At 36.8% G+C, this 72,089-nt stretch overlaps 4 non-coding genes across 4 annotated transcripts; all 4 read right to left on the bottom strand.

The window, feature by feature from the left end:
- Positions 1-30,865: 30,865 nt before the first annotated feature.
- Positions 30,866-30,947, bottom strand: LOC148576374 (small nucleolar RNA Z102/R77). The gene has a single exon (XR_015904377.1). It is a non-coding gene; the product is annotated as a small nucleolar RNA Z102/R77 (small nucleolar RNA).
- Positions 30,948-31,008: 61 nt separating this feature from the next.
- Positions 31,009-31,091, bottom strand: LOC148576373 (small nucleolar RNA Z102/R77). The gene has a single exon (XR_015904380.1). It is a non-coding gene; the product is annotated as a small nucleolar RNA Z102/R77 (small nucleolar RNA).
- Positions 31,092-31,273: 182 nt separating this feature from the next.
- Positions 31,274-31,356, bottom strand: LOC148576372 (small nucleolar RNA Z102/R77). The gene has a single exon (XR_015904379.1). It is a non-coding gene; the product is annotated as a small nucleolar RNA Z102/R77 (small nucleolar RNA).
- Positions 31,357-61,528: 30,172 nt separating this feature from the next.
- Positions 61,529-61,636, bottom strand: LOC148576371 (small nucleolar RNA R71). The gene has a single exon (XR_015904155.1). It is a non-coding gene; the product is annotated as a small nucleolar RNA R71 (small nucleolar RNA).
- Between the last annotated feature and the right edge of the window lie 10,453 nt (positions 61,637-72,089).

Below are 72,089 nucleotides of genomic sequence, written 5' to 3'. Positions count from 1 at the left end.
TTATAGCCTCTAATCTGTGTGTTTTGGGCTGAAAACTGGGTCAAAAATAGCCCAGAAATTGCCCCCAGCGATTTCTGGTACGTTCAGGTCGCGGGAAAGTGACGCGGAAGCGTCGCGTGGATTGGGGTTTTGCCAGGTCATGCGTCCGCGTGATCCACGCGTTTGCGTCATCTAGATTCGGGGCAGCTATAGCAAATTATATATCGTTGTGAAGCCCCGGACGTTAGCTTTTCAACGCAACTGGAACCGCATCATTTGGACCTATGTAGCTAAAGTTATAGCCGTTTGAGTGCAAAGAGGTCAGGCTGACAGCTTTGCAGTTCCTTCAACTTCTTGTATTCCTTCCATTTTTGTATGCTTCATTTCCATCCTCTAAGCCATTCCTGCCCTATAAACTCTGAAATCACTTAACACACATATCAAGGCATCTAATGGTAATAAGAGAGGATTAATATTAGCAATTTAAAGGCCCAGGAAACATGTTTTCAATCATAGCACAAAATTTAGGAAGGAAAACGTAAAACCATGCAAATAGTATGAATAAGTGGGTAAAGAGTTGATAAAAACCACTCAATTAAGCACAAGATAAACCATAAAATAGTGGTTTATCAACCTCTCCACACTTAAACATTAGCATGTCCTCATGCTAAGCCCAAGAGAAACTATAAAGGAGTGAAGAGGAATGGTAAAATGTATGAAATGCAACCTATCTATATGAATGCAACTACATGCTAAGATGTTTCTACCTACTTGGTTAAAAGTAAATAAGTTCTCCAAGAAAAATATGAATCAAATTCCACTAATTCAAATTATATAATAAAAGACAAGTAAACTTGTAAGAAGATAGCTCATGAAAGCAGGGAACATAGAATCAAGCATTGAACCCTTACTGGTAGTGTATATCACTCTAATCTCTCAAGTGTCTAGGGTTAATCACTCTATTCTTCTCTAATCATGCTTTCTAAACCTTGTTCTTTATCTAACCAATCAACAAATATTTAGCATACTAATGCAAACATCATGAGGTCTTTTCAGGGTTGTAATGGGGCTGAGGTAAAGGTAAGGGTACATGTATGGCTAAGTGAGCTATAATATGAATCTTTGACTAACCTAAGCTCTCACCTAATATACATATACTCTATATACTGTTAAATTCATGCCTAACTACCCATAATTCCCACTTTTGTATGATTTCCATACTCATGTACCAAATTTTTGATATTTCTTTACTTTTATCACATGTGCATTGATCTTTTTATTAACTTAGCATTGGGGTAATTTTGTCCCCTTATTTATTTACTTATTTATTGAATATTTTTGGATTTTTTTTGTAGAGAAATAAACATAACTTATCAATGCACATGGATTTTCCATTATTTTTCTATTTTGGTTTTTCATGAGTAGGTTCCCAAATTTCCAATATTCAAATAAATAGAAACATGATACATTCCCTTATTAACCCATGTTCCCACAGTTTCTCCACACTTAGTTGATACACAATCTCTAACTTAAGCTAACCAAAGATTCAATTGGGGTAATTAATTATTTTTCTGTTTAAGGCTAGTGATGTAGTAAAATATAGAATAAATGGAGATAAAAAGGGCTCAAAGTGGCAAACAAAGATGATTGAAAGGGTAGGCTTATTTGGGATAAGTGAGTAAAAATTCAAATAATGGCCTCAATCATATGCAAGCATGTAAATATACTAAATAATGGACATACAGACTGGAACAAAATATAGATTACAATCATAGAGAAGGAAACACACAAGAATAAAATATTGTGGTTAAATAATGTAACCATATAAATAAGCTCAAAGTCTCATAGGTTGTGTGTTCTTAGCTTTTTAAACTATGTTCCAAATACAACTTCAAACAAGTTTTAATAGAAAAGTTTTTTAATTTAAATTAGTGAAATACTATAAAAATTTCTTGAAAAAGAAAATATTACTTCAACCAAGTGGTAGCTAAATGCATAAAATCAAACAAATAAACATGCAATTAAATATGTAAATGCAACAATTAACAAAGAAAATAGAGTATTGGTGTTGAGACAGAAAGGTACTAACCCATGGAGATCGGTATCGACCTCCCCACACTTAAAGGTTGCACCGTCCTCGGTGCATGCTAAGATGTACAAGTGGACGGGCTGCTCCAACTGATGCCTTTCTCTATAGATTGTGCAGATTGACTTGCTTGTCTCCCCAGTTAGAAGCTTTCCCTTTCCCTTCCTCGGTGGCTATCCTGAAAGAAGAGAAAAAGAAGGAAAGTAACCCAGAAATAAAGATAAGAACATAAATAAAATATGGGTGTTAATGCCAAATAATAAAGGTCTTCAATTACATGGTAGCTACAACATGCAAGTGAGAAAATAGTGAAAGCAAATGGCATACCAGTGGTACAAAAGTTGCAACAAATGGGGGAGAAGTGTGGGTAATGAAAGATAATATAAATTCATGTCAATGCAAAAGGAATACCAGTATTATAAAAATTAGCATTGACATATAATTAATAATACCCAATCAGAATAAAACAAGTAATGAAGCACCAAAATAATTCAAGAAAAGATGTAACAGTTGAATAAGAAAATTTAACACCAATGAAAAAAATAATGAATTTAGAAAAGAAAAATAAAAATATGCACAAAATTAAGATGCAATGAATGAAATATGCAAGTAAATTAAGTAAAATAAAATGAAAGATAAGAAGAATGAGAAGGGAAAGAAGGGAAGAAGAAGTAAGTAAGAAAGGAGGGAGGAAAAATTAGGATTGGGGAAGAAAAGATAAAGTTTTTGGCGCTGATTTGGATAAGCTGTGCGACGCAGGCGACGCGGACGCGTGGCCTTATTTGTGCGATTGGCGCGAGTGCAGCCTCATGTTCGCGCAACTTTCTGTTGTAAATGCATATTGCCAAAAAATCTGGGTGACGCGATTGCGTGAATGGCCTTTCTTTTAAAAATGACGTGAACGCGTGGGGCACGCGTTCGCGTGGTAGGGCTTGTGCTTCTAGCATGGTTCCAGCCCCACTCCGGCCCAACATACTGCCATACACCCATTTACGTCGATTTCACAGAGCCACGCGTTCGTGTGGGTGATGCGGACGCGTGGGGAAGCTATTTTTCAAATCATGCAGCCGCGTCAGCGACGCGGTCGCGTGGGATATTTGTGCCTAAGGCACGCCTCCAGCCACGCTCTCGCGTAACTCTCTGTTCATTTTTCTTTTTCTTCCTAATGCACTGGTGACGCGGACGCGTCGGCAACGTTGTCGCGTCGCGTGCGATTTTTTTTTATGCAGGATGCAAAATGCAATGATAATGTGGATGCTATGAAGAATTCCAGGTTCAATGAAAATAGAATAAAATAAAACTCAAAAACAAACAAAACAAAATAAAATAAAAAATTGAAGGAAAGGAACGATCATACCATGGTGGGTTGTCTCCCACCTAGCACTTTTAGTTAAAGTCCTTAAGTTGGACACTTGGTGAGCTCCCTGTTATGGTGGCTTGTGCTTGAACTCATCCAAGAATCTCAACCAATGTTTGTGATTCCAATGGCCTCTGGGATCCCAAATTAGGCGCAGAAGGCCTTCAAGCAGGTTAAAGAAGGTGACAAGACCCCAAGAGTGTTGATTGCCAGAATGAATTTCGGGGTCCCAAATCTTGCTTTTGCACCCGTCTTCTTGTTGATCATTATGATTCCATCCGGGTGGCAAGCAATCTGAATTCTCATTAAAGCGGCCAAACAACTTCCTAGACCCATTCAATTTAGTATTCTTCCAACCATGATAATTCAGCCGTGAGCTACCTACCATAATGAACCTAGGATTGTGTTGCCAACCACTAACCATCTCCCTCTTACTCTTAAAGCCACAAAGAGCTCTAAGTTGACCATCTGTCTCAAATAAACCATATTCAAGTGGAATGAGAAAGCTAAGAGATATGATTTTTACCCACTTAAATGTTGTGAAGGATGATGGTGACTTAGGTGGAGAGGTCTCCAGCAGCTTTGGCAAAGTGATATCAAGCTCCTCTCCCTTATGTTCTTTCTTGACAACTTCCACCTCCTTGCAAGCTTCTTCAATATCAACCTCTTCCTCTTGGTAGCTTTTTTCCAATTTAATCTCCTCTTCACTACTTTCCAAGGGCATGGGAGGTTGTGCTTCTTCTTCTTTAATCTCCATCTCTTGATCGACCTCTTCCAAGTCCTTAACCATGACATGACTTGGAGGTTGTACACCCTCCTCAACATCAAATGCAATCGTCTTGGAAGGAGGCCCTATGTCTTGACTTTCCCATGGAGGTTCAGCATCTCCCAAGTCTTCAACCATTTCTTCCTCTGCAACTATTATGGTTTCCTCCACTTGTTCCAATACAAAGCCATGTTCCTCATTGTCCACCGAAGTTTCTAGTGTCTCCTTCATGTTACGCTCTTCTTTTGATTCTCCACATACAGCCATGGGAGTTCTTTGAGTGCTCAGATGTCGGGAAGATATTATATTTACTACCTCGGTTAAGGCAGTCGTGAGTTCCAGTATGCCCTTTTCTATCTTTGCTTGCCTTTGAAGAAGAACACGAAGTTTGTCATTCACTGGAGGTTGGGGTGGATATGAGGGTTCATTGGTTGGGAGAGAGGGTTCATAATAGGGAGGTGGTTCTTCTTGATAAGGATATGGAGATGGTGAATATTGAGGTGGTGGTTCATGAGAGTAGTTGTGTTGGAATAGGGGTGGTTCTATGTATGGTTCATTTGGCTCATAAGGTGGTTGGTATGGTGGATACAGGTTAGGGTCATATGGAGGTGAATGGTGGTAGTTGGCTTGTGAGTGTGGTGGTTCAAAGTTGTGTTGAGGAAGTTCATAGGCATATGATGGGGGTCCATCATATCTATCATCTTGGTATGCCCCCTGGAATGGCTCTTGACTATAGTAATTTGGTGGATGTTGGTTGTCACGGAAGGGTCCACCATAACTATTGTCTTGGTATGCATCGTGGAATGGTCTTTGTCTGTGGTACTGTGGAAGGTGTTGTTGCCGGAAGGGTTGATCAGATCCTCGTGGCTCCTTCCATCTCTGATTGTTTTGACCTTGATGCATGTTCCTGTTATAATTTCCATTCCTTGCAACAACATTGGAACCAAACTCAAAGCGAGAGGGGTGAGAACTCATAATAGTAATTAAAAACGAAAATAAAAACAAATTTTAAATTTGAATTTAAAATTTTTTTAATTTGAATTTTGGCAATTGAAATTTGAAATTTGAAATTTGAGTTTTAAATTTTGAATTTTTTGAATTTAATGAGGAAAGAGAAAAAACAAAAAAAGACACCAAACTTAAAATTTTTAGATCAAAACGAAGAAAACAACTAAAACAACTTTAAGGTCAAGATGAACACGAAGAACAAATTTTTGAAAAAAAAAATTTAATAACTAAATAAAAACCAATAACCTCTTAATTTATGAAAAAGCAAAAATAAAAACAAAAATAAAAACAAAAAAACAAGCAAAAAGCAAATATTTACAACAACCAATAATAAGGCACACGTTTGCAATTCCCCGGCAACGGTGCCATTTTGAAGTGAGAACTTTTGCGTGATCTAGAAATTCGCAGATAAATCCTCATTGCAAGTATAGCTTCTAAACTAACAAAAGTCCTTTCTTACAAACTTTTTGGTTGTCACAAGTAACAAACCCCTTTAAAATTGATAACCGATGTATTTAAACCTCGGGTCGTCTTCTCAGGGAATTGTAGGGAGATGTTCTTATTATTGGTTATGAGTCTTATAAATTGGGGGTTTTTAAGATAAGGAACAGGTAATTTAAATGACAAGAAAAATAAATTAATAATAATAAAATCTCTTGGCAAGGTATGAAAATTAGAAATCCTATCCTAGTTATCCTTATCAATTGTGATGAGAATTGGATTTTTCTCCCACTTTGTTAACCTCTAACTATGAAGGTAAGTTAAGTGGATGAATTAATTTTGATTCCTCAGGTCCTAGTCTTTCCTTGTGAAAGGCTAGAGTTATTGAAACTCGAATTAATTCTTGAAGAATTCCAATTTTCAGTCAACAATGAGTTTGATAACTCAAGTGTCTCCAATGACTCAACCAAAGCCAAAAGGAAAAAATCCAAATTATTTATATCATAAATAAAAGAGAGCAATCATAAATCTGAAATACCTCAAATTGCATTAAGTAAAGAAAATCAATCTAAACATAAAGAGTTCATAAACTAAATTGATAAAATAAATAAAAGGAACATTGAACCTGAGAAGAAGTTGAAATCTTAAATCCTTTAAGAGGAATACTAATCCTAAATCCTAAGAAAGAGAAGGGAACCTCTCTCTCTAAAAACTACATCTAAATCCTAAAATTGTGTGTGTGAAAGCATGTTTATGAATGGATACATTCCCCCACTTTATAGCCTCTAATCTGTGTGTTTTGCACTGAAAACTGGGTCAAAAACAGCCCAGAAATTGTCCCCAGTGATTTCTGGTACGTTCAAGTCGCGGAAAAGTGACACGGAAGCGTCGTCCATGCGTTAGCGTGGATTGGGGTTTTGCCAGGTCATGTGTCTGCGTGATCCACACGTTCGATCACCTGGCTTCGAGGCAGCTATGGCAAATTATATATCGTTGTGAAGCCCTAGACGTTAGCTTTCCAATGCGACTGGAACCGCATCATTTGGACCTCTGTAGCTAAAATTATAGCCGTTTGAGTGCAAAGAGGTCAGGCTGACAGCTTTGCAGTTCCTTCAACTTCTTGTATTCCTTCCATTTTTGCATGCTTCCTTTCCATCCTCTAAACTATTCCTGCCCTATAAACTCTGAAATCACTTAACATACATATCAAGGCATCTAATGGTAATAAGTGAGGATTAATATTAGCAATTTAAAGGCCCAGGAAATATATTTTCAATCATAGCACAAAATTTAGGAAGGAAAACGTAAAACCATGCAAATATTATGAATAAGTGGGTAAAGAGTTGATAAAAAGCACTCAATTAAGCACAAGATAAACCATAAAATAGTGGTTTATCAGTACTTCCACCTTAGTTCCAATCATGATGCAGTAGATCATGATGGCTCTGTCAACAGTCACTTCTGACCGATTGCTAGTAGGGATGATGGATCTTTGGATGAATTCCAACCATCCTCTAGCTTTGGGCTTAATGTTAACTCTTCTTAGTTGAATGGGCTTCCCTTGGGAATCCCTTTTCCACTATGCTACTTCCACATAGATGTCTGAGAGCACTTGATCCAATCTCTGATCAAAGTTAACTCTCCTAGTGTAAGGATGAGGATCTCCTTGCATTAGAGGCAAGTTGAACGCTAACCTCACACTTTCTGGGCTGAAATCTAAGATTCTTCCTCGGACCATGGTAATCCAATTCCTTGGATTTGGGTTCACACTAGTGTCATGGTTTTTTTTGTAACCCATGCATTAGCATAGAACTCTTACACCATGAGAATCCCAATATCCTGAATGGGATTGGTTAGGACTTTCCAACCTCTTCTCCGGATCTCTCTTTGGATTTCCGGATACTAATTCTTCTTGAGCATGAAAGGGAACTCAGGGATCACTTTCTTCTCAGCCACTACTTCATAGAAGTGGTCTTGGTGGGCTTTGGTGATGAATCTCTCCATCTCCTAAGATTCAGAGGGAGTGGCTACTGCCTTTCCTTTCCTCTTTCTAGAGGAGTCTCCCACCTTGGGTGCCATGAATGGTAATGGAAAGAAAAACGCTATGCTTTTCCAACACCAAACTTAAAACTTTGCTCGTCCTCGAGCAAAAATAAGCAAAGGAGAAGAATGGAGTAGAAGAAGAAGAAAATAGAAGGATATAGAGGGAGATAGGGCTTTCGGCCTTGTGGGTGTAGTAGGGTATGAGAGGTGTGTGTATGAAGGGTGATGAAGAGGGTTATTTATAGGAGTGGGGAAGGGTATAGGTTCGGCCAATGGGTGGGTTTTGGGTGAAAAATTTGATTTTGAAGTGGGTGGGGGTAGGTGGGAGTTATGATGGTTTTGGAGAAGTGGTATAGATGTGATTGGGCTAGTGTTTATAGGGAAGTGTGTATGGGGATATGTGAAAGTAAGTGGGGTAGGTAGGGTAGGTGAAAGATGCTGTGGGACCCATAGGCACTAAGAGGCTAGGGAATACAGATTCCCTGCTTCTCTGCATTGGCGTTTGAACGCCCAAGGGCTGCTCCCTAGCTGGCGTTCAACACCAGAAATGCTGCCCTTGATGGGCATTGAACCCCCAACAGGGATACCCTGGCTGGTGTTCAACTTTAACACTCCATCCAGAGTGTTCTGTTTTCACTGCTGTGAAATTCTGTCTCTATTCTAAATGCTATATATGATCATGACCCTAAAATAAAAACAAAATAAAATAAATAATTAATTAAGGTTGGGTTGCCTCCCAACAAGTGCTCTTTTAACGTCATTAGCTTGATGGTTAGCTCCTTACGGAGGTGAGTATGGGCTTAGATTTTTGCCTCTTACAGTAAACTTTCTTCTTGTCCTCTCATGAATGAGCTCTATATGCTCTAGAGACAGGACACAACTCACTGTATGTGGTAAGGCTGGCTTCTTAGTGAAGACAACTCTCATGCCAGGTGAGAGGCCTTCAGTTGGGACTTTCTTGTCCCTCCAGCCCTTAGGTACTTTCTTTTTAATACCTTTGTGCTTAGAGCTTGTTGAGGGCTGCCCAACTCCAAACTTAGAATTGATGTCTGGGGGCTCTATAAAGCTCTGCATAGAAAGAGAGGGTTGGAACACTAAGTGTTGCACAATTGTCTCTTTCTTATTAGAGGAAGAATTGGGATTGGACATCTAGAATAAGATATAGTCCTCTCCTAATTGGAAAACCATTTTCCCCTTAGCTACATTAATCATGGCTTTTGTAGTAGCTAAGAAAGGTCTTCCAAGTTTTTAATGATTTTCAAAAATTAGAGAAGAAGAAAATAAAAATAAAAGACTCAAATAAAAAAATAAAAATTACCTGATCTAGGGAGCAAGACAATCCTTCAGTTTGTCCAAACTCAACAATCCCGACAACGGCGCCAAAAACATGGTGCGTACAAATCGCCATACCTTCGTACAGTAGTACCAGCAAGTGCACTAGGTCGTCCAAGTAATACCTGAGCGAGTCAGGGTCGATCCCACGAGGATTGTGATTTGAAGCAAGCTATGGTTATCTTGCAGGTCTTAGTCAGGCAGATCAGAAGGTTTATATGTTTTGATGATAAGGGGAAACTATTCATAAAAGGAATGAAGAAAAAGGTCTAATATATAAATAGAGATAGGAATAGAGTTGAGGATTGGAGTTGCTTTGTCTTTCTGAATTAACTCTGGTGTTACTGTTCTCTTTGCTTGTGAGTGATTTCTTCAATGGCAGGCTGTATGTGATTGGCACTGGTTTAAGCAGCTGCCAATACTCCTCCAGATCTGAACCCCAGGTTTAGTGCGGATCCATTCTGATTGAGGGTGAAGCTCGTACAGTTCATTCTTCTTAATGATCATTCTCAAAACGCCACAGACAAGGTCGGATCCTCCGGATCAGAGAATGCTGCATGATAAACCCCAATTTTGTGGTTTATCTTGTGCTTATTTTGGGGGATTTTATCACATTTTCCTACATTTATTTAACGAAATAGCATGGTTTTGTAATTCTCCCTTAATTTGTGCTTAAATGTAAAAACAAGCTTTTTAGGCCCTATATTGGTGATTTTAATTCACTTTACTTCTATTCGATGCCTTGATGTGTTTGTTGAGTGATTTTAGGTTCATAAGACAAGTATTGGATGGAAGAAGTGAAGAGAAAGGCATGCAAAGTGGAGAATTCATGAAGAAATGAGCTTTTGTAGAATTAAGGGCCACGCGCACGCGTCATGCACGCGTACGCATGCATTGAAGATTTGCAAGCCACGCGCATGCGAGAGTAAACGTTTTGGCCAGCGACGCGCACGCGTTAGCCACGCATACGCGTGACGCTTGGCACGTGACTCACTAAAAGTGAAATCGCTGGGGGCGATTTCTGAGCTGCCCAGGCCCAAATCCAACTCGTTTCTGAGGGTATTTCATGCAGAATTCAAGCTTGAGCAAAGGGGGAGTACTTAGTTAGTCATGATGAGCTTTTAGTTATTTTTCTAGAGAGAGAAGCTCCCTCTTCTCTCTAGAATTAGGTTAGGATTAGGTTAATTTCTCTTAGATCTAGATTTGACTACTTGATTTCATATTGTTTCCTTTATAATTTCTTGTTTCTACACTCTAATCCTCTTATTTCTCTTGTTAATTTTACTTTTATGCCTCTTTTATGTTCATACACTCATGTTAGATTTGGATTCCTTTTAATGCAATTGATGTTTGATGTTCTTTTATTGATGATTTGAGTTGTTGATTTACTTTTCTTGCAATTGGTAGTTGGTAGATTCATATTTCATGCACACTTATTATGCTTCCCTTTTATGCGTTCCAAGTATTTGATGAAATATTTTCTCTAGTTATTGAGTAGTTTTCTTACTCTTGGCCTAGGCTAAGGGAATTGAGTGACCTTGAGTCATTGGATCTCATTGAATTGGTGATTTGAGAACCCTTAGTGGTCAATTTGATAACCATTGACTCTGGCCTACTACTAAGTTAATTAGTAGCTAGGTTAGGACTTATGGATTGATGTTGATCAAGCCATTTGACGTACTTCGAGCCTAGGAGTAGATATTACGTACTTAAGGCTTTTGTAAGTAGACTTAATGAGCTTGGTTCCTCATAATTGTCAATACATGTTTTGTAGACAAGGATGGTGATCTCAATTACCTATGTCTAGCCAAGAGTTCTTTACCTTGCCTTTATTAATTCTTGATTTACTTTTCTTGTCATTTAAATTCTTGCCCATTTAATTTCTTGCCCTTTTATAAACCAAACCCCTTGTCCCTTCATAGCCAATAATTGACCACTTCATTGCAATTCCTTGTGAGACGATCCGAGGTTTCAATACTTTGGTTAATTTTCATTGGGGTTTATACTTGTGACAAAACCAATTTAAATTTGATGTGAGAGTTGTTTGTTGGTTTGGAGCTATGCTTACAACGAAGTTCTTCTTTTCTATAAGAGAAAATCTAGACCGACGATAATTCTCTCTATCAAATTTATGGTGCCGTTGCCGGGGAATTGCAATGGTGCTATATTATTGGTTATTGTATATATTGTGAATAGCTTGATTTTTGGTTTGTTTGTTGGTTTTTGTTTTCTCTTATCACCATGAATTCTCATCACGTTGGCTATGATTGTGGTTCAAACTATGTTGTAGGAAATGGAAGCTTCAATGAGAAATTGCATCAAGGATTTGGAGATTGAAGGTGGGACGAGCCCCAAGCTTATGGACAACCCTCTTGGCAACAACCTCCTTCCAAATCAAGTTTGACAAGAGTGCTTGGGAACATGAATACTCTCCTCACGGAGATGCGCAAGGACCAAAAGGCATTTTATTCCATCCAAGCCATTCAAGCATCACCCCAACATGATTACTCTCTGAACTCTTATGGGTATAATCCAAATCCTAATGCATATCAATCTAATATGTGTGATGACCCTTATTGTGATTGTCAACCACAACCACCACATACATATGACCCCTCCCCTCAACGTAGCCCTCAACAACCATACTCACAAGCCTCATACCACCATTCACCCCATAAGACCCTAACTTATGCCCACCATACCAACCACCATATGAACCATATCTAGAGCCACCACCATTCCAAAACCAATACTCCCAAGAACCACAAATTCCGTATACACCACCTCAAGACTTTCACCAATATGAACCACCTTCCAACTACAATACCTTTCCCTCAAACAATGAACCCTCTCTTTCACTACCGCTCTCCGATGAAGCCCCTATGCACGAACTAAGAGAGCTTGACTCTCATATCCAAAGACAACAAGAGGGGACGGAAAAGGAGTTTAAGGAGCTAGAAGCCAAGATGGTTATCATGGTAGAAGCCATTAACCACATAGCCTCCCATCTAAGCTCATGCATTCCAAGTACTCCCATTGTTGAATGTGAAGAAGCAACCAAAGAGCTTAGTGAGGGAATGGACTTGAAGCTTCAAGGGGAAGTAGAGGAGTTAAAGCAAGAAGTGCAACAAGAGGAGGAGGTAGAGATTATTGAACAAGAGGAAGTAGTAATTGGGTGTTTAGGATATGTTGAGCACATAGAGGAATCTCAAGTTGAAGACTCTTCTTCCACGGAGTTTGGAAGGGATGTTAAAGAGGAGAGTAATGTTAAGGAAGTGGATAGAGAGTTGAGGGAAATTGATCAAGAAGTAGATTCCATCATTAGTGATTTTTTGTCCACATTGATCAATCCCCTTGATGATCTTGTTGAGCCTTCTCCCATTGGACTAGAAAGCGATGTTGAGGGGGATGTGCAACCTCCATGGCATATTGTGAGTGAAGAATTGGAAGAAGTGTTCCAAGTAACAAGCCCTCCTATCTATGATGATTCTGCATCAACATATGATCTTTTTGAGCATGATGAGTCCTTCCCCACTATGCTTGAAATTAATGATGAGGTGGACTTCACTAAACCTCCTATTTATGATTTGAGTGATGGGGAAGAGATAGAAGAATTTGGTGAAGAAGAATGTGAACTTGAGGAAGCTTGACAAGAGGTAGAGCTTGAAGAACCTTGCCAAGTGGTGGACGCCTCTAGAAGAGGATGAATGGGAGTGGAATGCGCTTTATCAGGACCGTTGGGAACTCTTCCACCTAGGTTGCCATCTAATCCTTCATTTGAGTGGGTAAAACTCCTAACTCTTAGCTTTATTATCTCACTTGAATTTGGTTTGCTTGAAACGGATGACCAACTTAGGGCGCTTTGTGGAATTAAGCGTAAAAGGAGGATGTTTAGTGGTTGGCATTGTAAGTCTAGGCTCATTATGGTGGGAAGCTCAAAATTAAGGAGCATGGATTGGTGTAGTGCTCAATTGGATGGGTCTAGGAGGGTAGTTTTATCCCTTCATGAGAATTCGTCTTCTCCACCACCCGAACGGAATCAAAGTGATCAAATTGAAGACAGGTGTGAAAACAAAGTATGAGATCCCGGATTACAAGGTGTGGATCAACTTTGGGAGCCTATGATTTGTGAAGAACTCCATCAAAGCTTGGAGTTATTAACTTTGAATGATGAAGCACGATGGAAGTCCAAGCATTGGTGGATGTTCAAGGATGGATTCAAGCACAAGCCACCTTGATGAAGAGCTCCCCATAAGTCCAACTTAAGGACAATAAACAAAAGTGCTAGGTGGGAGACACCCCACCATGGTAAAATCTTTCCCTTTTTCTTCTTTGTAAATATTGGTAATTTAGATTTAATTTCATATTTTGTTTAGTTAGTTGAGTTTATTTGGGATTCTAGTATGTTAAATAACGTTTTATGATGTTTTGATAGCTGTTTGGAGGCTTGGAATACTTGGTTTGGTGCAAGAACTTGAAAAATTTTGAAAAACAAAGCACCAATCCACGCGTACGCGTGCTTTACGTGTATGCGTGACTCAAGAATTTTTGACCATCCACGCGCACGCGTCAACCACGCGTACGCGTTGATTGCAAATTTTCACCTCCAAGCCATTTTCCCGAGAGTTGTGCGAACAGCGCGCGAACACTGTGCTTTTCGTGCAAGGCTACCCACGCGTATGCGTATTTTACCCATACACGTCACTCTCAAAATAACCCATCGACGTGCACGCGTGACCCACGCGTACGCGTCTCATCCATTTCACCCTATCCACGCACATGCGTCGTTTCACGCGTACGCGTGGGTTGCCTTTTTCCACACACTTCTTTTTTTCTCTCCTTTCCATTTCTTTTCTTCTTCTCTTCTCCTTCCCTTCTCTTCCCATCATCTGACGCTACCAAATACTATCTAACACCATTTCTTTTAATTAGTTAGTTAGTTTAATTTTTGTTTAACTTTTGTTTTCCATTATAAGTGTTGGATTACTAATCTTGTTTACTATTTACCGCTGCTAACTACTAATAGGATGTTATCTTAACATCAATTTTGTTTATATTCCTTGTTGGATCCTTTGTTGAGGTTATATTTGGTTACTTGGTTTGGAACTTTTCATGCTTAATGTTTTTGAATACCAAGTACATGTTACATTGCCTTCATGCATCTTAACTCTTTGAATTGCATGTTTTGGCCACCATGAATTCATCATCTATTGTTAGGCAATTGTACATTATCGATGCATTATTTCTTAGGTGTTGCTTATTCATGATTGGGCCTTATTTACCTCACCTATTTCATGCATTGAGATTGTGGAATTGTGAAATTGGATCGAAAGCTTACCTAAGTGACATATTTTTGAGCTCTCTAAGCTTTGTGGACCATGCTTGCTATGTGATTGATTTTAACTTTTATATTCTCTTTCTTAAGTTCCAAAGCATCCATGTGCTCCACTTCTATGTCACTTAGGTGTTGAAAATAAACTTCAATATGTGTCATCGTTTGATGTGTAAGTTTCACATTCCATCTTGTTCATTAAAGTTACCTTGCACATCAATCAATGTCCATCCATTATCCAATTCACAATTGCTTGACTTTGCTTGAATGCTTTTATGCTCCCTTATTGCTTGTCTGGTTGTCTTAACCTATCTCTTCAAAGTATCTCAAGCACACTAGAATGAGTGACGTGCATACTTTCTTTGCGTAATTGTGACATATCTCTCTATGATAGTGTGTATGTTCTAAAGGGCACCTAATTTAGAATTCACACACCTATTTTTCACTAATGTCACACTAATTCACTCACTCTATTCTAGTGATTCAACTCATTCCAACAATGCACGCTTCCTTGCTTTTGTATTTTCTCATCTTACGGTGTTATATTCATTTTTTCATGTCCGACGCACCATAAGCAAAAATGGAAGCGGAAGAAAGAACATGCAGCAGGTTGAACCACCAGCTAAAGATGACAATTCAGGAAGTCGCCGTACCGCCCTTGCTCATCTTTGAGTGCACCGAGGACGGTGCAAACTGTTAAGTGTGGGGAGGTCGTCCGACCAGTCGGTGTTTTTGGGTAACGAATTTCTAATCCCAACACTTTTGCATTTCATCTTTAGGCCTTTTAGGATTTTTAGTTACATTTTCTTAGTTTGCATATATAATATAATAAGTTTAGTCAAAATAATAAAAGTTTTCAAGAAGTTTATCTATAGGGTACCCCAATTGATTGAAAAAAAAAATTTTAGAACTTGCTTGAATTACATATATTGTGGAACATGATTTTTGAGCTTAGAACACAAGCATGTGAGCTTTGAGCCTAATTGTGTGGTTACATCATACAACCACTTATTTTCATTCTTGTGTGTATTATTCTCTTTCTATGAATGCAATCTTTGATTTGTTTGATTCTTTATGTCCATTATTTTGTGTATACATGCACTTACATGATTGAGGCCATTGTTTCAAATAGCTCACTTACCCAAATAGCCTACCTTTTATCTTTCATTGTTAGCCAATTTTGAGCCTATGCTTAACCTATTCGTTCTTAATTTTAGCACATTACAAGCCCTAAGTGAAAAATAATAAATGTCCTTTGTTTGGTTCTTTGATCAGCTTAGGCTAGTGAGAGTGTTTATCATTTGATTTTGGGAGAGTTGGGAACATTGGGTAGAGATAAAAGTGTATTTTTTGTGGTTTTGTTGAAAATCATGGGAATCGGGTGCATACTCATGCATTAAATATAAAACCATATGCATTGGTACTTGTATATATACTTTATTGTGAATATATATATATCGAAAAAAATATATAGAAAAAGAAAAAGAAATAGAAAAAGAAAAAAAATAAAAAGGGGACAAAGTACCCCAAAGTGAAGTTCAATAATAATCAATGCATGTGTGTAGTGATCGAAAAGAGAATGCATGAGTGTGTTAAAAAGTAAAGAATGGGTAGTTGGGTTAGTTTTGAAATTGTATAGGTTGTTATATAGGTTAGGTGGGAAGTTTAAGCTTATCAAAGATTCAAATTCTAGTCCACTTGACCATATACAATCTACCCTGACCCTAGCCGCATTACAACCTATGGGAAAGACCTCATGATATTTGTATGCATGTATGAAATAATTGTTGATTGTTAGATGAAAAACAAATATTAGAAAGCATGATTAGGGGAGAATTGAGTGAATCAACCCCATACACTTGAGTTACTAGAGCGGATACACATCTGGTGAGGGTTCGATCGCTTAATTACATGCTTCCACCCATAACCATCTTTTCTTGCAAGTTTGTGAAATCTTTTCAATAATTCAATTCAATTGTGGGTTTGCTTTGATTGCTATTGCTTTAGCCCTTGTACTTGTATATGCTTTCTTGGGAATTGATTTATTTTGACCAAGTACTTGCATTCATTTAGATAGATTGCATATAGGTAGTTGCATTTAGGTAGTTTATATTAAATAAATGTTGATACCCTTTGTTTCTTTCTAAATTTAGCATGAGGACATGCTTGGTTTAAGTGTGGGGAGGTTTGATAAACTCCAATTTTGTGGTTTATCTTGTGCTTATTTTGGGGGATTTTATCACATTTTCTCACATTTATTCAATGAAATAGCATGGTTTTGTAATTCTCCGTTAATTTGTGCTTAAGTGTAAAAACATGCTTTTTAGGCCCTAAATTGGTGATTTTAATTCACTTTAATTTCATTCGATGCCTTAATGTGTTTGTTGAGTGATTTTAGGTTCATAAGACAAGTATTGGATGGAAGAAGTGAAGAGAAAGGCATGCAAAGTGGAGAATTCATGAAGAAATGGACTTTTGGAGAATTAAGGGCCACGCGCACGTGTCATACATGCGTACGCGTGCATTGAAGATTTGCAAGCCACGCGCACGCGTCACCCACGTGCATGCATGAGTAGTAGTTTTGGCCAGCGACGCGCACGCGTCACCCAGGCGTACGCGTGACGCTTGGCACGTGACTCACTTAAAGTGAAATCGTTGGGGGTAATTTCTGAGCTGCCCAGGCCCAAATCCACTCGTTTTTGAGGGTATTTCATGCAGAATTCAAGCTTGAGCAAAGGGGGAGCACTTAGTTGGTCATGATGAGCTCTTAGTTAGTTTTTTAGAGAGAGAAGCTCCCTCTTCTCTCTAGAATTAGGTTAATTTCTCTTAGATCTAGATTTGACTACTTAATTTCATCTTGTTTCCTTTATAATTTCTTGTTTCTACACTCTAATCCTCTTAGTTTTCTTGTTAATTTTACTTTTATGCCTCGTTTATGTTTATACGCTCATGTTGGATTTGGATTCCTTTTAATGCAATTGATGTTTGATGTTCTTTTATTGATGATTTGAGTTGTTGATTTACTTTTCTTGCAATTGGTAGTTGGTAGATTCATATTTTATGCACATTTATTAAGCTTCTCTTTTATGCCTTCCAAGTGTTTGATGAAATATTTTCTCTAGTTATTGAGTAGTTTTCTTACTCTTGGCCTAGGCTAAGGGAATTGAGTGACCTTGAGTCATTGGGTCTCATTGAATTGGTGATTTGAGAACCCTTAGTGGTCAATTTGATAACCATTGACTCTGGCCTACTACTAAGTTAATTAGTAGCTAGGTTAGGACTTATGGATTGACGTTGATCAAGCCATTTGACGTACTTCGAGCCTAGGAGTAGATATTACGTACTTAAGGCTTTTGTAAATAGACTTAATGAGCTTGGTTCCTCATAATTGTCAATACATATTTTGTAGACAAGGATGGTGATCTCAATTACCTATGTCTAGCCAAGAGTTCTTTACCTTGCCTTTATTAATTCTTGATTTACTCTTCTTGTCATTTAAATTCTTGCCCATTTAATTTCTTGCCCTTTTATAAACCAAACCCCTTGTCCCTTCATAGCCAATAATTGACCACTTCATTGCAATTCCTTGTGAGACGATCCGAGGTTTCAATACTTCGGTTAATTTTTATTGGGGTTTATACTTGTGACAAAACTAATTTAAATTTGATGTGAGAGTTGTTTATTGGTTTGGAGCTATGCTTACAACGAAGTTCTTCTTTTCTATAAGAGAAAATCTAGACCGACGATAATTCTCTCTATCACTGCACCTTGGGCTCTAGCCTCTACCACAGAGACCCTAATTTCCCCAAAATTGGCTGAACTGATGTCTCGAGAAGTCCCCAACAAAGTCGTGGATTAGCCGTCTGAGAGACGTATATTCAAGCTGGTGGTTCATCATTGTCCGACGAAAGACGCACTCTGAACCCATGTAGAATGTGATATCCTTATGCTAGTTCAATGCATTCATATTGATGAAGAACGAATATACATCTTAGAGTTAATCAAACATGGATAGAAGAGAAACAGTAATACTTTTATTAATTCATAGGACTCAGCAGGGCTCCTCCCCTCAACCTATGAGGTTTAGAAACTCATACTAATATAAAAATAATGGTAAACGTGTATGATGTAAAAAGTGATCGAAGAAGGTCTGATTTACATAAACATAATCCCTTAAATACTAAACAAATGACTAGCATGGGTAAAACAGTCTATTTAGTGCTAAAATTCACTTTTGGGGCCCACTTGGTGAGTGTTTGAGCTGAGCTTTGATGAGATCCACATGCTATGAGGTCTCTGGGCGTGGAATGCCAGCTAAGGGGTCCTCTTTGGGCATTTGTACATTGGTCTCTGCTCTTTTGGGCACTGGACGCTTGGAAGGGGGTAGGAAGCTGGCGTTGTACACCAGTTTTGGGCCTTCTAATCCGAAGCAAAGTGTGGACTATTATATATTACTGGAAAGCTTTGGAAGTCAGATTTCCATAGCCGTTAAGAGCACTCCATTTGGAATTCTGTAGCTCCAGAAAAGCCCTTTTGAGTGCAGGCAGGTTAGATCCGGACAGCATCTGTAGTGCTTTCTCTGTCTCTGAATCAGACTTTTGCTCCAGCTCCTCAATTTCAGCCAGAAAATACCTGAAATTGTCCAAAAACATAAAAACTCATAGTAGAATAAAAAAAATGTGAATTTAACACTAAAACCTATAAAAACTTAATAAAAACTAAATAAAAGCTACTAAAAACTATATGAAAATGATGCCAAAAAGCGTATAAAATATCCGCTCATCATTTCTTTAGTCACTTTTGCCATATTAAAAGAAACAGAACAAAGATAATGATATAATAATGATAATATAATAATAATAATGATGATAATAATAACAATAATAATGTTAATAATATAATAGTGATAAATCAGCAACTAATAATATATGAGTAATTCTTTTTCTTTGTCTAAATTATTTTAGGGTTCAATATATATGAATTACTAATATAAATGACTTTTGTAACATAACGATTAAAGATATACGGTGAAGCATTAGCAAATCTAAGTTCACCGAAGAGTACCGATATTTACTCATATCGGCGGATATCTAGCTCGATAATAAATTATTAACTAAACTTTATTTTAAAATTACTCAAATTAAAATATTTATATATAATTTTTATTATTTATAAATTACTAAAATTATAGTTTTAAATATGTAAAATATTTTATCATAATAAAAATATATATAAGAATCTGAATTTAATTGAACTCAAATAGTTATAAACTTAATTTAATTACTTTCAATAAAATAATTTCTAAAAATAAGGAACTCTAATTAATAAAATAAATTATAACTTATTTATATTTAGATTTTCAAAAATGTGGATTGATGAGTCCATATTTGACGGTTAATTTTAGCTTGAATTGGACGAATTTCATCATATAAACCCACACTTATTCACTAAAATAGCATACTTTTGTGTTTTATCCCTAAATTGTACTTGAATGTGAAAACATGTTTTTGTGCTTAAATTGATAATTTTAATTCCACTTTTATTTCATTCAATGCTGTGATATATTTTGTGAGGGATTCCAGGTCCAATAGGCAAGAATGGTGTGGTAGAAGTGGAAGGAAGCATGCAAAAGGGGAGAACATATGAAGAAAACAAAGGAGAAGCACACAGTCAAGTGTGCATACGCACAACCTCATGTGCATATGTACAAGCGAAGAATAAGCAAGTGTGTGTACGCACAAGTCCCAGCGCGTGACTTCATTAATGAAGCACGTGGATCGCGATTTTGGCGGCCTCTTGGCCCAATGTTTGGAGTTTCTGAAGCCACTTGGAGTGCTATATCAAAGGGGATCATTTGATATCAAAGGAGGACATTTTAGGCCACATTTTACATAGATTAGAACATTATTACGAGTAGGAGTAGTGTAGAGTAGTTTTCTTCCGATTCTCTCTTAGGGTTATTATTAGGGTTTATAGTAGAATTAGCTCAATTTCAATTTTAATCTTGGATTTTTCTCATCTCTTTGTAAGTTATATTTAATTTCCTCTTTAATTACACTACTCTTGCTATATTTTCTCACAGTTAAAGTTACTTTGTTAATATATATAATTTTAATTTCTTGAGTTTTTGGTTGATGAATTTAATATTTTATGATTTATACTTGCTTGATTGAATGATTTTGGTCATAGATTGATTATAGTTTTCATTATCCTTTGCAATTTACCATATTTTGTTTTTATGCCCACAAGGTGTTTGTGAAAATTCCAATTATGGATTTTGAGTAGATTTTCTCACCTTAGCTTGGGAAATGAGTTCCTAGGATACTAGAGTCATAGTGTCCGACATTTAGTTGTAATTCTTGGGTTGTTAGTTGACTCTTGTTTCCATTAACGCTAGATTTTTACTAAGTTAATTAGTAAGTTAGCTAGGACTTTTGGATTAAGGTCAATTACGCTCTCTTGACTTATTCCTCGATGTTAGCGGTTGACGAAGTGAGATTAACTCATCATAGTTGTCATAATTGTGGTTATGACAATGATAGGATTCCTTAATCCTCATCTCTAAGTCAAGGCTCTTTTATACAATTATTGCATTTTCACAAGTTTTGATCTTAATTTCCCTTAAATTGTATTAATGTCCTTTTTGACTTCTTGCTAGTTCCTTTATTCTTTAGTTATTTTAATCTTCCGTCTCATGCTTAAAACCCCCTTATTTCACAACTAAAAGTGTGCGTGCCTAATTTGCATAGTCCGAGGGAAGACGACCCGAGATTTAAAACTCCTAATTATTTGTTTTGGATTGTGACAATCATTTTATATTCTAAACTTTGATGTGAGGATTGATTGCCGGTTTGGACTATGCTCACAACGGTATTATTTTGTCTAAAATTCCGAATCGGCAATAATACTATTCGTCATGTTTTTGGCTTCGTTGCTGGGGATTATGCAATTGGTGTCATATTTTTTGTTGTTGTAAAATTTTTTTGTTAGTAGGTTTTGTTCATATTTTCTCTATGACTTATCCACACCATTACCACAATTCACCCCGATGGAATCTAGACACTTATCCATTTTGTCACCAATTCTATACACCACCATCTCACTATATACAAAGCCAAAACCGTTACCCTCATGAGTTTATTTTTTAATGTTCATCACGTCAAGTTTCATCTTAATGTATGGATCAAGCCACACAAGAAGCACTCCAAGTTCTTATTCAAGAACAAAAGGAGTTCCGGAAGGAGCAAGAGTGTGTTATGTGTACATTAGTGGAAGCATTAACTCGGTTAGCTTCGTTACGTTCATGCCACAACCAAGGTGATTCCTTGGATGAATATGAGGAACCAAGCTCAAGTGAAGAGTGTGGAGTGAAGGAAAGATTGCAAAATCAGGTGGAAGATGAGAAGTTAAGACATGAAGCACAAGAGGAGGTAAATGAAGAATTGATGGAAATTGATCAAGTGGATTCCATCATCAATGATTTGTTGTCTACCTTGGTCAATCTCCTCAATGATCTTCATGAACCTTCCTCCATTGAATTTGAAGGGGATGTTGATGTGGACTTCAAATAACCTCCAAAATTTGATTTGAGTGATGATGAGGAAGATTTAGAGGAGGCTTATGAAGAAAAGCTACAAAATATTGATGAGGAAGAGTTAAACTACCAAGAAGTGAAGGTATTTATGCAAGAGCAAATTGAGTGGATGAAAATTTCACTAATGAGTTTCATCAGCCCACATCAATATGTTGTCTTGGAGACAGATCATCAACTTCAAACGCTTCTTGGAGTGTTAGATGGTGAAGAGAGGAATGAAAATTGGCAAAGAAATTAAAAGTTCATCAAAGAAGCCAATTCAACATTTGGAGTTCAAATATGGTGCAAGATTCAGTTGGGAAGATTCCTAGGAGTGTTTGAGTGCTCCAATGGTGATTCAAGAGTTTGTTCATCTAAGTGCAAAAATGATGATCAACAAGAAGATGAACAAGAGACTAGAATATAGGATCCGGGCATAAGTTTCAACAATCAGCATTTATGGATCCTAATTACTAAATTGGAGTTGCTTGAGAGTTTGATGCGCTTCATTTGGAATCCCAGAGGTCAAATCAAGAGCAAACTTAGGTGGCAATTCAAGAAGGAGTGGAAGCACAAGCCACCTTGACAAAGGCCTCACCCAAAAATGTCCAACTTAAGGACAATAAACCAAAGTGCTAGGTGGGAGACACCCCACCATGGTAATCTCTTTCTAACCTTTTCCTTCTTTTAACTTTTGTTTCTAGAATAATTGTTTATCTTGCTTAGTTTAGTTTAGTTACATTTTGGTGAATGATTAGGTAGTCTTAGTGGAATAACATGTTTTTGGGGTTTTAATGTGTTTTGGGGTCTGAAAACCTTTGCTTGATATCATGTTTGGTGCTTTAAGACTCTCAAAATTTTTAGAAAAAAAGAGCATTGTGCGTACATACACGTCAGTGCATACGCACACTTTTCCCAGTTTTTGTCATCTGTGCGTACGCACCGACCTGTGTGTACGCACACACGTTTTCACCCCCTCTGCTGGGAGCATTCACACATGCTTGTGCGCTCAAAAACCAGCCTTTTTTCTCTCTGTGCGTACGCACGCCCATGTGCACACGCACACATGACCCTTTTTCTAAAAAAAAAAATTGATTGCTGTGCGCACGCACCACCATGTGCGTACGCATACTTGTTATCACCCTTCTTGCCGGGAGCGTTCGCACACCATTGTGCATATGAACGCCCTTTGATTTCCCTAGTTTGCGTACGCACACTCCTTTGTGTGTACGCACAGGCGTCGAATTGGGCATCAATTCAAAAGATGCTCTATCGTGCCTTCACCCCCCAAACCCTTTTTCTTTCTTCTTCACACCAACCTGGACCACCACCCCCAACCCTCCGTCCGTCACCTCCAAAATTGTCGGCGATCACCATCGCCTTCTCTCTCTTTCTCTTCCTTCTTTTTCTCTCTTTTCTTTCTTCTTTCCTTTTTCTCCCCATTTCCTCAAGCTCCCCTGTTCCTGTGTCAAGCCGCAGCTCCTGCACTTGCAGCACGGCCTCTTTACGAGTTGGTTCAGGACCTCATTCAAGAAGTCTGCCGCAATGCGTGGCATTTTCAGTGGTTGATGGCGAAGCTCGAGGTAGCAGACCCTAGTCCAGCTCCTACAGATTTCCCTGAGATGGCAGTAGCTGCAGAGGAGGAGGAGATCGTTGAGGATGAGCATGTCGAGCCGACTTAGGATCTGATAGTTTACCAGCCACCACAGCACCCACCACTACTAGACAATGGAGCTTCATAGAGCCAGTCATCCCTTGATCCTCATTTTGGGCACAGAGGACTGTACAACGCTTAAGTGTAGGGGAGAACTCACAACTTTCTGGGTGTAAAATTCTCTTCCAAAGACTTTGCAATCTACTTTGTTTTAGTTATTATGCTTTTTGTGAATATTTCTTAGTACTTTTAACTTTTGCACTATATACTCTTATTTTAGTTGTTTGTATATATTTTGGTTTGCTTCTAGTTTTATCTCTAGTATTGCATTTTCATTTTGGATAATATATATTGCACTTTTATTCTACTTAGTATATATTATATACATAGTAGTGTGATTGGATGATATGAATAGTATAGTGCCTAGTTTGATTTTTGTCCTAATTGTTCATAACGGTTTTTGGATATTGGAAATTAGGAAAGGAACTAAAAAATTTTGAAATTGCATCCAACACATCATACATACATACATAGGAAATAACTTTGGTGAAAAATAACAAATATTTCCAAGAATTATTTTAGGGCGTTCTATTGAATTGATTCGAAAAATTATTTTTGAGCTTGCTTGAATGGGTTTTTGTGGAACAAAGAAGAGAGATAAAACAAACAACGATAACCTTGTGAGTACTTGAGCCTATAATGTGTGGTTGCATATTTTAACCACTATTTTATTCTTGTATGCTATGCTCCTTCTATGATTGTGATCTTGGTTTTTCTTAATTCTTTATTTCCAATAGTTGATGTTTGAATGCATTGAGCATGATTGAGGCCAGCTTTGAATTAAGCTCACTAACCTATATGGCTGTACCCCTTGCATCTACCATTGTTAACCCATTTGAGCCTTACTTACCCCATTGTTTTTAACATTACCACATCACAACCTTAAGCAAAAAATCATGAATTACAAGATTTGCATCATTGATTAGCTTAGGTTAAGAAGTGTGTTGCATTTAAGTGTGAAAAAATTTTGGAGGAACATTGGTAGAATGAATAAAAGTATTTTGAGTATGCATTGAAAATTTTTTAAAATGGGTGCATTCATGTATGAATTCTTAAGCCATATTCAATTGCTTTCTAAAAATAAAAAAAATAAAAAAGGACAATGGTTTTCCCAAAGAAAAGAAAAATGAATAAGAATTGCATATATGGATTCGAATGGAAAGCATACATGAATATGTGTACAAAGTGAGGAATGGGTAGTTAGGTTGCATATTTTTGTGATTTGGTTGATATAGGTTGAGTGAGATACTTGAGCTAATCAAAGATCCAATTTATTAGTCCACTTGACCATATTAATCCTACCTTCACCCTAACCCCATTACAACCCTAAGAAGTCCTCATGATAACTGCATACATGCATCAATTGCTTGTTGATTGTTAGATGAAAAGAAAAATCTAGAAAGCAAGATTAGAGGAGGATTGAGTGATTAAACCCTGAAACACTGAGCGATTAGAGTGCATACACATCCGATGAGGGGTTCGATTGCTCAATTCTATGTTACCACACCTCTTTTTATGTATTCTTGTAAGTTGCCTCATTTTGAGACTTGAATCAATTCATGGGATTGTGATCACATTTGCAAAATTTCTTTGCTTAGCCCTACATGTCCATATGCTTACTTGGTTATTTGTTGGTTTGTTTTAACCAAATCAATAAGAAACTAAAGTATAGATAGAAATAGATAGCATTTATTATACTTGCATGCATATAGATAGTTACATTTAATAAGTTGTTTACCCTTTGATCATTCTCCTTGTTTGTGTTTAGCATGAGGACATGCTATTGTTTAAGTGTGGAAAAATTGATGAGTCCATATTTGACGGTAAATTTTGGCTTGAATTGGACAGATTTCATCATATAAATCCACGATTATCCACTAAAATAGCATACTTTTGTGTTTTGTGCTTAAATTGATCATTTTAATTCCACTTTTATTCCATTCAATGCTGTGATATATTTTGTGAGTGATTCCAGGTCCAATAGGCAAGAATGGTGTGGTAGAAGTGGAAGGAAGCATGCAAAAGGGGAGAACACATGAAGAAAACAAAGGAGAAGCACACACTCAAGTGTGCGTACGCACACACCTGTGCGTACGCACAAGTCCCAGCGCGTAACTTCATTAATGAAGCACGTGGCTCGCGATTTTGGAGGTTTCTTGGCCCAATTTTTGGAGTTTTTAAAGCCACTTGGAGTGCTATATCAAAGGGGATCATTTCATATCAAAGGAGGACACTTTAGGCCACATTTTACATAGATTAGAACATTGTTAGGAGTTGGAGCAGCGTAGAGTAGTTTTCCTCCAAGTCTCTCTTAGGGTTTTTATTAGGGTTTATTTATAGTAGAATTAGCTCAATTTCAGTTTTGATCTTGGATTTTGCTCATCTCTTTGTAAGTAATCTTTAATTTCCTTTTTAATTACACTACTCTTGCTACATTTTCTCATAGTTAAAGTTACTTTGTTAATATATGCAATTTTGATTTCTTGAGTTTTTGGTTGATGAATTTAATGTTTTATGATTCATACTTGCTTGATTGACTGATTTTGGTCATAGATTGATTATCGTTTTCATTATCCTTTGTAATTTACCATGTTTTGTTTTCATGCCCACAAGGTGTTTCTGAAATGAGTAGATTTTCACACCTTAGCTTGGGAAATGAGTTCCTAGGATATTAGAGTCATAATGTCTGACATTTAGTGGTAATTCTTGGGTTGTTAGTTGACTCTTGTTTCCATTAACACTAGCTTTTTACTAAGTTAATTAGTAAGTTAGCTAGGACTTTTGGATTAAGGTCAATTATGCTCGTTTGACTTACTCCTCGATGTTAGGGGTTGACAATGATAGGATTCCTTAATTGTGGTTATAAAAATGATAGGATTCCTTAATCCTCATCTCCAAGTCAAGGCTCTTTTATACAATTATTGCATTTTCACTAGTTTTGGTCTTAATTTCCTTTAAATTGCATCAATTTCCTTTTTGACCTCTTGCTAGTTCGTTTATTCTTTAGTTATTTTAATCTTTCGACTCATGCTTAAAACCCCCTTATTTCACAACCAAAAGTGTGCGCGCCTAATTTGCATAGTCCGAGGGAAGACGACCCGGGATTTAAAACTCCCGGTTATTTGTTTTGGATTGTGACAATCATTTTATATTTTAAACTTTGATGTGAAGATTGATTGCCGGTTTGGACTATGCTCACAACGGTATTGTTTTGTCTAAAATTCCGAATTGGCAATAATACTCTCTGTCATGGGTCCTTACACCTACTTATTATAGTTATATATAGAAGTAGTTGTAATATCCTCGCTATCAAAGTGATGCAACCAGAAGCATAACCTTCTGGTGGTGAGGATGTTACCCTAGTAGCAATTATGGAGTTTCGTAGATATTTTTGCCTTTACATATGTAATTAAAGAGATTACTTTATTTTATTATTATGAAACAATTTTTGTTTTTCCCAATTGAGGAGTTACCTGAATAAAATTGTAGAGAGTAGGTTGGAGACATGATGTTGCCACCATCTTCCTATTTTGAATTCAATATGTCCTGAATTCATCATTTCTAACAATAGTGGGTGGTCTACCTGCAAGTACTCCAACATTCAAGTTAGCATGGGTTTCGAGAGATCATACATGAATGCATCTATTTAAAATAAATCATATATTGTGAAGTTATAGTGTTTTGATATTATGATTATGAGCTTCTCTTATGTAGATTGCTCTATTCATGAGGTAATATTTTCATAAGATAATCTTTTTACCTTCCTAAGATATTTTGTTCATGGTTTTAGGCTTATATATAATCAATATTATAACATTTTCTTTAATAATAGAAGTAGAGTGATGGTTACAATGTATCTATTAACTTCATAAAATTGAGTTATTAGATATATTATAATAAGTAATGAGGAGATAGTGTTCTCTTTGTAATGCATTTTTTGGAATCCGAAAGAACATTTAATCATCAAACCAATTTCTTACTTAGAACTTCTCATATACATAAACCCGATTGTTAATATTGGGATTATAGAAATAGTCCAGAACAGAAACTATATAAGTGTAACTAACTTCTATATGAAAATCAATTTATCACATGTTTAGTTAGATTAAAGACTTGAACCTATGATAACAATGGTAATTGGTCGCCAATTTTTTAGTCACTAAATCGGTCGCTAATAGCTAACTTCAAAATTCTAAAATCGGTTGCTAAATCAGTCTCGATTGCTGCTTTCTAATTATAAATTTTAACTAAATTTCACATATATCACTATTAAAATTTAATTTTTAAATATAATTCTAGTTCAACAAAATATCTAAATAATTAAAGATAGATAACTATTTATTAAGATCGAATATCAGTAATTATTGAAATCGTAAAAAGATGAAATGAAAAATGGATTCTAATACAAATAAATTTATATTTATGTATACTACATATATGTATTGAAAAAAAAATAAAGGCAGAAACAAATCTACACAAATACAACAAATTTATGCATCTTTGATCACTAATAATGACCTCTTCAGTTTCCTCATCCTCTCTTCTTTTTTCTCATTACCACAAGGTGACAGCTTCAATATCAGATCTATTTTGTTGCTGCACTTCTTTTGTTCCTCACCATAAACTCTTTGAAATAATAAGAAATCCAAAGTTGCCTTAATTAGTTTTGTTGCATTGCATGATGTGAAATTAAACATTCAACAACATTTTCTTTTCAACATTACCTCCTGCTAGTTTTATGAAATTAAAATTAACTACTCATGATTTATTTTTTAGAACAACTATTGATCTTACTACATTTATCAGCTACAAAATATTTACACCACACAGTAGCTTCTTCTAATCCTTATATCTTGATGGTTTGACTATTTAAAAAAATATACGAACAGATATTAAACTGAAGATGCTATTTTACTTGTTACAAATGATGATTTTGTTGTAGTCCCAATCTTCAACCCATCTGCAAATAACACACCGTTCTGTAGTCCACTTAGCACAAATTGGTTCATACTTCTTTGTCATAGAAAACAGTCTTCAGCAACATTATCACTCTCAGGAATTCTTCTAGGAAAATCATGATATTATGAATTTGTACAAAAAAGAATTATGATTAATGTACCTTGCAAAAATGTAAGCAACTTCTGCTTCCTTTCTTTTAAGGAAGGTTTTTTGGGTTTGATAGAAACTACAACATTACATCTTTCTCACATATTTGCATTACATCTTTTTCCTATATTTTACCCATTTCTTTCAGCTTGAAAATTACATACTCTGACTTACTGCAATGAAAAGTTCAAACACTAGGAGAGTTTTATTATGGTTATATGAGAAGTGGCCAAGATCAGCAAACATAGCTTCAGATCCTGTTATGCAAAGTAATATTCCACCTGAAATCTTTACCTGAAGTGTGATGGGTGGCCAATCAACATATTGTTAAGAATAATTTGTAAAACATTGATGTGTGATGAAGAAATCTTTACCTGAAATGGCAGGGGTAAGAAGTCCATCACTAATAACCATGCAAGTTCCAAGCAGAACCATAATTAGCAGAGCTATATGCAAGGCCTTATACTTCTCTAGTAGCATATTTACCATAGAGTTCATCTTAGCAGGAGGCTCCTTCATCTCATACGTTGAAAGCGATTCATCCGAGTGTTGTCGATTCAGAAGAAGACTAACTTTAGGATGCCTACAAATCAATGAATATAGAGAAAATGTACCACCTGCTTAGCAACAAATGAAATAAAGAAAAACAGAAAAAATCATAAAGCTATAACAAAACATAACAAATTATCTTCCTTCATTCTGTTACGAAACAAACTTACCTTCTCCATTGTCATCAGCTTTAAGAACAAGAAAAATGTATTTGAATAGTGGCACCAATGTGAGAGTCTAGAACACAAAAGAAAGGGTACCAAAAATCTCTTCATTGGTTTCTGAGTTCTCAATATCTTCTGCAAATGTCCTTGTGTAAACATACAAAGGAGAAATACTGCAATGAAAATTTTCAACACAAAATTTAAGAAACTCACATTGATGGCAACAACACTAGGAGAGTTCTCAACGTCAATTGGCGCATTGGGGAAGAATTGGACTTCGCCATCACTGCTTGCTTCGAATTGAAACGGGACCTCTTCCTGCCCAATTTCGGTGAAGTTGAATTTTCTCTCATTCAACTGGCGGCCTTCATTCAGCTGGGCAATAAACCATACTCACCTAGAATCACCTGCACTAGAATTACCCCCAAAAACCACACATGAAGCCTAGTGCAGAGCTAGTAGTTTATCAAGATAACTAAAGAACATCAAATAAAGAGGGCAGAGAAATCAAACCTTAGTTTCACAGGCAGTATCATCATAGCGAAAAAGCCCTCTCTGCATCCGATCTTCCTACTACAACACCAAAGCATACAAACTTAAGCATAAAAATCTTGAAGCAACAAAATTGTTCATGACATGTAAATCCAGCGAATAATAGCGAGTAAAGGCCATATTCAAAAGTATATCCACCTTGTTTGGGAATAACACTTTCTAATAAATGATGCTGAAAAAATAAAACAAAGTAATTCTCATCACTAAGGCTACATCCAAAAGCTGCCGAACGATTAGCCTTGGCGACTCTCTCTATCTCATCCTTTTTCTTGATAGCATAGCTGAAATGAAAATATTAATTTCAGCATTTATTAGTATAATGAAGAGTAAATGTAATAACGTAACTTTCTTGTCACTACACAGACAAAGAATTGCACCTATTATATTAATAGATTTAAATTATAGATACCTATTCGATGAACCTTTTGCTGCATTAATAAGTTTATCAGCCAAGCATTCCGTAATTATCTTAATGTTCCTGAAAGCAGCTTCTCGTGCACCCATTGTTAGAAGATAGATGGCCTGATTGACACGGCGAAGAGGCTAGATATTAACAGCCTGCCTCCTATCAACTCCAACAGACCCAATACGAGTTGCATCTTCACGAGGAACATTGAATAAAAAGATAGAATTCATATAAATCAGCTTTAATACTGGCAAAGAATTTCTCTTTGATAAAAATGTTGAAACACAAATTTAGTGAAATGTGAGCACTTTAATAAATTAAAGCAACAACCTGTATTTAAAAGTTAAAAAAAATTATTCCACAGAAGAATTTTACATAATCAATCATGACGAAGCAAAAAGATTTCCCAAAGAAGGGGAGAAAAACTACAATCCCATGAACTAGTTATAAGTTAGGAGAATGATCAGATAGAGCTAACACAAAATGCCATCATCCAGGCAATCAAACTAGTAGGGAAACAATTAATCATCATTTCATTCTCTTGTAGTAAAGGTTTCATCAAGTAATAACAACAAAATCCAAAACCAAACTATATGTGGAGAATAATCAGAAAGAGCTAATACAAGAAGCCATCATCCAGGCAATCAAACCAATAGGGAAAACAACTAAACATCATTTCATCCTTCCAATTCTATCAGACTAAAACATGAATATAACAAAGAAAGGTTAAAATAACAGTTCATATAAAAACATATTAAGATAAAACATTACATAAAAACTAATGCTCTTTTATTTCCAGCCAATTAACAAGATAATATTGTATATCATTAAAGTTTCAAATCAAATGATGCATAAAGGACAAGGAGAATGGTCAGATAGAGCTAATATAAAATAGCCATCATTCAAGCAATCAAACCAATAGGGAAACAAATAATCCTCATTCCATTCTCTGAATCCAAAACACAATAAGAATAATAGGAATAACATGGACAAATCAAAAGAGTGATAGAAAAGAAATGAAGCCGAAATAAGGAATGAAAATCAAGCAATAGATCTGAAAATCGCAGAAGATTGAAGGAAACATGAAGAGTGAAGAGAATAGACATTAACAGAGGGAATTGAGAGGGGACGAACCTACTAAAAGTGGAATGCGAAGTCACTTTAAGAGAGATTAGGGTTTTCATGCTCGGCGACTGAGTTCTTAATGGATCGGAATCGGTGATTAGGAGGTTACTTGCTTGAAGATGACGATTAGGAGGTTGCCTGCTTGAAGACGACGAAGACGGCACCGAGATATCAGAAGACAAAAGATAGTGCCGATATCTCAACGATGAAGGCGACAACACCGAGACTGTAGAAGAAGACGGTGACGAGACCTCAGGAGACGGCGCCGAGACTGCAGAAAACGACACCGACGGGACCTCGGGAGATGGCGGCAAGACGCAGAAGACGACATCAAAGAAGATGACAATGGCGTCGGAGACGACAATGGTATCTGATTGGAGAAGATGAGAATGGTGTGTGTGAGTTAGGGTTAGTGAGGGTAATTAAGATAATATTTTGTTAATGAGCGACCAGTTTTGTGACTGATTAGTTTATAAAATCGGTCGCGAACTTAAAAATTAGTATCCAATTTAGTGACAATAACTTTAGTGACCGAATTAGCAACCAATCCTGTTTCATTCTATTTACTTATTGATCGGTTACAAAATCGGTCGCTATATTAAAAAATAGCGACCGATTTTGTGACCAAGAGTCTCAAGGACATTCCTTCATTTGTTTTGGTTGCTAATTCGGTCGCTAGATTAAAAAGTAGCGACCGATTTTAGCGATTATTTATATTCTAGTTGTATAAAACTAATCGGTCGTTAATTCAGTGGCTATTAGTGACTGATTCTGTTAGTCACTAAATCAATCGTTAACTTAAGAATTAGCAATCGATTTAGCGACCAGTTGTTTAGCGACTGAATTAGCGACCAAACAGGTGTTCACCCTATTTCACTATCAGTTGCAAAATCGGTCACTAAAATAAAGAATAGCAACCGATTTTGTGACCAACAGTCCCAAATACATTACTTTCTATTTTGGTTGCTAATTCGATCGCTAAATGAAAAAATAGCGACCGATTTTAGTGATCAGCATTATTTTGGTTGTATTAAAACCTTATCGGTCGCTAATTCGGTTGCTATTAGTGACCCATTTTGTTGGTCGTTAAAAGCGGTCGCTGAATGTAATTTAGCGATCGTTTTAGCGACCAATATTTTTTTGGTCCTAGAAATTCTATATCAGTCGCTAAAATTAGTCGCTATTAGCAACCAATTTTTTCACTTGCTAAAATCGGTTGCTATTCTAGTACTTTCTTGTAATGTTATATCTAAATTTAAATTTGTGTTAAAATATGATTAATACATTAGTTTTTTTGGGTAAACTAATGCTTAGTATTTATTAATCTTTGGTAATAATAATAATAATAATAATAATAATAATAATAATAATAATAATAATAATAATAATAATAATAATAATAATAATAATTTCTTGAAACCTTATCTAAAACAAATGAAATATCTAAAATGATAAATTTATTTAATTTTATAAACAAGGAGATAATTTGTGAGTGTTTTAAAGAAATTATTTATTTACTCATATATTTCTTTTCGAAATTTTTTGTATTTTTTATTTTTATTAGTTAACTCTTTTGTAGTGGTAACGAGCTAAAAGTATGCATATGTTATTGCTGTTGTCAACCTGTTACCAGTGGATCTTTTCGTCTGCCACTAATTATCGACGGATTTAGTGGCAAATATAAACTTTTAATTGGCAAAATTTTGGAGCTTGTTATTGTTAGATTTATCCACTGGTATATCCAACGGTAATAAATTATTTATTAATAATTAAATTAATAACTACCGACAAATTTAGTCGACGGTAAATTTGATGATAAACTTAAATTTTAATTTTTTAAAAAATTGTTTAAAAATTTAATATATAATATTAAATATTTAAATTCAATCATTTTTAAACTTACAAAATTCAAAATTTAACTCATAATGATTTGTTTATAATTTTTAGTTAAAAATTCACAAACAAGTTCAAATATCAAAGTTTATGACTAAAGAAGCAAAATAATAATCACTTGTGTAAGAAAAAAAGGTAGCAAAACTTAACAATTAACAATGTTTATTTTACATTGATACATAAAATAGAGTTACACATATAATCAATTCATATAGTTCTGAGGCAAGAAGATAATCTTATATTAGCAAATATTTTCTAGAGCAATTGAAGTTGTTAATCCTTATACAAGCATGTACATACTTTGCAAGAATTTATCAAAAGCAACACAACAAATAAACACTTAGCCACATTAGGTTCTTATCATAAATCAAAATATATTATTTACTACTAAGTGATAGACACTCAACTGATGCTTTGTCTTAAGAATTCATTGGTAAATTCAACTATTCAAGATCTGAACTCTGAAGATGATTTTTCGTCAATGCCATAAAAAAACATCCACAAAGGTTGCTACAAAAGAAGGTTTCCTTTTAGTGCAAAGCAAATACTACTGTGATATACCATTAAGAAATTTGATTGGTAGAATTAATCAAATAAATCAAAATTCATATATTCAAATGAGTAAATTGCAACCATGCAGAAGAAGAAGTGGTAAATAAATTATTAACAAGCTCAGAAAAATTAACAACAATCAACAAAAAGTCAATAGTTAACTTAGAAAATTAACAAGCTAAGATAAACTCAAAGAATTAACAATCAACATTAATTAATTCAGATAATAATCAAGTCAAAAATTAACAACAATAAAAAAGTAAGTCAATAATTAGCTTGAAACATTAACAAACTAAGATTAAATTAGAGAATTAACAATAATCAACACTAATTAACGTAAAAAATAATTGACTAAGACAACAATAAACTTAGAAAATTAACAATCAGCTAAAGCACCATTAACTCAGAACAAATCCTAAATTACACCCTACCTAATATAACATTATTTAATTTCTAATTACACTAAATTAATATAACAAACTCTAATCACACATTTCATTAAAAACTTTAATCAAGAATTTAATATCATATTTAATAAAATTCTAAACAAACAAAAAATTTTTGAAAAAAATCCAAAAACTATAAAAAAAATTACCTCTGATGTTGGTTGCAGGATGGTGAAAGCGTGGTACTAACAGGAGGTGGCAGTAAAATCTATGGTGGTGGAGCTAAGGTTTAGTAATATAACAAACAACAAAAAAACATGGACAACAATGTTACCTTTGGTGCAGTGGACCTCAGCCGCGGTGACAGCCGACAGTGATGTAGCGACGACCTTCGACGGCAAAGGACACCAACAACGACGGCGGAGGCTTTCCATGGAGACCTTAGCAGCTGTGACGACGATGTGCTGATTTGCAACAACAATGATGCTAATTGGCAGTGACAATAGCTCTGGGTAGTTGCGCAGTAACCTTCTTCAATAGATTAGAGAGAGAGAGAGAGAGAGAGAGAAATAGAGAGAGAAGAAGAAGAAGAAGAGAGAGAGAAGGAGAGTTTGTAGAATTAAGGGTGTTTCACATTTGAATTTTACTCCAAATTTACCATCAGATTTACCGGTAGAAAAATTCGACAGTAAAGTGTTCGTCGTTGCCTAAACGTTGCATTTTACTAAATCTTGTTATCGTCAAAAAATTTTGACAAAAAATATGACGGTAAATTTGGTGCTAATAAAATTAATTGTCGTACCTCTGTTTATCGTCGGAATTAGTTACATAATTTTAAATTCGTCAGTAACTTTTTTGAAGGACGAATTTTCACTCTTAACTGTTGAAAAACTCGCCGCTAAATCTACCGATGACATCTGTCGCTAAATCTGACGGTAAATCTGATGGTATTAAGCACATTTCTCGTAGTGCTGCATCCCATGCCTGCGAAATTAATCACATTTGAAAGCATTTTTGTGCTCATCATCTGAAAAATGGATTTGTAAAGTGGTGTTTGGTATGAGAAAATATTTTTTGTTTTTATTTTTAATTTTTATTTTCTAAAAACTGTTTTTGTTTTCAAATTTTCATGTTTTAGGAAATATGTTTTTAAATTTTCAAATTTCTAAATTTTCATCCAAAATCGCATTTTGTTCAACATACTTGTGTCATATATTAAGTACATGTATTATATAACATAATCACGATATGTAATGCGTAGTCGATTATAATTTTTTTTTAGCCTAGCCACACTATAATGTTCCCCAATAATTGTAGCCAGTTCATTACTTATTAGTTGTTGTTTTAAATGTTAAATATTGCAGTTGTCCATTCTTTACTCGCTTATACAGTATGCTGATAAAAGCCTTTATATTTTTATTGGACCATTCTTTTCTATTTTCAGTTTCAGATTTTCTCCCATCTTATGCTAATAAATATCAATTACTATTAAATATGAGATGTAACAAAGGAAAGAGATATCAACACTGTTACATGTAATTATTAGCAACAGAAGTGGAAGTAAAACTAAACCTAGACTCTTAAAAAAATCAGCGCTGCTAAAAAAGAAAAAATTAGGAGAAACCGAAATTTGCGAAATATCATTTTGAAAACAGAAATGCATAGAAGAAAATTAATGTTTCATTTTTTTCAGAAAAAAAGTTTATCAAAAGAATAGTGATAGGAGCGGCATAGGAGAGCAATAATGTGAGGTTTATCGTCGGTGAGGAATTTTCTTCTCAATGAGAGAGTCGCTTCGTTGCAAGTATAGTTACAAACCAACAATTGACCCGCATCAAAGTTTATTTTTAGTTATCACAAGTTCAACACAATAAAAATAACCGAGAGTATTACTCCCAAGTCGTTCTCCCTAGGAATTACAATCGAGTACTCAATTGTTGGTTATGAGATTCACGGGATGGGTTGATGAAAAGGCAAGAATTTAAATGACAAGAAAGTAAAGCAAACAACTAAAGATAATAAATACTAAAGAGACATTCATGGCAAGGATTGAGAATCAATATTTTCTATCCTAGTCATTAATCATAACACAATAATTGCCAAGAGTTAAGCCTATTACGTTATTTTCACATCGGAAGAAGATCAATTAGGCCTAGTTAACCCCAATCCATAAGTAATGTCAATGGAAAGAAGATTAACTAACAACTCTAGATCACCAACCCAAGTTGGGTATTAATGACTCAAGATTACCAAGCATCTCTTTCCAAGCCAAGAATTCTCAAAATCTACTCTAAAACTAAGCCAAGCATTTTATCAAACACTTGGTATGCATAAAAAGGAAAGCATATTAAATTGTAAGAAATATAAAATCTAAGGCTACCAATTGCAAGAAAGTAACAATAACAACTCAATTGAACAATAAGAAACATAAAAAGACATCAATTGCATTAAATGAAATTAAAAGAAACAAGAGTTCATGAACATAAAAAGTGGCACAAGTGAAAAATTAACAAAGAAAACTAAGAGACTAAAGATAATAGAACATGAAAATGTAAATGAAACTACACTAAAATAAGAATTAAAAAGTGAAATTAAAGATAAACTTAAACTAAGACATATTTCTACACTACCCTAATTACTCTCCCTTTGTTCCTTTTTGAATTTGGCCTCAAATACTTCAGAATTGAGTTGGATTTGGGCCTCAATGAGCTCAGAAATCGCCCCCAGTGTGTTTCTTTAAGTTAGTCACGTGCTGCTTGTCACGTGTACGCGTCACTTGACGAAAACTCTGGTAATGCGTACGCGTGGGTCACGCGTATGCAGAACTGGGCAGATTTCTAAACTTCATTTTTTCATGAATTCTTCACTTTTACATGCTTTTTTCTTCATTCCTTCAATTCAATCTTTGCCTTCTAAACCTAAAATCACTTAACAAACACATTAAGGCATCGAATAGAATTAAAGTGAATTAAATTTAGCAAATTAAGGGCCTAAAAAGTATGTTTTTACTTTTAAGCACAATTTAGGAGAAATTCTTAAAACCATGCTATTTCATTGAATAAATATGGAATAAGTTGATAAAATTAACTAAATTCAATACAAGATAAACCCTAAAATTGGGGTTTATCAAGCAATGACTAATTGAAGAAGAGCTGAGAGGATGGAGGCATCACAAAGAAAGGAATAAAAAGAGATAGGTTTAGAGAAAATACGTTCTTTTTAGTTTTTGCTGTGATGAGAATCAAAGAAAGGTAATCTATAATTATATATGTGCCACCGTGTTTTCAAAGTTTCCAAATGAAAAGTGTTTTCTTGTTTTTACCTTATTTTGGAAATATTTCCATAGAAATCATTTTTATTAAAATCAAACTAACATTTTTTCATCTCTATTTTTCATTTTGAGTGAAAATGAAACTGAAAACGCTCAAACCAAGCACATCTTAAAATTCTATATAAGCGGAACACCTGTGACTGTGTTGCTGAACTTAAAAATTTTCAATAAATGGGTGAAAGGAAAATTTGGAAGGAAAGGAAAAGAAAGGAAAAAGAAGCAAATCAGATAATATCGTGCAGTACTCAAAGACATTCACTTTCACCAACGTTGTTATTTGCATTTTTTTAAGATGTGATGTCCTAAGACACACATGTTTCACATGTCATGGGTGAAACTACACAATCACCCTTCAGGACTTCGCATATCATCTCAACCTACCCACAGACAAAGAGCCAGTTGACAAACTTACTTAGAGATTTTGACATATACTATGGCTGTGATACATGAGAGTTGGTGGCATAGAGAATTTTGAATATAGTATGGCTCAAGATCGATGCTTTTATGACAAGAGGTACAGGAGGAGATGTTGCAGTTAGTGCTGTACAATATTAAGATAATATGCCATGGTAGCACAGAGATAATATGGGGCAAATGTTGCTACATTGGAGACTTCGGGTGGACATCCTATGATGTGATAGGATATAATTTGGAATTTATCATCAACTTGATTTTTCATTGCTCCGTCATACTTTCACGATTATGACATGGTACATTCAGTGTTGTAGTTTTAGTGGACACCAAACGAGTCACAACCAATGCATTCTCTCACACTACAATGAATTAGTAGTGGTGCTGAGAGGCTGACCTGGACTGCTATATGTCGATTGTGTGCTTTGACATCTCGTATTTGAGTATCATCGTCGGCGGCCATGCAGTCAGGCAAAGATTCATACACATCAAATATGAGTCCAACATTCACAGTAGTAGAATGGACTCCACTATTTTCCTTGGGTCTATTGCCATCAAGAGAAACCGTCAGAGGATTTGAGTTATTTTGGTTATGCAAACTCAATCTCTTTTTGACTTTGCGATTGCAACCAGATCCACCCCCAAGCAGACTCCCTGGTGCACGAAATTGTGATCCTTAACAATGGCGCCAAAAACTTGGTGCTCGGAACGTAATTCACACACTTTGTCACAACTTCGCACAACTAACCAGCAAGTGCACTGGGTCGTCCAAGTAATAAACCTTACGTGAGTAAGGGTCGATCCCACGGAGATTGTCGGCTTGAAGCAAGCTATGGTCACCTTGTAAATCTCAGTCAGGCGGATTCAAATGGTTATGGAGTTTTAATAATTAAAAGATAAATAACACGTAAAATAAAGATAGAGATACTTATGTAATTCATTGTGAGAATTTCAGATAAGCGTATAGAGATGCTTTCGTTCCTCCTGAACCTCTGCTTTCCTGCTGTCTTCATCCAATCATTCATACTCCTTTCCATGGCAAGCTTTGTGTAGGGCATCACCGTTGTCAATGGCTACTTCCCATCCTCTCAGTGAAAATGGTCCAAGATGCGCTGTCACCACACGGCTATTCATCTGTCAGTTCTCGATCATACTGGAATAAGATTCATTAATCCTTTTGCGTCTGTCACTACGCCCAGCACTCATGAGTTTGAAGCTCGTCACAGCCATCCCTTCCCGGATCCTACTTGGAATACCACAGACAAGGTTTAGACTTTCCAGACCTCAAGAATGGCCACCAATAGTTCTAGCCTATACCACGAAGACTCTGATCTCACGATCGGAAGGCTAAGAGATACACATTCAAGCTTGTTTGCATGTAGAACGGAAGTGTTTGTCAGGAACGCGTTCTTGAAGCAAGCTATGGTCACCTTGTAAATCTCAGTCAGGCGGATTCAAATGGTTATGGAGTTTTAATAATTAAAAGATAAATAACACGTAAAATAAAGATAGAGATACTTATGTAATTCATTGTGAGAATTTCAGATAAGCGTATAGAGATGCTTTCGTTCCTCCTGAACCTCTGCTTTCCTGCTGTCTTCATCCAATCATTCATACTCCTTTCCATGGCAAGCTTTGTGTAGGGCATCACCGTTGTCAATGGCTACTTCCCATCCTCTCAGTGAAAATGGTCCAAGATGCGCTGTCACCACACGGCTATTCATCTGTCAGTTCTCGATCATACTGGAATAAGATTCAGTAATCCTTTTGCGTCTGTCACTACGCCCAGCACTCACGAGTTTGAAGCTCGTCACAGCCATCCCTTCCCGGATCCTACTTGGAATACCACAGACAAGGTTTAGACTTTCCAGACCTCAAGAATGGCCACCAATAGTTCTAGCCTATACCACGAAGACTCTGATCTCACGATCGGAAGGCTAAGAGATACACATTCAAGCTTGTTTGCATGTAGAACGGAAGTGTTTGTCAGGAACGCGTTCATAAGTGAGAATGATGATGAGCGTCACATAATCATCACATTCATCATGTTCTTGTGTGCGAATGGATATCTTAGAGAAGAAATAGGCTTGAATTGAATAGAAAAACAATAGTACTTTGCATTACTTCATGAGGAACAGCAGAGCTCCACACCTTAATCTATGATGTGTAGAAACTCTACCGTTGAAAATACATAAGAACAAGGTCCAGGCATGGCCGAATGGCCAGCTTCCCTAAATGGCATATGAATTCAAAAATTGGGAAAAAGATCCCTAATACAATAGTAAAGAGTTCTATTTATCCTAAACTAGTTACTAGGGTTACAGAATTGAGTAAATGATGCAAAAAATCACTTCCGAGACCACTTGGTGTGTGCTTGGGCTGAGCATTGAAGCTTTCACGTGCAGAGGTCTTTCTTGCAGTTAAACGCCAGTTTGTAACCTGTTTCTGGCGTTTAACTCCAGAATAGGACAGAGAGCTGGCGTTGAACGCCAGTTTGCATCATCTAAACTCGGAAAAAGTATGGACTATTATATATTGCTAGAAAGCCCTGGATGTCTACTTTCCAACGCAATTAAGAGTGCGCCATTTGGACTTATGTAGCTCCAGAAAATCCACTTTGCGTGCAGGGAGGTCAGAATCCAACAGCATCTGCAGTCCTTCTTCAACCTTTGAATATGATTTTTGCTCAAGTCCCTCAATTTCATCCAAAAAATACCTGAAATCACAGAAAAACACACAAACTCATAGTAAAGTCCAGAAATGTGAATTTTATTTAAAAACTAATAAAAATATACTAAAAACTAATCAAATCATACTAAAAACTATGTAAAAACACTGCCAAAAAGCGTATAAATTATCCGCTCATCACTCCCCGACTAGCACAACAGCTGTAACGACCCAGGCTTAACTACACATCCACCTCCATGTGGTAACCTAGGTCACATCATTATACGAGGTGTTAGGTCATGGCAGGGGACGAGCTTCGGTTCATAGCCAATAATACTTATGCTTAGGGACCTAAACATGAAGACAAAGAACTACCACTAATGTTCACCAACTCAATGCAAAGTTCCATCACTTGTTGTGCTACAATATTTTGACAACAATCAAACATCACTTGAACATGTTTGTCATCTTTTAGCCTGAACACTTTATATCTCACACTTCAGTTGCAATCCAAAAATCAAAATTGATGTCTTACTTTTCTTACGTGCTTAATTATGAGGATCTCATAATTCACCAGAATAATACTTTTAACCTGATCAAATCAAATATTGCAATCACTCGAGTTTGCATTATAACAGGATTGTTACATTTAAAATATGCACCATCACTGTTATGTCTAACGGTTGATCTCGGATAAACAGCAACTACATGTTTGATAGCCTTTTTTTGATATATTTAACTTCGATGCTGAGAAAGGTGTAGCAACATTTTGGCATGTAGGCTCTGGTATTTGTAGCAATTCTTTTTAATTGTTATTTTTACCATTTTTGTAGGTTATGCCTTCTTTCATGTTTTTTCTCTCAAAGCATGCAAAAACATACCATCAGATTCTTTTACATTTTTTTTCATATTGGCCGAGAAAAAAATATTTCAAACCATTTTTTGTCTCTTTGCTTTCGGAAATGGATAAAAATTTTAGCCCATTTTCATTCTCATTGCCAGCAAAACTAAGTGCAATTTAATTTCGTCCATTTTCACAATCACAATTAGTGCAAAAGCTTAATAATACACATATGTGTAATTAGTTACACTTTTAAACAAATTTTTAAATAAAAAAATTATTCAAAATAAAAAGTCTATTTTTAATGATTTTATTCATACCCTGGCCTAAAAACAAAGTCAGGTCCAATAAGGATAAAAGGCCCACCCAAAAGGGTGGCCTCTTCCACTTACTCGAGCTCTTAAGAGGTTGGACGCGACAAGGAGGTTCAACCTTACTTACCCAAATAAATAAATACCTCTCCACATCTCTCCAACTATCTTTATCTCACCTAGAAGATAGATTCCACAAACTCCCAAGAAAAATGGAACAGTTATCCAGCAACAAAGGTGGAACTACTCCAAAAAGGTGGTTATCTATTCTACTATAAATACATTGACACCCCACAGGTATATTCACGTCATAATCTATTAAAAACCTGCCTAAAGCTATTGATAACTTAAGTATCGGAGTCTCTTGCAAGTACCACTCCCACCTCCTCACGAGGAACTCGGACTGCGGTAGCTCGACACCAGCACAAGTCGGACATTGCCTCATAAGGAGCTTGGACCTCACGTTCAAGTCCAAATCACCATTTTAGGAACCCTCAGAACATTGGCGCCGTTGTCGGGGATGTAGAAGTCTATATTTGCATATGGCGGACAACTAATATGAGGATGGTTACACGGTTCTGAGTCGGAACTAGAGCCCAACCACGATGATCTAATGGCTAATGCTTGCACTACCTCCACATCGAGAAAGAAAGAACGAATGCCCCTATGGGGAAGGAATGCCGGGAAACCCTCAACCACGACAGATTCATTCAGAGGTTCACCCACTTAAGGACGAAGAATCACCCCATTCGACATAGATACTAGGGTTAGTGCACGGTCATCGTGGGTGCCTAGAACAACTCTAACTGGATGCTAAACGACAACGAGAAGCAGAATGAGAATTGCGAAGAGAGGTACAAAGACGAAAAGAGCAGGAGAAAAAGCTCTTAAGGTTAGAAGCTGACCTTCTAAGACCGAGTGACAATCGGAACTCTCGTGCGATCTAGAATTTTCACAAATAAATTCCCATTGTAAGTATAGCTTCTAGACCGATAAGAATTCCTTTCATACAAAAGTTTGGTTGTCACAAGTAACAAAACCCAATAAAATTTGTAACCAAAGTATTTAAACCTCGGGTCGTCTTCTCAAGGAATTGCAGGGAAGTATGATTTATTATTAGTTATGGAAAAGGTATGTTTTTGGGTTTTTGAATAGTGAACAGGTAATTTAAATCGCAAGAAAAGATAAATTAATAATTGGAAAATCTCTTGGCAAGGTATGAGAACTGGAAATCCCATCATAGTTATCCTTATCAGGTGTGATGAGAATTGTTATTGCTCCCACTTAGTTAACCCTTACTAAATAAAGGAAAGTCAAGTTGACTAATTAATTTGATCCTCAAGTCCTAGTCAACTCCCGTGGAAAGACTAGCTTTAGAGCGATCCAAATTAATCAGCAATTCCCGAATCTCAATCAACCGCTGAGTTTGATAACTCAAGTGTTACCAATTACTTAACCAAAGCCAAAAGGAGAAAATAAATCTAAATTAAATTGAAAGCATCATAAATAGAATAAAACAATCATAAGTCTGAAATACCTCGAATTATATTAAATAGAATATTTAAATCTTGACATGAAAAGGTTCATAAGCTAAATTGGAACATTAACAAGTAAAAGCATTGGAATAAATAAAAGTAGAAAATAAATTAAAGGAACTTTGAACCTATGATTATAGAAGCAATCCTAAAATAAGAGAAATCCTAATCCTAAATCCTAAGAGAGAGGAGAGAACCTCTCTCTATCTCTAAAACTTCATCTAAAACCTAAAATTATGAATAATGAATGTTGTTTTTTCTGTTGTCTTTTTTTTTTGAATGTATTGATTCCCCCACTTTATATCCTCTAATCTGTGTTTTCTGGGCCGAAAATTGGGTCAAAAACAGCCCAGAAATCGTTGGTTGCGAAATCTGCCACGCTGGTTTTTCGTCACTACGATGCGTCCGCGTGGAGCACACATTTGCGTCGCCTAGCTGTATGGCCACTATATCAAATTATATATTATTTTGAAGCCCCGGATGTTAGATTTCCAACGCAACTAAAATCGCGTCATTTGGACCTCTGTAGCTTAGGTTATGACCGTTTGAGTGCGAAGAGGTCAGGCTGGACAGCTTTGCAGTTTCTTCAACTTCTTGTATTCCTTCCATTTTTGCATGCTTCATTTCCATCCTCTAAGCCATTCCTACCCTGTAATCTCTGAAATCACTTAACACATATATCACGGCATCAAATGGTAATAAGAGAGGATTAAACATAGGAAACTTAAGGCCAAATAAGCATGTTTTCAATCATAGCACAAAATTAGGAAGGAAAACGTAAAATCATGCAAATCATATGAATAAGTGGGTAAAGAATTGATAAAAATCACTCAATTGAGCATAAGATAAACCATAAAATAGTGGTTTATCAACCTCCCCACACTTAAACATTAGCATGTCCTCATGCTAAGCTCAAGAGAAGCTATAAGAGAGTGAAGAGGAATGGTAAAACTTATGAAATGCAACCTATCTATATGAATGAAACTAAATGCAAAAATACTTTTATTTACTTGGTTAAAAGTAAACAAGTTCTCCAAAATAAATATAAATCAAATTTCACTAATTCAAATCATACAATAAAAGATAAGTAAACTTGTAAGAAGACAGCTCATGAAAGCAGGGAACATAGAATCAAGCATTGAACCCTCATTGATGGTGTATATTACTCTAACTCTCAAGTGTCTAGGGTTAATCTCTCTACTCTTCTCTAGTCATGCTTTCTAAACTTTGTTCTTCATCTAACCAATCAACAAATATTTAGTATACCAATGCAAACATCATGAGGTCTTTTCAAGGTTGTAATGGGGCCAAGGTAAGGGTGAGGATATATGTATGGCCAAGTGAGCTGAAATATGAATCTTTAATTAACCTAAGCTTTCACCTAACACACACACATACTCTATATAACTCTAAAATCATGCCTGGCTACCCAAAATTCCCACTTTTGTATATTTCACATACTCATGTATCAACTTTTCTTTAATTTTATCACATATGCATTGATCTTTTATTAAAATTAATATTGGGGTAATTTTGTCCCCTTATTTATTTACTTAATTATTGAATTTTTTTTTGGATTTTTTCTTTTTTTTCTCTTCTTTTTTTATTGCATAAAAATAAACATAACATTGTCAATGCACATGGATTTTTAATTTTTCTAAGTTCACATGAGTATGTACCTAAATTTCAAATATCTTGTCATCCAAGTTCCCACGGTTCCCCACACTTAGTTGATACACAATCTCTATCTTAAGCTAACCAAAGATTCAATTTGGGGATATTTAATTTGTTTTTCTGCTTAAGGCTAGTGATGTGGCAAAATATAGAACAAAAGGGGATTAAAAGGCTCAAGGTGGCTAACAAGGGTGACATAAAAGGGTAGGCTATTTGGGATAAGTGAGTTAATGACAAATGATGGTCTCAATCATATGCAAGCATGTAAATACACTAAATAATGGACATATAGAATGAAACAAAGCAAAGATTGCAATCATAGAGAAGAAAACATACAAGAATAAAATATTATGGTTAAATAATGTAACCATGTAATTAAGCTCAAATCTCACGGGTTGTGTGTTCTTAGCTTTAAACCATGTTCCAATTTATAGTCTTCAAACAAGTTTTAACACAAAAAATTTTTTTTTTCAATTTAAATTAGTGAAATATTATAAAATAGAGTCTTGAAAAGAAATTTATTACTTTAACCAAGTAGTAACTAAATGCATAAAATCAAACAAACATGCAATTAAACATGTAAATGCAACAATGAACTAACAAATAAAGTAATATATTGGTGTTGAGAAGAAAATAACTAACCCATGGAAGTCGGTATCGACCTCCCCACACTTAAAGTTTGCACCGTCCTCGGTGCATGCTAAGATGTACAAGTGGACGGGTGGCTCTGCAGCTAGTGCCCTTTTTATTCCTTTCCTTGCCGGTGGTTTGGGAGTAGCTTTCTCTTTACCCTTCTTGGTGGCCATCCTGAAAAGGAAAAAAGTAAGTACTTTTTAAAACTTCAAAGGTTAGAGCAAGGAAGAGGGCAGGATGCGTGACAATCAATGCACGGTAAAGAAGGATGTTGTTAACACATGGTCATGACTACATGTAAAAAGTTCATCACTGGAAATATAGCAAGTGCATGTGATGACAATTAAATGCAAGATGTTTATTGGCATGCTGGCAAAGGCATGAGTAACATAGATCAAGCATTAAATGTCCAAGTTAAATTATCAACCCTTTCAAACTAACAACCTGCTTGTATTGACAATTATATTTAATCAATAAAATATAAAAGGGATTTTGTGAAAAAAAACAAGCATTTAGAGTAGTAGAATAGAATAATTTAAAATAATGTGGAATACCATACGGGCTTTTTCACAAACACATAGCATGCATGGTAAATATGTTATTGAAAATATTAAATTGAACATGCAAGCAACCCTTTAAGAAGTAATACTAATTGTCAAACAATTTCATAATAATTCATCAGCAAAATATAGAAGAAAACAATCACCTAGTAAATTTCTAACACCAATTAAAGGAATAAAAAGAAAAAGAAAGAAAAATAAAATGTAGATACTGAAAGTAGAAAGAAAAAAAAAAGAAAAAATAAACATAAATAAAAGTAATAAAGGAAAAGTAAAAAGTAAAGAAAGAAAGAAAAGAACCTTGATAATGGATGTGAGAAATAAGGGATGGGGGAAGTAAAAAGTGAGAAAGAATAAAGAAGGAAGAAGGGAGAAGAAAGGAATAAGAAAGGAAAAAAAATTAGGATTTGGGGAAGAAAAGATAAGATATTTTGGCTGATTTGGATAAGCTGTGTGCCGCATGTGACGCGGACGTGTGGGTCACGCGATCGCGTGGCGGACGATAATATCAAGTGACGCGGACGCGTGGATCATGCGATCGTGTGGCCTGATTTGTGCTATTGGCACGAGTGTAGTCGTGCGGTTACGCAACTCTCTGTTTCAAACTCATTTTGCCAAAATGTAGGGTGACGCGTTTGCGTGGGTGACGCGATCGTGTGAATGACCATATTTGCAAAATGACGCGGCCGCGTGGGGCACGCGGTCGCGTGATAGGGCTTGTGTTTCCAGCATCATTCCAGCCCAGCTCCATCATAACTCTCTGCCATACACCTCTTTTACGTCGAATTTTGGGGCACGCGTTCACGTGGGTTACGCGGACGCGTGGGAGGCTCGTTTCCGAAATGACGTGGACGCGTCATTGACGCGGTTGCGTGGGCATGGTTGTGCCTAAGGCGCACCTCCAGCCACGCTCTCGCGTGACTCTCTGCTTCTTTTCTTCTTGTGTCTAAGGCACATATGACGCGGACGCGTCAGCGACTCTTGCGCGTCGCGTGCCTCTTTTTTTTTTTGATACAGAATGCGAATGCAAATGTGAATGCAGACTATATGCAGAGATTATGAATGAAAAAAATAAAATAAAATAAGATTAAGAATAAAAAAGGAACGATTATACCATGGTGGGTTGTCTCCCACCTAGCACTTTTAGTTAAAGTCCTTAAGTTGGACATTTGGTGATCTCCTTGTCATGGTGGCCTGTGCTTGAACTCATCCAGGAATCTCCACCAATGTTTGTAATTCCAATGGCCTTTGGGATCCCAAACTAGGCGCAAAGAGCCTTCAAGCAAGTTAAAGCAAGTGACAAGGCCCTAAGAGTGTTGATTGCTAGAATGAATTTCGGGGTCCCAAACCTTGCTTTTGCACCCGTCTTCTTGTTGATCATCATTTTTCCACTTGGGTGGTGAACAGTCAGAATTCTCACGGAGACATCCAAGCAGCTTCCTAGACCCATTCAATTGAGAATTATACCAACCCTTATACTTCAATTTGGAGCATGCAACCATATTGAACCTTGCATGACAACTCTTACCACTAACCATCTCCCTCTTATGCTTAATGCCACAAAGAGCTCTAAGCTGACCATCTGTTTCAAGTAAAGCATATTCAAGTGAGCTAATTAAGCTTAGAGATGAAAGATTTACCCACTTGAATGAAGGAATGGATGGTGATGGCTTTAGGAGAGAGGTCTCCAACAGCTTTGGCAAGGTGATTTCCAGCTCCATTCACTTGGGCTCTTTTTTTACAACTTCCACCTCTTTGCGAGCTTCTTCAATATCAACCTCTTCCTCTTGGTAGCTTTCTTCCAATTCGATATCTGCTTCATTGTTCACCAAGGGCATGGGAGGCTGTGCTTCTTCTTTTTTAATCTCCATGTCAAATCCAATTGGAGAGGATTCAATTGTAGATAAGAATTCATCAATAATTGAATCCATCTCTTGATCAACCTCTTCAAAGTCTTCAACCATGATATGCCTTGGAGGTTGTACACCCTCCTCAACATCAAATTCAAACTCCTTAGAAGGGGGTTCTGTGACTTGAGGTTCCCATGGACGTTCTGGATCTCCTAAGTCCTCGACCACTTCTTCCTCTTCAATAATTCTAGCTTCCTCCAATTGTTCCAATACAAAGTCATGTTCCTTACTGTCCACCGGAGTTTCTAGTGTCTCCTTCATGCTACGTTCTTCATTAGATTCTCCACATGAAGCCATGGGGGTTTCTTGAGTGTCCGAACATCGGGAAGGTAATCGATTGATCGCTTGCTCCAGTTGGTGAAGGGTTGCATGAAATTTTTCCACTGTTTCCTTGAGACGATCCTTTGATTCTTGTTGCGCTTGGCTATCATAAGTAGGATCATAGTACTCTTGGATTGATGGATATGGACATGGTGTATATGGAAGTGGTGGTCCTTGGGGGTAATTGGGTTGGAATTGGGGTGGATAGGGGTTGGGGTCATATGGAGGTGAATGGTGTAAAGGGGCTTGTGAATATGGTGGTTCAAAGCTATGTTGAGGAGGTGGTTCATTGGCATATGATGGAGCTTATTCGTAACTACAAGGGGGTCCACTATATCTATCATCTTGGTACGCACCTCGGAATGGTTCTTGACCATAGTAATTTTGTGGAGGTGGTTTGTCACGAAGGGGTCCACCATAACTATTGTCTTGGCATGCATTGTAGAATGGTTGTTGGTTATAGCGCATTGGAAGGGGTTGTTGGTAACCACAAGGGGGTCTACCATATTCATCATCTTGGTATGCTCCCTGGTATAGCTCTTGACCATAGTAATTTGGTGGAGGTGGTTTGTCAGTAAGGGGTCCACCATAACTATTGTCTTGGCATGCATTGTAGGATGGTCGTTGTCCATGGTATCTTGGAAGGTGTTGTTGCCGAAAGGGTTGATTAGATCCTCGTGGCTCCTTCCATCTTTGATTGTTTCGACCTTGATGCATGTTCCTGTTATAGCTTCCATTCCTTTCAACAATATTAGAACCAAACTCAAAGCGACGGGGGTGAGAACTCATAGTAACTAATAAAAATTAAAAACAAAAATAAAAACAAATAAACAAGCAAAATAAAATATTTACAATAACCAATAATAAGGCACACGTTTGTAATTCCCCGGCAACGGCGCCATTTTGACGATCGGAACTCTCGTGCGATCTAGAATTTTCACAAATAAATTCCCGTTGTAAGTATAGCTTCTAGACCGACAAGAATTCCTTTCGTACAAAAGTTTGGTTGTCACAAGTAACAAAACCCAATAAAATTTGTAACCGAAGTATTTGAACCTCGGGTTGTCTTCTCAAGGAATTGCAAGGAAGTATGATTTATTATTGGTTTTGTAAAAGGTATGTTTTTGGGTTTTTGAATAGTGAACAGGTAATCTAAATGGCAAGGAAAGATAAATTAATAATTAGAAAATCTCTTGGCAAAGTATGAGAACTGGAAATCCCATCATAGTTATCCTTATCAGGTGTGATGAGAATTGTTATTGCTCCCACTTAGTTAACCCTTACTAAATAAAGGAAAGTCAAGTGGAAAGACTAGCTTTAAAGCGATCCAAATTAATCATCAATTCCCAAATCTCAATCAACCACTGAGTTTGATAACTCAAGTGTTACTAATTACTTAACCAAAGCCAAAAGGAGAAAATAAATCTAAATTAAATTGAAAGCATCATAAATAGAATAAAACAACCATAAGTCTGAAATACCTCGAATTATATTAAATAGAATATTTAAATCTTGACATGAAAAGGTTCATAAGCTAAATTGTAACATTAACAAGTAAAAGCATTGGAATAAATAAAAATAGAAAATAAATTAAAGGAACTTTGAACCTGTGATTGTAGAAGCAATCCTAAAATAAGAGAAATCCTAATCCTAAATCCTAAGAGAGAGGAGAGAACCTCTCTCTCTCTCTAAAACTTCATCTAAAACCTAAAATTATGAATAATGAATGTTGTTTTTTTCATCTAAATCCTAAGAGAGAGGAGAGAAATCGCTGGTTGCGAAATCTGCCACGCTGGTTTTTCGTCACTACGACGCGTCTGCGTGGAGCACACATTCGCGTCGCCTAGCTGTATGGCCACTATAGGAAATTATATATCATTTCGAAGCCCTGGATGTTATATTTCCAACGCAACTGAAACCGCGTCATTTGGACTTCTGTAGCTCAAGTTATGACCGTTTGAGTGCGAAGAGGTCAGGCTGGCAGCTTTTTTGTTTCTTCAACTTCTTGTATTTCTTCCATTTTTGCATGCTTCCTTTCCATCTTCTAAGCCATTCCTGCCCTGTAATCTCTGAAATCACTTAACACACATATCACGGCATCGAATTGTAATAAGAGAGGATTAAACATAGGAAACTTAAGGCCAAAGAAGCATGTTTTTAATCATAGTACAAAATCAGGAAGGAAAACGTAAAATCATGCAAATCATATGAATAAGTGGATAAAGAATTGATAAAAACCACTCAATTGAGCACAAGATAAACCATAAAATAGTGGTTTATCATTGAGCAATCGAGCATATTGAAAGCAAATCCCTCTAGGAGGTGAAAAACTATGTGTTGAGGAGATCATGATAGATAGGGTTCCAAGAAATTTCAAAATGCCCGACATGGATCTCTATGGTGGAATAATCAACCGGGGGGCACCATCTTAGCAACTTCAAAAGTCGGATGTACCTAGCTGATGCCTCTGACGTGACTTATTGCAAAGCATTTCCGACAACTTTGACCAAAGCCGCGATGAAGTGATTTGATAACTTACCTCCCAGAACGGTAACTTACTTTGATGACCTAGCAAGGAAGTTCTTTACTAGATTTTCAATTCAAAAAGATAAAGTGAAGCATGCTCCAAGCTTGCTAGGTGCTAAGCAAAAAGTCAGAGAGATACTCCGAGACTATATAAAAAGATTCAACAAAGCATGCTTGGAAATACAGAACCTGCCTACTGAAGCATTGATAATGGGATTAGTTAACGGCCTTAAAGAAGGGTCGTTCTCTAAATCCATATCCAAGCGACACCCGGCTTCCTTGTATGAAGTACAAGAACGGGCATAAAAATACATCAACATGGAGGAAAATTTCTGACTTAGAGAGCCTCTCCCAAGACCTAGCCTGCCCTACCCACCTCGGGAAAAGGAGAAAGAAGCTGAGAAAAAAGAAGAGTACAACTCGGAAAATCCTCGAAGGTACCATAATTACACTTCACTCTGAGTTTCTCTTATAGACGTCTACAGGAAGGTATGTTACATTGAGAAGCTTCCACCTCCTCATCCAATCAAACACAAAAAGGCAGGAAGTCGGATATAATACTGCAAGTACCACAAACTTTACAGGCATTCTACCAATGATTTCTATGCTTTAAAGAATGTCATTGAGAAGTTGGCCAGGAAAGGTTGACTAGACAGATACTTGGCTGACAGGTCGGACAATCAAAGGAAAAGGAAAAGAGATGAAGAAGGAGGACGACAAGAATGTCCACCTCAAACTCCTGAACAACACATACACATGATAAATTGAGGGTTTGTTGGAAGGGGAATCTCAAAATCTTCACGAAAAAGGCATCTTAAAGAGGTATATCAGGTCAGGAAAGAGAACAGAACCCATGATTTACCAACCGTCTCATTGACCAAAGAAGATATGCAAGGGGTAACGCCTGGCCACGACGACCCAGTGGTGATAACAATGATCCTCGCCAATTCAAACCTCCATAGAATCCTAGTGGATCAAGGAAGCTCCGTGGATTTATTGTTTAGCCCACTTTTGACAAACTCGGGCTAGAAGAGAAGGATCTAAAGGCGTACCCAGATAACCTCTTCGGGTTGGGGGACACGCTGATCCGAGCTTTTGGGTTTATCTCTTTATACACCACTTTTGGAAAGGGCATAAAGTCAAGGATGTCAAGCATCGACTATATTGTGGTCGACGTCGTGTCTGCATACAATGTCCTAATAGGTCGGACCACTTTAAACCGACTTGCAGCAGTTGTCTCTACACCTCATTTGTGCATGAAGTTTTCCATTACAGAAGGGATTGCCACCAAAGGGAGATCAAACATTGGCACGAAAGTGTTATAATGAAAGCCTTAATCTAAAAGGCAGCCCAGGTGGAAAGAAGTCAATATTATCGAACTTGGTGGTGTCTGATGTAAGATCCAGAAAAATTATAAAAGTATTAAATTGAAAAATATATCATTAAGTTAAAATAGTTAAAGTGTGCCCAGACAAAGTCGAAAATCAAAACTTAGGAATTTGAAAATTTAACTATGATAAGTAGATTCAGTGAATTTTTCCGAGTGGGAAAAAGTATTATTCTTCTACGAAAATATGCGTAAAAACACATACTGGTAATTTAACCGGCGGTACCGGCTTAGATCTGTCTGGCACTGCGAGTGAGAAAATTAACTTATGAGTGAGCAAAATTAATAAAAGAGTAAAGTATCGTTTTTGTCCCTAACATTTGGGGTAAGTCTCAAAGTTGTCCCTAACGTTTGAATCGTCCTATTTAAGTCCTTAACGTTTCAAAATTGACTCAATGTTGTCCTGCCGTTAGAAATCTGTTAATGGAACTGACGGCGGCACAAAATTGAGATGATTTTGAAATGTTAGGGACATAAATAGGACGAAAATGTTGGGGATAAAAACGATACATAGAAATAAATTTTAATTTTATCCTTCACCAATATGAATCTTTTACTGTACATATTTATTCAATTATTTTTTTTAATCACATTTAAGTAAATTATACTTAATCACATTACTTTGATTCTAAATAAATTTATTTTTTTATAATTTTACTTTTAAAGATTTTTACTCATCATGAAATGTTTGTAAAATGACTAGAATCACATTACTTTATTGTATGTGTTTCATTTTTTTCCCTACAAGTTTATGTGCTAGTCATTCTAGAATCATTTTCTGATGAGTAAATATTTTTAAGAGTAAAATTATGAAAAAAATAAATTTATTTAGAATAAAATTAACGTGACTAAGTGTAATTTATTTAGATGTGATTAAAAAATAATTGAATAACTATGTACCGTAAAAAATTGATATTATTGAAGGATAAAATTAAAATTAATTTCTATGTATAATTTTTGTCCCTAATGTGTTCATCCTATTTAAGTCCCTAATGTTTCAAAATCTTCTCAATTTTGTCCCGCCATCAATTCGTTAACAGATTCTTAATGGTAGGACAACATTGAGTCAATTTTGAAACGTTACGAACTTAAATAGGACAATTCATATGTTAGGGACAACTTTGAGTCTTACCCCAAACATTGGGGACAAAATCGATACTTTACTCTTAATAAAATTAAAAGTTATAGCTTGGGCAAGTAAAATTATTTAAAATACGATTTAAAACTCTAATCCTAAAGGTTTTGGACCAAAATTAGGCCAACGGGCTAAACCGAGTGAACCGGGCCCAAGGCCCAACATATATAAGCCCTAATTATGTGCATTCGTATGCATGATCCCTATTTTGCTGTGATTTTTAAGTTTTTAAGCACTTCTCTAGCTTCCTAAACCTCCTTAATTATTGGTTGAGATCCCGTAGCTAATGGTTAGGCTTTGGGATGAATGAAAGGGCTTTGGGTGAATTCCAAAAGTTATTTCATTATGAGTTTAAAGCAGGTGACCTAGGCTTGGGAAATCATGTGGATGGGGGTAACTTGTGTAAACATGGCAGAGTGTTATGTTGATGATGAATGAGAAATGAATATGAATTGAGAAATGAATGAGGTTGAGAAATGTCTTATTTAAATGGTTTATGTGCTTGAAAGAATTTGAGAAATGAGGATGACTATGATGAGTTGAGAGTGAGACAGGCACTATATCCGAAGGTTACACAGAAAAGTGAGCCAGGCACAATATCCTAGGGGTGCAAAAAGTGAGTCGGGTACTATATTTCAGGGACTTGGCAAAATAATGAGTTTTATCACAGCAAGGACGGGGGTTTGATCCTGCCTGCAGCGAGGACGAGGGTTTTATCCTGCTCACGTACCAATGAATTGTGCTGTAAGGAGGGGGTGTGATCCCACTGACAGGTTGATTTGTGAAGCAAGGACGAAGGTGTGATCCCGCTTGCATATTGGTTTGTGTTTGGCAAGGATGGTGGTTTAATCCCGCTTGCAGATTGAGTGGTGAATGTAACCCGATCAAGGATGGTGGTGTGATCCCGCTTGTTCGAGGTGCCCAATAAGGATGGTGGTTTAATATCGCTTACTGTGGAGGTAGGTACAGTGGTTTACTCATGCTTGCATATTCCGAGCAAGGATGGTGGTATAATTCCACTTGTTTATAGAACCTACAGGTAAGGATGGTGGTTGAATCCCGCTTATCCGAGTCATGTCTGGAAATATAACCGACGCGTGAGCTCATGGCCAGTAGGACAGGCATTCATGCATCTATGTGACATTATTTGGGTGTGTTCATTGTATATGTAGTTTGCCTATGTGATTATTATTGTTTAACTACTATCTGTCATAATTGCTGTAATTGAATTTGGTTGTGTTTGAATTTCATTACTTGTGTTTGCTGTCACTATTCTATTATGAGGCCATGTATATGGATAATAAGATGAAATGGAGAGAACTTGAGGCTAAAAAGAAACAGGATGAGTAAAAGGTGATAGAACTAATAAGAGATAGGATGAGAGGGACTTGAGATTTAATGAAAAGAGAAAGGGCGAGAGAAAACCTGAGATGTATGAACATAGTTAGTTACACCTAGTGTAACTTACTATTTTTTTTGGTTTAGTATACATCTAGGCTTGGATTTATGTTTGTTGAAGTTTTAGAATTGCCTAGAGGATTCGTGTAGTCTTTATATCATTTCTGCTTTGGAATTGTTACCCTTACTGAGAACCCCAAAAGGGATGATGGTCTCACCCATTTCGGGAATTTCTATTTTTCAGATACTGGACATGATGCATCTCGTTGAGCATGCCAGTTTCTCTCTGCAAAGCAAAGATTGTCTTTTGGAATTTTTATTTTTGCTTATATATATATATATATATATATATATATATATATATGTATGTATATTCTCCACTATTGTATATTATAACTTATATATCCCTCTTTGAGGTTAATTATGGAGAAACAGGGTTTATGTTTTTGTCATACTTTTGGGTTGTATTATATTAACTAGCCGGCCTTATCTTCGCAGGCTAAGACTAGTGTTATTATGTATAACTTTTTGAATCTTATATATATGCCTCTATCGTTTCTACTTTGTATATCATTGAATTTTGAATGAGATACGATTTTCGATTATATCTCTCCTTCATGGGTTTCTAGTATATCATATTCCTTCCATTATATATGTATGTATTTTGTTTTTAAAAGTCGTAGTGCCTCACCACCGTTGATTTACGACCTAGGCATAAAGCTTTGTGTGGTAGAGTGTTACATCTGAACTCGGGAAGAAATACATCCCCAACCTTGAAGAAAAGTAGAAGAAGTGCAAATCGGATACCATACTAAAAAGACAACGAATATAGGGGCACACCTAGAAGGAGGTCTGAAAGAACAGCTCATTGATCTCTTACGAGGAAACTCCGATCTCTTCGCCTGAAAATCCTCTGATATGCCTGGTAGAGATCCAAATCTGATGTCTTATATGCTCACCATTTATCTGGGTTCCCAACCTATTAAGCAAAGGCGTCGGAAACTCGGGCTCGAAATGACACAAGTCGTGGAATAACAAGTGCAAGCGTTATTGGAAGCCAGATTCATAAGAGAGGTAGAGTAGCCATTATGGCTGGCTAATGTGGTCCTGGTAAAGAAGCAAAACGAAAAGTGGAGGATGTACTACATCGATCTCAATAAAGCTTATCCTAAAGATCCATACCCTCTCCCGAGCATCGATGCTCTGGTTGATTCTGTAAGAACCGTAATTAATTAACCACTTAATTAATTAATTTAATAGCCCAAAATAGGTTCCAAAAATTTAGAATATTAATTAGAAAATTTAATAGCCCAAGCCAAACATATATAAACACAAAAATAAACCCATTTTAGCCTCATAACATCACAACACTTAAACCTAGCAGCTGAAAAAGAGAAGAGTGAAGGAAGAGAGAAATACTATTCACTTCCTCATTCTTTTTGCCATAACTTGAGTTACGGTGCTCCGATTCGCGTCCCGTTTGCAGCTACGCAAAGCTCTTGCCGAGCTCGTTAGTTTTATCTAACTTTTGTTGGGATTTCGAAATTTTCTCTCTGTTCTACAGCCATAATAAATTCAAAAATTAAGGTTTGAGTTTTGAGTAGATTTTGTATTTTTGATTGATTAGGTGGTAGCTAAGGTTGGACTATTGGTGGTTTGTGCCCCAAACACCATCGGAAAAGGTAACGAAACTCTTTATCCTTGTGAAATTGTGTAATTAGGAACCCTTGGTATTGATTTATGGTAAATTAATTTGTATAGCTTGGAAAGTTTGATTGTTGATGCTTGTTGGAGTTGATTGGTGGATTGGTTGATGCTTGGAGGCTTGATTTCGACTCAAATTTAGTGTGTGGTGCATATTAGGAATCGGCCAAGGTATGATTTTGGTTTTCTCTATGTAATATCTAATTTTGGTTTTGGAAGTTTTGGAAAATTAGAGAATTATCTTTTTTGGTAAATATCTATTTTTGGTTAACTTTGGCGGATCATAACTTGAGCCTCAGTTTTTGAAATTGATTGAAATTTGTCTTAAATTGAAGTTCATTAAAAAACGATCTTTAAATTGATATAAAGTTTGAGAAAAATTGAGTTTTGTAGAGGAAGTTATGAACAATTAAAGTTTGGTGTTTAAAACTGATTTCTGCAACTTTACCAATATTAAAAGTCTGGGAGTGCATGCGTACGCGGACACCTTCGTACGCGGACGTGCATCTCTGCCAAGCTTTCCGGCGTACGCGACACATGCATGCGTATGTAGAATAGGCCAAAAACTTAAGGATGTGTACGCGGCCCCATGACTGGTTATGTAGGCGATCATTTCTGACTTGTCTTCTCGCGTACGCGACACATGAGTGCGTACACGGAATGGTCCAATTTTGGAGTATGCGTACGCACACAAGGGCGTGCGTACCTGATGAGCGGATAATTTATACGCTTTTTGGCATTGTTTTTAGTATATTTTTAGTAGAATCTAGTTACTTTTAGGGATGTTTTTAATAGATTTTATGTTAAATTCACATTTCTGGACTTTACTATGAGTTTGTGTGTTTTTCTATGATTTCAGGTATTTTCTGACTGAAATTGAGGGACTTGAGCAAAAATCAGATTCAGAGGTTGAAGAAGGACTGCTGATGCTGTTGGATTCTAACCTCCCTGCACTCAAAGTAGATTTTCTAGAGCTACAGAACTCGAAATGGCGCGCTTCCAATTGCGTTGGAAAGTCGACATCCAGGGCTTTCCAGCAATATATAATAGTCCATACTTTGGCCAAGAATAGACGACGTAAACTGGCATTCAACGCCAGCTCTCTGCCTAAATCTGGCGTCCAGCGCCAGAAAAGGATCCAAAACCAGAGTTGAACGCCAGAAATGGATCAAAACCTGGCGTTCAACTCCACAAATGGCCTATGCACGTGGAAAGTTAAGGCTCGGCCCAAGCACACACCAAGTGGGCCCCAGAAGTGGATTTATGCATCAATTACTTACTCATGTAAACCCTAGTAGCTAGTTTATTATAAATAGGACCTCTTACTATTGTATTTGACATCTTTGGATTACCTTATGATCCTTTGATCACGTTTTAGGGGGCTGGCCATCTCGGCCATGCCTGGACCTTCACTTATGTATTTTTAACGGTAGAGTTTCTACACTCCATAGATTAAGGTGTGGAGCTCTGCCGTTCCTCAAAGATTAATGCAAGTACTACTGTTTTCTATTCAATTCATCTTATTTCGCTTCTAAGATATCCATTCGCACCCAAGAACATGATGAAGGTGATGATTATGTGTGACACTCATCACCATCTCCCCTATGAACATGTGCCTGACAAACACTTCCGTTCTACATGAAATAAGCTAGAATGAATATCTCTTAGATCTCTTAACCGGAATCTTCGTGGCGTAAGCTAGAATGATGGCGGCATTCAAGAGAATCCGGAAAGTCTAAACCTTGTCTGTGGTATTCCGAGTAGGATTCAATGATTGAATGACTGTGACGAGCTCCTAACTTGCGATTGCAGGGCGTTAGTGACAGACGCAAAAGGATAGTAAATCCTATTCCAGCATGATCGAGAACCGACAGATGAATAGCCGTGCCGTGACAGGGTGCGTGAGCATATTATTCACTGAGAGGATAAGATGAAGCCATTGGCAAGGGTGATGCCTCCAGACGATTAGCCATGCCGTGACAGGGCATTGGATCATTTTCCCGAGAGATGACCGAAAGTAGCCATTGACAGTGGTGATGTATCACATAAAGCCAGCCATGGAAAGGAGTGAGACTGATTGGATGAAGATAGTAGGAAAGCAGAGGTTCAGAGGAACGAAAAGCATCTCCATTCGCTTATCTGAAATTTCTACCAATGATTTACATAAGTATCTCTATCCCTATTTTATTATATAATATTCAAAAACACCATTATCACTTTATATCTGCCTGACTGAGATTTACAAGGTGACCATAGCTTGCTTCATACCAACAATCTCCGTGGGATTCGACCCTTACTCACGTAAGGTATTACTTGGACGACCCAGTGCACTTGCTGGTTAGTTGTATCGAAGTTGTGACAAATTATGAATGTGACATCACAATTTCGTGCACCAAGTTTTTGGCGCCGTTGCCGGGGATTGTTCGAGTATGGACAACTGACGGTTCATCTTGTTGCTCAGATTAGGTAATTTTCTTTTTGTTTTATTTTCAAAAAAATTTTTCAAAAACTCTTTCAAAAAAAATTTTTCTTTTGTTTTCGAAAAAAAAATATAATAATAAAAAAAAATAAATTATTCTATGGCTTCGAAATTTTTAAGAATGAATTCTAGTGTTTCATGAAGCATGTTGAAGCTTGGCTGGCTGTAAAGCCATGTCTCAATTCTTATACTCAAGAGAAGAGCTTCTTTATCTTTCTTAGCCAATTGGCTGTTGAATGTAAGGAATGTCAGGCGTGTCATGTCTGAGTTACATACTAAAGCTTGGCTGGCTATTAAGCCATGCCTGACCCTTTGATTGGAGCTTTAGAGCATAAGATTCCTGGAATTCATATTAAAAATTTTGAATCCTTATTTTTCTTTTTTCTAAATAATTTTCGAAAAATATAAGATAAAAATCCAAAAAAATCATAAAATCATAAAAAATCAAAAATATTTTATATTTCTTGTTTGAGTCTTGTGTCATATAAGTTTGGTGTCAATTGCATTTGCATCCTGCATTTTTCGAAAATAATCATGCATTCATAGTGTTCTTCATGATCTTCAAGTTGTTCTTTGTCAGTCTTCTTGTTTGATCTTGATGTTTTCTTGTTTTGTGTCTTTTCTTGTTTTACATGTGCATCTTTCGTTTATTAGAGTCTAAATATGAAAGATTTCTAAGTTTGGTGTCTTGCATGTTTTCTTTGCATATAAAATTTTTCAAAAATATGTTCTTGATGTTCATCATGACAGTCACGGTGTTCTTGGTGTTCATCTTGACATTCATAACATTCTTGCATACATTCATTGTTTTGATCTAAAAATTTCATGCATTGCATTATTTTACTTGTTTTTTCTCTCTCATCATAAAAATTTCAAAAAAAAAAAATATCTTTCCTTTTTTTCTCTCTCATCAAATTCAAAAATTTGGATTGACTTTTTCAAAATTTTTAAAATCAAGTTGTTTCTTATGAGTCAAATCAAATTTTCAATTTGAAAATCTTATCTTTTTCAAAATCTTTTTCAAAAATCAAATCTTTTTCAAAATTCTTAGTTATTTTCGAAAATTCCAAAAATATTTTTCAAAAATCTTTTTCTTATTTTTATATCAAATTTTCAAAAATAACATAATCAATTAATGTTTTGATTCAAAAATTTGAAGTTTGTTACTTGCTTGTTAAGAAAGATTCAAACTTTAAGTTCTAGAATCATATCTTGTGATTTCTTATGAATCAAGTCATTAATTGAGATTTTAAAAATCAAATCTTTTTCAAAATTAGTTTCTAAAATATCTTCTTATCTTATCTTTTTCAAAAATATCTTTTCAAAATATCTTTTCTAACTTCCTAACTTCTTATCTTTTCAAAATTTGTTTCAACTAACTAACTAACTTTTTGTTTGTTTCTTAACTTTTTCAAAACTACCTAACTAACTCTCTCTCTCTAATTTTCGAAAATATCTTCCCTCTTTTTCAAAATTTCTTTTTAATTAACTAATTATTTTTATTTTTTATTTTTGATTTCAAAAATTTTTGAAAATTACTAACATTTTTCAAAAACCATTTTCGAAAATCACTAACTCTTTTTCAAAAATATTTTCGAAAATTCTCCCTCTCCCATCTCATTCTATTTATTCATTCATATCCTAACATCTCATCTCACATATCTAGCCTCCTCACAGTTGTGTTTCTTCCATTATATTACATTCTTTGTCTCCCCCTCTTCTTCTACTCACACAGGGATCCCTATACTGTGTGGTATAAAGGATCTCTATTATTAATATTATTTTTCTGTGCCTTCTTCTTTGTCATATGAGCAGGAGCAAGGATAAGAACATTCTTGTGGAAGCAGATCCAGAACCTGAAAGGACTCTGAAGAAAAAATTAAGAGAAGCTAAAATACAACAATCCAGAGATAACCTTTCAGAAATTTTCGAACAGAAAGAGGAGATGGCAGCCGAAAATAATAATAATGTAAGGAAGATGCTTGGTGACTTTACTGCACCTAATTCCAATTTACATGGAAGAAGCATCTCCATTCCTGCCATTGGAGCAAACAACTTTGAGCTGAAACCTCAATTAGTTTCTCTGATGCAGCAGAACTGCAAGTTTCATGGACTTCCATCTGAAGATCCTTTTCAGTTCTTAACTGAATTCTTGCAGATATGTGATACTGTTAAGACTAATGGAGTAGATCCTGAAGTCTACAGGCTCATGCTTTTCCCTTTTACTGTAAGAGACAGAGCTAGATTATGGTTGGATTCTCAACCCAAAGACAGCCTGAACTCTTGGGATAAGCTGGTCACAGCTTTCTTAGCCAAGTACTTTCCTCCTCAAAAGCTGAGCAAGCTTAGAGCTGATGTTCAAACCTTCAGACAGAAAGAAGGTGAATCTCTCTATGAAGCTTGGGAAAGATACAAACAGTTGACCAAAAAGTGTCCTTCTGACATGCTTTCAGAATGGACCATCCTGGATATATTCTATGATGGTTTATCTGAGCTATCAAAAATGTCACTGGACACTTCTGCAGGTGGATCCATTCACCTAAAGAAAACGCCTGCAGAAGCTCAAGAACTCATTGACATGGTTGCTAATAACCAGTTCATGTACACTTCTGAAAGGAATCCTGTGAGTAATGGGACGCCTATGAAGAAGGGAATTCTTGAAGTTGATACTCTGAATGCCATATTGGCTCAGAATAAAATATTGACTCAGCAAGTCAATATGATCTCTCAGAGTCTGCATGGAATGCAAGCTGCATCCAACAGTACTTAAGAGGCTTCTTATGCAGAAGAAGCTTATGATCCTGAGAACCCTGCAATAGCAGAGGTGAATTACTTAGGTGAACCTTATGGAAACACCTATAACTCATCATGGAGAAATCATCCAAATTTCTCATGGAAGGATCAAAAGCCTCAACAAGGCTTTAATAATGGTGGAAGAAACAGGTTTAACAATAATAAACCTTTTCCATCATCCACTCAGCAACAGACAGAGAACTCTGAACAAAATGCTTCTAATTTAGCAAATCTAGTCTCTGATCTATCCAAGGCCACTGTGAGTTTCATGAATGAAACGAGGTCTTCCATTAGAAATCTGGAAGCACAAGTGGGCTAGCTGAGTAAAAGGATCACTGAAATCCCTCCTAGTACTCTCCCAAGCAATACAGAAGAGAACCCAAAAGGAGAGTGCAAGGCCATTGACATAAGCACCATGGCCGAACCTGTGAGGAGAGGAGAGGACGTGAATCCCAAGGAGGAAGACCTCCTGGGACGTCCAGTGATCAATAAGGAGCTTCCCTCTGAGGAACCAAAGGACTCTGAGGCTCATCTAGAGACCATAGAGATTCCATTGAACCTCCTTATGCCCTTCATGAGCTCTGATGAGTATTCCTCTTCTGAAGAGAATGAGGATGTTACTGAAGAGCAAATTGCCAAGTTTCTTGGTGCAATCATGAAGCTGAATGCCAAATTATTTGGCATTGATACTTGGAAAGTTGAACCTCCCTTGTTCATCAATGAACTAAGTGATCTGGATCAACTGACATTGCCTCAGAAGAGACAGGATCCTGGAAAGTTCATAATACCCTGTACCATAGGCACCATGATCTTTAAGGCTCTGTGTGACCTTGGTTCAGGAATAAACCTCATGCCCCTCTCTGTAATAGAGAAACTGGGAATCTATAGGGTGCAAGCTGCTAGAATCTCATTAGAGATGGTAGATAATTCAAGAAAACAGGCTTATGGACAAGTAGAGGACGTGTTAGTAAAGGTTGAAGGCCTTTACATCCCTGCTGATTTCATAGTGCTGGATACTGGAAAGGAAGAGGATGAATCCATCATCCTAGGAAGACCTTTCCTGGCCACAGCAAGAGCTGTGATTGATGTTGACAGAGGTGAAATAGTCCTTCAATGGAATGAGGACTCCCTTGTGTCTAAAACTCAAGGATCTCCCTCTGCAATCATGGAGAGGAAGCATGAAAAGCTTCTCTCAAAGCAAAGTCAACCAGAGCCCCCACAGTCAAACTCTAAGTTTGGTGTTGGGAGGCCACAACCAAACTCTAAGTTTGGTGTTGAACTCCCATATCCAAACTCTAAGTTTGGTGTTGGAAAGTTTCAACAATGCTCTGAACATCTGTGAGGCTCCATGAGAGCCCACTGTCAAGCTATTGACATTAAAGAAGCGCTTGTTGGGAGGCAACCCAATTTTTATTTATCTAACTATATTTTTCTTAGTTATATGTCTTTATAGGTTCATGATCATGTGGAGTCACAAAACAAACAAAAAAATCAAAAACGGAATCAAAAACAGCAGAAGAAAAATCACACCCTGGAGGAGCATCTGTCTGGCGTTCAAACGCCAGAACAGAGCATGGTTCTGGCGTTGAACGCCCATAATGGGCAGCATCCTGGCACTGAACGCCCAGAACAACATGGTTCTGGCGTTCAACGCCAGAAATGGCAGCAAATGGGTGTTGAACGCCCAAAATGGGCACCAACCTGGCGCTGAACGCCCAGAGTTGTGTGCAAGGGCATTTTGCATGCCTAAATTGGTGCAGGGATGTAAATGCCTTGACACCTCAGGATCTGTGAATCCCTCACCCACCTCACCCTCTCTCTCTCCATTCATGACCATCCCTTCTGTTCTCCATTCACCACTCACATCCATACACAGATCCCTCCATCTCCTCCATATCTTCTTATTCTTCTATTCTTTCTTCTTTTGCTCGAGGGCGAGCAACATTCTAAGTTTGGTGTGGTAAAAGCATAGTTTTTTTGTTTTTTTCATAACCATTGATGGCACCTAAGGCCAGAGAAACCTCTAGAAAGAGGAAAAGGAAGACAAAAGCTTCCATCAAGGGTCTATAGCTCAGTGGTAGAACATTTGACTGCAAATCAAGAGATCCCTGAGATACCTCAGGGGATTCATTTTCTTCCACACAATTATTGGAAGTAACTAAGGGTGGAACATCAAGAGCATTCCATCATCCTTCATGAAATCAGAGAAGATCTAAAAAGCAATGAAGGAGGAGCAACAAAGGCAAGGAAGAGACATAGAAGAGCTCAAAAACATCATTGAAACGCCATCATCACTAAGGTGGATTCATTCCTTGCTCTTATTTCTTCTGTTTTTTTTTGTTTTCTATGTTATGGTGCTTATCTATGTTTGTGTCTTCATTACATGATCATTAGTAGTTAGTAACTATGTCTTAAAGATATGAATGTCCTATGAATCCATCACCTCTCTTAAATGAAAAATGTTTTAATTCAAAAGAACAAGAAGTACATGAGTTTTGAATTTATCCTTGAACTTAGCTTAATTATATTGATGTGGTGGCAATGCTTCTTGTTTTCTAAATGTATGCTTGAACAGTGCATATGTCTTTTGAAGTTGTTGTTTAAGAATGTTAAATATGTTGGCTCTTGAAAGAATGATGACTAGGAGACATGTTATTTGATAATCTGAAAAACCATAAAAATGATTCTTGAAGCAAGAAAAAGCAGCAAAGAACAAAGCTTGCAGAAAAAAAAAATAGGCGAATAAAAAAAAATATAGAAAGAAAAAGCAAGCAGAAAAAGCCAAAGCTCTTAAAACCAAGAGGCAAGAGCAAAAAGCCAATAACCCTTAAAACCAAAAGGCAAGGGAAATAAAAAGGATCCTAAGGCTTTGAGCATCAGTGGATAGGAGGGTCTACAGGAATAAAATCCTGGCCTAAGCGGCTAAACCAAGCTGTCCCTAATCATGTGCTTGTGGCGTGTAGGTGTCAAGTGAAAACTTGAGATTGAGCGGTTAAAGTCAAGGTCCAAAGTAAAAGAAGAGTGTGCTTAAGAACCCTGGACACCTCTAATTGGGGACTTTAGCAAAGCTGAGTCACAATCTGAAAAGGTTCACCCAACTATGTGTCTGTGGCATTTATGTATTCGGTGGTAATACTGGAAAACAAAGTGCTTAGGGCCACGGCCAAGACTCATAAAACAGCTGTGTTCAAGAATCATCATACTGAACTAGGAGAATCAATAACACTATCTGAACTCTGAGTTCCTATAGATGCCAATCATTCTGAACCTCAATGGATAGAGTGAGATGCCAAAACTATTCAAGAGGCAAAAAGCTACAAGTCCCGCTCATCTGATTGGAGCTATGTTTCATTGATAGTTTGGAATTTATAGTATATTCTATTCTTTTTATCCTATTTTCAGTTGCTTGGGGACAAGCAACAATTTAAGTTTGGTGTTGTGATGAGCGGATAATTTATACGCTTTTTGGCATTGTTTTTAGTATATTTTTAGCAGAATCTAGTTACTTTTAGGGATGTTTTTAATAGATTTTATGTTAAATTCACATTTCTGGACTTTACTATGAGTTTGTGTGTTTTTCTATGATTTCAGGTATTTTCTGACTGAAATTGAGGGACTTGAGCAAAAATCAGATTCAGAGGTTGAAGAAGGACTGCTGATGCTGTTGGATTCTGACCTCCCTGCACTCAAAGTGGATTTTCTGGAGCTACAGAACTCGAAATGGCGCGCTTTCAATTGCGTTGGAAAGTATACATCCAGGGCTTTCCAGCAATATATAATAGTCTATACTTTGGCCAAGAATAGATGACGTAAACTGGCGTTCAACGCCAGCTCTCTGCCCAAATCTGGTGTCCAGCGCCAGAAAAGGATCCAAAACCAGAGTTGAACGCCAGAAATGGATCAAAACCTGGCGTTCAACTCCACAAATGGCCTCTGCACGTGGAAAGTTAAGGCTCGGCCCAAGCACACACCAAGTGGGCCCCAGAAGTGGATTTATGCATCAATTACTTACTCATGTAAACCCTAGTAGCTAGTTTATTATAAATAGGACCTCTTACTATTGTATTTGACATCTTTGGATTACCTTATGATCCTTTGATCACGTTTTAGGGGGCTGGCCATCTCGGCCATGCCTGGACCTTCACTTATGTATTTTTAACGGTAGAGTTTCTACACTCCATAGATTAAGGTGTGGAGCTTTGCCGTTCCTCAAAGATTAATGCAAGTACTACTGTTTTCTATTCAATTCATCTTATTTCGCTTCTAAGATATCCATTCGCACCCAAGAACGTGATGAAGGTGATGATTATGTGTGACGCTCATCACCATCTCCCCTATGAACACGTGCCTGACAAACACTTCCGTTCTACATGAAATAAGCTAGAATGAATATCTTTTAGATCTCTTAACCAGAATCTTCGTGGCGTAAGCTAGAATGATGGCGGCATTCAAGAGAATCCGGAAAGTCTAAACCTTGTCTGTGGTATTCCGAGTAGGATTCAATGATTGAATGACTGTGACGAGCTCCTAACTCGCGATTGCAGGGCATTAGTGACAGACGCAAAAGGATAGTAAATCCTATTCCAGCATGATCGAGAACTGACAGATGAATAGCCGTGCCATGACAGGGTGCGTGAGCATATTATTCACTGAGAGGATAAGATGAAGCCATTGGCAAGGGTGATGCCTCCAGACGATTAGCCATGCCGTGACAGGGCATTGGATCATTTTCCCGAGAGATGACCGAAAGTAGCCATTGACAGTGGTGATGTATCACATAAAGCCAGCCATGGAAAGGAGTGAGACTGATTGGATGAAGATAGTAGGAAAGCAGAGGTTCAGAGGAACGAAAACCATCTCCATTCGCTTATCTGAAATTCCTACCAATGATTTACATAAGTATCTCTATCCCTATTTTATTATATAATATTCGAAAACACCATTATCACTTTATATCTGCCTGACTGAGATTTACAAGGTGACCATAGCTCGCTTCATACCAACAATCTCCGTGGGATTCGACCCTTACTCACATAAGGTATTACTTGGACGACCCAGTGCACTTGCTGGTTAGTTGTATCGAAGTTGTGACAAATTATGAATGTAACATCACAATTTCGTGCACCAGTACCCACAAATCCTGTTTTGCTGAAAAATGATTTTTCTTCGTTTTCAAGGGTTCTCTAGCTTTCTAAACTTCTTTAAGTTGCTGTTTAAGAATACTATCTAGTAATTAGGTCCTAATATTACTAAGGATGAGTTAGTGACTTAATTTAGTGAATTTTTGTATGAATTTAGAAGACAGAGACTTAAGTTTCTGAGGGACTGAGGATGGATTAGTTAAGTGAGATGGCGGAGTACTATAATGATGATTAATGTGATAAGTTATGGAATTATAGACTGATGACGTTTGAGACGAGTCTGGGACTTGATAATAAATGATGAACATACTTGAATATGTTTTTGAATAATATTGATGAGATGTAGGCGTAAGGGCAGTGGTTCGTCCCGCTTATGCTGAGTTGTAGGCATAAGGCATGGGGTTCATCCCGCTACGCAGAGGTGTGAGGGCTGTGGTAGAAGTCCCACTAACATACTTTCGATTATAAGAGTGGCCGAGCACTATATCTCAGGGAAAGTGAGTCGGGCACTATATCCCAGGGGGTTCCCATTTTAAAACGTAACCAAAAGCGACATTTCCATGGGAATGTGTCGGGTTGGCAGTTGAACCGGCAATGTGATATCACAGCGAATAGGACAGGCATTCATCATGAGCATTTTCTATATGTTTGCAATGCTTTGCCTACGTGCATTGTTTGCTTAATTGTATAACATGTATATCTGCTTCTTGATGTTCTTGCAGTATATGTCTTATTACCTGGGAATTATTTGTTTGTATTTATTTGTGTCTAGCACTGATGTTGAGGAGGTTCGGTAGGTGGTGGCGATAGGGTCGCGTGGAGGTTAGGATGGTGAAGGGTATGGGATCATGGTGTTGTTTCAGCTAGAAATTCCCTAAGATAGATTTCCCTTGTAACATTATGGTTTTAAATTATGATTTTAACTTTAGTATTTCTTTAAGCTTGAATCTTAAGTTTGATGTGAAGTTCTAAGATTGCCTCTAGCGTCCCGGAGCCTTATATCTTACATATTAGGCACTGTTACCATGCTGAGAACCTTTGGTTCTCATACCATATTCTGTTGTTATTTTTCAGATGCAGGTCGTGACCCACCCGGTGAGTTGCGAGATGGTAACAGAGTGGAGGATCTTTATCATCTATTGGGTTTATTTTGGATATTTTGTTGTAGTACTCTCACTTTTGTATCTTTATTACTTTGATGCCTTAAAGGCTGAACTTGAGAGACAGGTTGTTTATGTTTGTACCTTTATAAAACTCTGTTATGTCTGTATATATCTAGTCGGCCTAAACTCTGCGGGCTACGACTAGTACTCTATGACTATTATGCTTATATATCTACATATATTCTATTATCTTGTACCTGTTTCTTATCCTTTAAGCTTTTAATTATCGAGTGCATGTTTCGCGCTCTTCTGTTTCTATTTTTTAGCTATAATTTTTCATCGGCCTTCTAGAATTATTATCTTTTTCTATATATACATATATAATATCGCATAAGCCTTAGAATTGTCATGACCTATAATTATCCTTTGCTTTACAGAATGAGGCAAGGCTTAGGGTAATTAGGGTGTTACAGATTCGGCCTCAGGTTATCGGTACTTATCCTTCATGGATGCATACTCGAGGTATAATTAAATCTCAATATATAAGTCGGACTAAGAAAAGACCTCTGTCATCACTCCCAACGCTAACTATTATTATGTAGTAATTCTCTTTGGATTAAAAAATGCCAGAGTCACATATCAGTGATTGATGAACAAAGTGTTTTCCCCCATTTAAGAAACTCATGGAAGTATATGTGGATGACATGCTCGTCAAAACTAAGGATGACTTAGCTCTCTTGTCCGACCTCACCGAGGTATTCTCCATAATAAGGAACATGAGATAAGATTAAATCCCTCTAAATGCACCTTCATAGTAGAAGCCAGAAATTTTTTAGGTTTCATGCTAACTCAAAGAGGCATAGAGGCAAACCTGGATAAGTATAGGGCCATGCTAGAGATGAAAAGCTCGACTTGTCTCAAAGAAGTCCAATAATTAAATGGAAGGCTTGCATCACTATCCAAGTTCTTGGTGGGATCAGCATTGAAGTCCCTACCATTATACTCGATCCTCAGAAAAGGAAATCAATTTAAATAGATCCAGGAATGCAAACAAGGGATTCAAAATTTCAAATCATTTCTGGGCCAACCCGCCATACTCACCCGACCTATTATGAGAGAAGAGCTCGTCATCTTTTTGGCTGTGGCTAGCCGAGCCATAGCCTCTGCATTAATCTGAGAAGATGAGCTATCAAAAGATAGAAAAGTTTGTGTATGCTCTTATCCTTACCTCCTGAAGGCTCCGACCTTATTTCTAAGCTCACACTATAAAGGTCCGTACTAATCAACCCATGAAGCACATTCTACGAAAGATGGACCTAGTAGGAAGGATGCTACAATGGGTCGTATAACTATCTGAGTTCAATTTGAAATATAAAGCTCGGACAGCAATCAAGTCCCTGTAGATCACCAACTTTGTGGCCGAATACACTGAAAGTTAGGGAAGCCCGACAACATGGAGCTTATACGTAGATGAATCATCCAACAAAGCTGGCAGTGGAGCAGGTGTCTTCCTGGAAAATGAGCAAGGAACTCAGATAGAACTCTCGTTAAGGTTCGAGTTTCCTGCTTCTAATAACCAAGCAGAATTTGAAGCTTTGCGTGCTGGCTTGAAGCTGGCTAAAGAACTAGGGGCAGAAAGGTTGATAGTATTTAGTGACTCCCAAGTAGTAAATTTGACACTTATCAAGCCAAAGACCCCAATATGAAGAAATACTTAGATAAAGCACAGGAACAACTAGCATAGTTCTCAGAAGGAGAAGTCTGACATATAGGAGTCAAATGTCCGAGCAAATATTCTCTCCAAGCTAGCCAGCACCAAGCTAGGGGGCAACAATAGGAGTCTCATCTAGGAAATGCTCCACACACCATCAGTGTCAATGGGAGAGGATAAGTTGGACGTAATAGCCATATCCAACCAAAGTTTAGGATGGATGACCCCTATAATCAACTATCTTAAATTTGATATTATTCCTGAAGATGAAAAAAAAGGCTCGAACACTCGTAAGGAAAGCACAAAATTATACATTGGTCCACAATGTCCTATACAAAAGATGGATATCAACACCTCTCCTAAAGTACGATCCGACCTCTAATTCGAAGGAAGTCTTAGAGGAAGTACACAATGACATATGTGGGAACCACTTGGGAGCCCAATTACTAGCCAAGAAGGTAGTCCGAGCCGGCTTCTTTTGACCGACCTTACAAAGGGAAGTGGCCGAGTTTTTCAAAAAGTGCCCGCCTTGCCAGAAGCATGCCAACTTTCATGTTGCACCTCCGGAAGACCTTATCAGCGTCACCTCACCATGGCCATTCACAAAATGGGGAATCGATCTCCTCATACCATTTCCTCAAGCTCCACGAGAAGTAAAATACCTCATAGTGGGATTGACTATTTTACTAAGTGGATTAAGGCGAAACCATTAGCAACCATCACGGCCCAACGAAGTCGAAAGTTTCTCTACAAGAACATTGTCACAAGGTTTATAGTTCTCCACTCCATCACCACGGACAATAAAATTCAATTTACCGACTCAACCTTCAGGAATTTGGTGACCGGCCTCAAGATAAAGCACCAATTCACATCGATGGAACACCCTCAGGCCAATGGACAAGCTGAAGTCACAAACAAAGTCATACTAGTCGAGTTGAAACACCGACTACAAGACGCAAAGAGAGCATGGGCAGAAGAGCTTCCTCAAGTCTTATGGGCATATCGAACAACTCCTCATTCCACAACAGGGGAGTCACCTTTCCAACTTGCTCGCAGAGTAGAAGCCATGACTCCTATAGAAATCACTGAAGAATCTCCAATGGTTATATTCTACAATGAAGGGGTCAATACCTGAGTACAAAAAGAAGAGCTCGACCTCCTCTCAGAAGTCTGAGAACATGCTCGGATCAAAGAGGAAGCACTAAAGCAAATGATGGTCCTAAGGTATAATCAAAAGGTAATCAAAAGAAGCTTCACCACAAACGACCTTATACTAATCCGAAATGACATCGGGATTTAGAAATTGGGCAAAGGAAAGCTTGCTACAAACTAGAAAGGACCCTACAAGATTGTTGAAGTCTTAGGGAAAAGTTACTATAAAGTGTTCGACCTACAAGGAAGGGAACTCCCAAGGCCGTGGCACGCGTGTAACCTAGTGAAGTACTATAGCTAAGTAGCACACCTTGTTCCTTGGTGTACTCTTTTTTCCAACCTTAACATTTTTCCCAAGAAGGGTTTTTTCTAAGGGGGTTTTAAAGATGCACCATAACCTAAGGGTTAGTGAAGAGCCCTTAGTAGCAAACTTATGTAAATCATTTTTTATGACCATTAATTTTTTCTTTCAAAACTTTCCTATAAAGAACGCATTAATTTATGTTTGGCAAGCCTCAAAAATCATTGCCTGACCAAGAATGGTCGGCAAGATAAAGTGACGAGGTACAAATTAATGTAAAAAGTTATATAAGCAACTCGTAAGAACGACCTCAAAATCAAGGCAGAATAAAAATGAAGTGTAAAAGAAACTTGACAAAGTCCGACTACACGAAATCGGAACTTCCAAAGAAAATCAATATACCAATCTATTTCACCGACATTATTTTTAACTTAGCAAGGAAACAGCATCAAAAGTTGTCAAAACACGATTTGTTACTAAGCGGCTTTATAAGGCTAAGATCTAACTCAACAAAAAGCAATTACTTAAAACCTATAATCATTATCAAAATGAAGAAAGGTTCTTAAAATGAAATTCTAAAAGTTGTTTAAACTACAACTAAAAACAAAGTAAATTATTCAGAAAACTAAATGTTCATCAAAAGACCGACTGATAAACCCATATTTTATGATATATTTTGTGCCTAATTTAAGTGATTTATT

This window comes from Arachis ipaensis, chromosome B1, assembly GCF_059453495.1.
Source record: "Arachis ipaensis isolate K30076 ecotype BB chromosome B1, ASM5945349v1, whole genome shotgun sequence".
NCBI classification, from domain to species: domain Eukaryota; kingdom Viridiplantae; phylum Streptophyta; class Magnoliopsida; order Fabales; family Fabaceae; genus Arachis; species Arachis ipaensis.
The sequence above is the reverse complement of the archived record's forward strand: the minus strand, read 5'-3'. Positions and strand labels throughout refer to the sequence as shown.